This window comes from Perognathus longimembris, chromosome 7, assembly GCF_023159225.1.
Source record: "Perognathus longimembris pacificus isolate PPM17 chromosome 7, ASM2315922v1, whole genome shotgun sequence".
NCBI classification, from domain to species: domain Eukaryota; kingdom Metazoa; phylum Chordata; class Mammalia; order Rodentia; family Heteromyidae; genus Perognathus; species Perognathus longimembris.
This window is the reverse complement of record NC_063167.1, coordinates 28106896-28178463: the sequence shown is the minus strand read 5'-3', so window position 1 is coordinate 28178463 and position 71568 is coordinate 28106896. Positions and strand designations below refer to the sequence as shown.

Below are 71568 nucleotides of genomic sequence, written 5' to 3'. Positions count from 1 at the left end.
AGATGCTCATAAAGGGCATTTACTCATGGATGATGCATGGGGTGATGTGGGAGACAGATGCTGAGCCAGGTCTGGCAGGAGCTCCCTCAGCTTGATTTGGGTGAAGCAAGAAGTTAGGACTACTTGCAGAAGAAAAGATGGCCAAAAGGCTTCCTGGAATTTTCCCATCTCAACCCCATCCTCCTCCCCCTTATGTTCCTTCATCTTCTCATCATCTGATCTACCTTCCTCCCTTGCTCCCCAAGTCTTCCAGGTGCAAGTCTAGACTCCAATACAATCTGCCCCTGACTGGTTTCTGGCATACCTCATTTCCTTCTCTAACCACTTCTTCCCATTACCCCACCTTATAGGTCGCCCTGCCCAGCTCGTCCCAGGCTCATTCCAGACATTCTGTTAAGCTCTCAGTTCATTTTGGTCCCTTTTCCTATTACTCCTCCATCTATGCCCTGACTCCTCCTCCCAGCCCTTCCTTTCTAGCTTTCTATTCTCTGCTCCCCACTGTGATCTGGCCAGTCCCCACCACTGGTGCCACCAGGATTTCCAGGACAGTGGGTTCCCATCCCCTTGACCTGGTGCTTGCAGGGTCTGCAGGAGGATGGGACCAACGTTCAGCCTAGAGCATCTCTCTGGTTAGTTACGGCACCCCTTCCCAGATCCTGGTTCTTATTATTTTGTTTCCCTTTGTCCTATACTGACAGTCCTTTGGGTACCAGAGATACCTTTAACTATTTCTGTGTTCCAAAAAGTCTTTTCCTCTCTGGCCTGATCCAGCCTGTAGGTGCCTTGAATTCACAACTGACCTTTCTGTGGAACTGTAACCAGAGAGCAAATTGCAGGGCCAGTGACAGAGATAATATGGTGGGGGAGGAAGGTCACAGGGAAAGGGAGGGGGTGAACCTAAGAGAGTAAATACTGTTGATCTGTCCTAGGTTAAGTGAGAGCAGGAAAGGATGACTCTGAGAACTTACACACAGGGCATGAGGCCCCACTACAGACTGATGAGGAGTCAAGGTCTGTTTTGTTCTGTTCTGTGTTGATCTCCTCTCTGACTCCACTTTTCCTCATCCTTGGCCTTCAGAACTAAGTAAGGAACTTTTTGTCCTTGGAAAATGCCTCCTAACAGAAAGGGGTAGGCCTTCATTATGTTCTCATTAAAGTTGCCAAAGTTGAAGCCCCTCAGTCAGCTACCTGGACTCCAGAATGTAAAAAGCAGCAGTATCAGGGAGACAAGACTCTGTCAGATCCAGTGATAACACTCTTGGGCCTATATCCAAAGAATTATAAGTCAGAATATAGTAAAGCCTCTTGTACAACCATGTTCATTGCTGTATTTTATTCACAAGAGCCACACTATGGAAACAGCCCAGATGCCCTTTAAAGGGCAAATGGATCAAGAACATGTGGTATATATACATACACATACATACATACATACATACATACATACATACATACATACAAGATGAAAGATATAATGTCATTTGTTTAAAAAAAGTTTGGGTCTGGGAAAAATTAAATGAAGTTAAGTCAAACCCACCAAGACAAGAAACACATGTGGAAGTCAGATCTAATTTATAATTCATATTTTAACATATACAGGATTGTGTGCTTGTGTACATAAACTATTAAAGTATGAAAAATGTGGGGGAGCTCTCAATTGTATATGTACATAAACTATTAAAGTATGAAAAATGGGGGAAGATCTCAATTGTATAACTCCTTTGAACAATTAACAGTTTAACCAAACTAATATCAAGAAGCCGATACTAAAGATGGGGGTGGGGTGAGACCAAGGGATGGGAATAGGTGAATGAAAGGAGGAAGGCTCAGAGAATGCAGTCATAATAGTCAATGGACATATGTGACAATGAAACTAGAACTGAGGAGATAGGTGAGGTTGGGAGATATAGGGAAGAATAATGAGAGGGATGACATTGATCATGATGCTTTGTACTCATAAACTGATATGTTGATTTCAAATGCTTTTGTATAATTACTTTGAATGACTCATTTTGAGAATAAAGGCCGAGGATACACCATTGTGGAATAATAAGGCTTGGTGAAGGATGGAAGCCCCTAGAGCAAGTTTCAGCCTAATAATCTCTCATTTGACTATTTTAATAACCTCCAACTGGCCTTCTTTCCAGTATTATTAGCCAAACTATCTAGTAGTTTTTTGAAAACACTCATCTGCCTCATCTAAAGGTGTATTGGCAAATATTTAACTATCTTTCTAGACAAAATTTTCTTGACTTGTAGACTTTTCCAATTCTTTTGGTGAAAATATTCTCACCATGGTCAATCTCAAGCTATCAATATGGTCCCACTGATCATAGCACTGGAAAGACATGAGTACAGTTGACTGTCATGAGCCACTATGAGCCAGCTCCAGAATCCCAATGTGCCAACTTATTCTCTTGAATAACAGATTTCTTTGGCTCCTTCTTGATGCCCTTGATATTGTAGACTTTTTGGACAGGCCTCCAAGACCCTCTATGGTCTGGCCCTGATCATTTCTCCAACCTCGGCTCCCATCATTTGCTGACCCCACTCCTACCAATACCCACCTTGCTTGTGCAATTTGTGTTTTGCTCAGTGGGGATGGATATGAGAAGTCTCTTTCCTGAGATTCATAAAAATGCTAAAAGTGGAAGGAGAGAAAGGGGAAGCAGCAAAGGCAAGGTTGAAACCACCTTAGCCCTCAGTAAGGTATATCGATAACTGGATAGGTGAGAAAACACCACAATCATGGGCACTAGATGCCTGCTTTCTAGGCCTTCTTCTGCTTGTGCAACTTTCTTTCGTTATTTCTAATCCATGATCTTGTTTCCATATCTCAAAAGTCTGATTTTGGGAACAGGATTCCAATTCTGGCCTTCTTTTTCTTTGAAGGATCTAGATAAGCCAGGAGAGGGGCTGCAACTTGGGTTCTGGTGTTACCTTTCTTGGTGCACTTACCCTCCCTCCAGTGACAAAATGGAGGTCGGAGGCACAGGACCACACCCTTCTTAGAGTTCTAGTTGCTCCCCTTTCATCCAAACCATAGGTTTCCTTTAGAGACAAATAACTCTCCTCTATATTATGATCACTCCCCTCACGGCGAAACCTTCTTTTGAGTAGTGAAATCCCTCGGGTCTGGGAGACTCCTGAGGGTGACATTGGGATCCTATCTGGATGCACCCTGGATGAGACTCTTGGGTCCCTGATACCAATGAGTCTCATTAAGACATCCACCAGGGCATCTCCCAGGGAGCTACTTCATGGAGCTGCCTCAGATGGAGCAGCTTCTGGAGGAAACTGAAGGAAGAGCCTCCTATAACTCAGGATCTGGATACTAAAACTGAATAAGACACAGGTATGCAGGAGGGGTGTGTACTAGACCTGGGAGCAGGGTGGGAGCATCAATAAGATGAGCCCACTGAGAAGGTTGTGCTCACAGTGCTGTGCCAGTCATCACTCTGGTGTCCCTCTGACCCTGCGATGCCTTTGAATGCTGCTGGACTAGCAGAGTCCAGTGAAGAAAGGCCTTTGGAGGGCAGCAGAACTGGACAGTGTCTTCATAAAGCTGTGCAACCATCAGGCGAGCTACTCTCTCTGTCTCAATTCCCTTTCATCTAAAAATTCATACATTTAAAAAAGATTTGTGAGGAGAAAACAATATAGCAGCAAAACTACTCTTTATTTGCCATTCATGGGACTTAAACTCAGGGCCTGGGCACTGTCCCTGAGCTCTTTTTCTCAAAGCCAGCTCTCTACTGCTTTGAGCCACAGCTCCAGTTCTGGCTTTCTGGTGGTTAATTGGAGATAGGATTCTCATGGACTTTCATGCCTGGGCTGTCATTGAACGGCAATCCTCAGATCTCAGCCTCCTGAGTAGCTAGGATTACAGGTGTGAGCCACCAGCGCCTGGCTATTTCTTTTTGACTACTCTGCTGTGTACAGAGAGTAAAGCAAATTTATATGTAAAATTTCAGTGAACCATCACAGCCACCCTTTGAGACCAGTGTTTGTTATCACTGATTTCTAGAAACGTGTATAGATATACAGTGTTTGGATAACTTTCCCAGAGTCACTCTGCTAGTTAGTGGTGAGACCAAGCCTTAAATTTGGGTCTAATTCTATTGCTGATGTTCTTATCCATTATGTTATTCATTGGCCCATGGTCAATGCTCAATGAAGATGGCTTCTATCCTTGTTCCTCCTCCCCCCACCTTAATTCTATCTCAAGCAAACCATATTAAGAGCAGCTCATTTGAAAAAGATAAGAACTAGCCATTCATTCTTGATTTAATTTCTCCTAATGTCTACCTGCTTACTTCAGTTAGCAAATGTTCAAGAGGATTTTGGTTGTGATGGGAATGACTAAGCTGGTAGAAACAAATGCTCAAGGAACACTCTAGTTTTGAAAAGGGAAGTGATGGGGAAATCACTAGGTTTCTATTTTGTAAATAACTCACATCACTGGCCATAGCTTCCTGGAGTTATTAACCCAATATTTACTAACTCTTAACCATTCCCTGTGTCAAGAATTGGAGATAGAAAGATAAAAATAAAAACACTCCATTTGCAAGGCATTTTTTTTTTTTTTGGCCAGTCCTGGGCCTTGGACTCAGGGCCTGAGCACTGTCCCTGGCTTCTTCCCGCTCAAGGCTAGCACTCTGCCACTTGAGCCCACAGCGCCGCTTCTGGCCGTTTTCTGTATATGTGGTGCTGGGGAATCGAACCTAGGGCCTCGTGTATCCGAGGCAGGCACTCTTGCCACTAGGCTATATCCCCAGCCCCGTGCAAGGCATTTTAGAATACAGTTTGTATTGCTCAATGTATGGGCTGTCACAGAAGTACCTTCAAAGGTGCAAGCAGAGACCAGAGGAAGGAGAGATGTGGTAGAAATCACAGAGGCCTTAGATGGTTCAAATTTTACCAAGAAGAGAAACAAGGCAGGATGAGGCAGTGAGAAGAATAACTTAACACTAGCACCGATGTATTGCTACAGTGTGGCACACATCTGAAATCCCATGTTCACAAAACTTTCCGAGTTTGTGTGTCATTCTTCCAGTGGAAAAGAAGTTTGCTGAGGTTAGTAATTTTCTGTTTGTGCTGCTGGTAAGTGGCTGGATTAGGTTTCCAAACCTAATTTTTCTTTGACCTCAGAGTCTCTACTGAGGCTATCCCCAGGCAAAACCAGGAAACCATATCCAAAAAGTTAGCCAAAGCACAAAAGGGCTGGTGGTGTGGCTCAAGTCATAGAGCACTTGTCTTAGCAAGTGCAAAACCTCAGTTCTTCAAACAAAAACAATGACAGGCAGACAGAGCGAGAGTGAGAGAGAAGAGAAAGAGAAGGGAGAGAGAGATCTGTTGAGAGCTTCATAAATACAAGGAAAAGCTCTAGACCAGGTCAGTACAGTGGTTAGCTCTTTAGAAGCAAAGTTCAGTACCAAGGATAGTTCCACCAGTGGCTGACCACTGGTTGACACTCCCTTCCCCAAGACCTATATCAGACTCAGCTCATTTATACACGCCTATTAGATGTCAGACAGTGTTCTAAAGTCTAGTAACACTAGAATCAAAATACAGTTAAAAACATCCTGCATTCTTATTGAGGTACACGGAAAAGAATTTCAATTATATATTACATTAGAAAGAAGCTAAATGCTAGAGCAAAATAAAACAGGAGGTGGAGATAGGGAGTGCAAACCCCTTCCATTTTAGACAAGATGGTCAAGAAAGACACAAATCCTGTATGTATGTTCATATAAGACTATTGTCGGGCTGGGGATATGGCCTAGTGGCAAGAGAGCTTGCCTCGTATACATGAGGCCCTGGGTTCAATTCCCCAGCACCACATATACAGAAAACGGCCAGAAGTGGCGCTGTGGCTCAAGTGGCAGAGTGCTAGCCTTGAGCAAAAGGAAGCCAGGGACAGTGCTCAGGCCCTGAGTTCAAGGCCCAGGACTGGCCAAGAAAAAAAAAAAAAAAACAACCAAAGACTATTGTCGACATACTGTCTATTGTAGACATTACATTTAAAGACCTAGGCGAATTTGGCGTAGGCCACGTGGCTTCTGTATATGTTCTTGGTACATTGTGTATTGTATATATGTCTACCTGACCTAGGGAAGGGAAAGAAAAACACGGTGTAAGATGACACAAGAAATGTACATACTGCCCTACTATGTAACTGTACCCCTTTTGCACAACACCTTGTCAAAAAATTTTGTTTAATAAATAAATAAAAATTTTAAAAAAGAAGTGGATGGAAAGAAAAAAAAAAGACACAAATCTTCCCTGAGGGGATAACATTGGAGAGGATGTAGACCATAAAGCAACATGGAGAAGGAATTTCCAACAGAATGCTCGAAAAGCTCCACAGAAGGAGCATGCCTGGAGTGAGAGACAACAAAAGGCTGTGTGGCTGGAACAGACAGAGAAGGGAGGAGCAGGGGTAAGGGCAGGGAGATGAGGAGGACCCTGACCCCTTAGCCAGACTTGGGCTGGTCTTCTGAATAATGCAAGAAGCCACTGGACTGGGGTGATCAGTGATTTACATAATCACTCTAGTGGTTGTGATATCTTGAACCACTATAGTGACTACACTAAGGAAAGACTGTGAGGAAGAAGAGGAAGGTATGGGACTCTTAGGAATATTGTGATACACTTGAAAGAGAAAATGACCTGCATTTGAGGTAATGGTGGAGATGGTGAGAAGTGATATTTTCTCTTTCTCTCTCTCTCATACACACACAGATATATACATACATATATGTATGCATGCATACATATCTTCTGAAACATTTCAGAAAATAGTATATCTATCTCAGAACATTGAATGTATGAATATATATATGTATATATGCATATATATGAGAGAACTAACAATATCTACTGAATGGGGAAAGGAAAAATGTTTGAAAGACTTTCAGGTTCTTTTTTTCATTTTAGCCACCTCCCAGGACGAAATTGCAGTTAACTAAGTTAAGAAAGTCTGGGAGGAACAGGTTTCTAGGAAACCAGAAAGTTTTCAGAAGTTTTAGATATAGTTAACATCGGCAGCCTAGGTTGAATTCACAATTGCAGTGAAGATTCAAATTCAGATCCTCTTAACTCCTCTATTACTACATTTTTCTTCTAACAGGAACATTAATTAATGTCAACTTCCTTATCCATCTGAGGCTGAATCCTGTCCATGGTCTTATGTGGTGTTTTTTTTTACTTGAATTGGTAAGTATCTCATATATTGACATTTTGATACAAGATTTAGGCAATGTTAATGTTATGAGATTGGTATTTTTCATCAGCTAAAATATCAATAGGTCAAATCACAAGTTTATTTTCTTGCATAATGTCACTCAAAGAGGGCCTAAACAGTAGTTAGTATCCTGCTAAACCCTTCATGAAATTGGGTGGTTTGGGAGACAAATTGTAGCTTAGTGTGGTAATAAAAATTTTTAAAAATGGGGCTTGAGTTCAAGTCCTGACTCTGTTGCTTTTATTGATTCTCAACTTTGGATGCCTGATTTTGCAGAAAGGGAAATAAGGATGCTGAGCTCACTGGATCACAGTAGTGATTTTCAAATAAAATCACATTTTACAGCATTTTATACAGTGCCATTTAATAAATAACCGTTTCTTCTTTAGGGTCTGGGAAAGACGCACATCCAGGAGATGACATTCGATAAAGGAAAAAGGATGGGTCGGTAATGTTCTGTTATCTACACTGCTAACCTAGTAAGGAAGTTGAGTTCAGACCAAAGTGAAGATCCATCCCCAACTTGCCACTCAACCCTCTTCCTGGGAGTAGCTTGGCTGTGGGTTCCTTACTGGCTTTTAAGAAAGAATTTCAGAATACATGGGCACTTCATTTTCAAGTAAATACATCCCATCCTTTGGATATGTGCTAGAGGCACAGATGTTTTTCCTATGTTTCAATTGTTAAGCCTCTGTGATTGAGTGATTGCTTGCTTGCTTGATTGTGTGTGTGTGTGTGTGTGTGTGTGTGTGTGTGTGTGTGTGTGTGTGTGTGTGTGTGCATGTGTGAGGGTATTGGGGCTTGAATTCAGGGCCTTGCATTCTTGCACAAGGCCCAAGGTCTAGCACTTGAACCACACTTCCATTTCGAGTTTTTAGCTGATTAATTGGAGAGTCTTCCCAGCCTGGCTTTGAACCTAGATCCTCAGATCTAAGCTTCCTGAATAGCTAGGATTAAAGGCATGACCCATGGCACCCAACATACCCTGTGGTACCTTTATGTGTCAGTACATCCTGTACTGTTGTAACCACTGCAGGTAGGCCTGGGAAGATGTGTTGAAGGAATTTTTTAAATAGTTGGTTTTTTGAAATTCCTCTTTTTCCTGGAAATTATAACATATATATCATCAAAGGTATAGCATCAGAGGAAAAGGAGGCCAAGAGAAGAAATTGGTTTTCTTGTTGGTTTTATATTTATGCCATCCTCACCTTTGCAATATCAATTGGTCTTGATATTTGAAACAATGACTTTAGGAGCTTTGGACAGTTCTAAGCCTTTTAATTTTTATTGCAAAACATTTTGTATTTCACAAGCATCCTCACTTTGACTGGCTTGTGCTGTGTGTATGCGCATTGTGTTCCTTCAAAATAAGACTATTACTCTGTACAATTCCAATCGCAGGAACCTTGGAATTTTGCCAGGGCTAGACAAACCAACACTTTGGTAGAATCCTTCTATAGCTATTCTAGGCCAATGTGGATGGGACACTCCCTGGGTGTGAAGATAGGTCAATATTTGGCTTCGGCTCCTGCATCTGTGGATCTGTAGAGTCTTCTCCCACGGAGACTGAAAAATCTCTAGGATCATGGCCTCTTCCTTCCTCAGAAGGAAGGTGGTGCACAGTCGAGATTGGAGGAATCACAGCTTTGTAACTGAATTTATCCTCTTGGGCTTCTCCAGGAACCCCAGAACCAACTGGATCCTTTTCTTCTTCTTCCTCTTCCTCTACCTATTTACAGTCCTGGGCAATGGGCTCATTGTTACCCTGATCAGAGTAGATGCCCGACTCCACACGCCCATGTACTTCTTCCTCAGTATCCTGTCCCTGCTGGATCTCAGCTATGCCACCACCACTGTGCCCCAGATGTTGGTCCACCTAGTAAGCAAAAATAAGACCATCTCTTACGTTGGGTGTGTGGTCCAGATGTACATTTTTCTGACGTTAGGCATCACCGAGACCTGGATTTTTGCCGCTATGGCCTATGACAGGTATGTTGCCATATGCTATCCACTCCACTATGGGGTTCAGATGAGCCAAACACTATGTATCCTTCTGGCGGTCAGCTCGGCTCTTTGTGGTCTCATCTGTGCCCTTGTCTACACCGTCTTTGCCATGAATCTGCCTTACTGTGGCCCCAATGAGATCAACCACTTCTTTTGTGAAATTCCTGCTGTCTTGAAGTTGGCCTGTGCAGACACATCCCTCAATGACCAAGTGGACTTTATCTTGGGTTTCATCTTGCTTCTGATTCCATTATCCCTCATCCTGGCCTCGTATATCCGGATCTTCATGTCTATTCTAAGGATCCGTTCCACACAAGGGCGGATAAAGGCCTTCTCCACTTGTGCCTCACACATCACTGTGGTCACCATGTTCTGTATTCCATGCATGATCATGTATATGAGGCCTGGTTCCGAGGCCTCCCCAGAAGATGATAAGAAGTTGGCCTTATTCTATAATGTCATTTCTGCCTTTCTTAACCCTATTATTTATAGCCTTCGGAACAAGGATGTGAAGAGGGCTTTCTTAAAGTTGGTTGGAGTGAGTGAGAATGTGTAATAGGCCATGGACCATAAATGTCTTCATTGCCTCTGGCCTACTGTGTGCATTATATATGATTTCATGCCTAAATAATAACAGCTAACTTTATAATGCTCTTTCTATATGACAGTTGCTGTCTAAAGGCCTTATAGCTTTATATGTCCTTTTTGAAAGGGGTCTCGCTATGTTGTTTAAGTTGCTCTTGAATTCATAGGCATAAGCAGCTCTTCTGCCTTAACCTTCCAAGAAGCTAGGGACATAGGTGTGTGACACCATGCCTGGGTGATAATGTATTCATTATTTTAAATGCATGCAATAATTCTCAAGGTAGGTATGATCTCCTTTGTAGAGATAAACTGAAATGCCTGGATAGGATGGATGGATGTGCAAATGTAGAAATGAGACAATAAAATCTATCTAAGTTATTCTATGTACACTAATAAAAATTAATTTTATAGGAAGCCAAATAAAGAAGAAATGGAGACACAAGAAGTTTAAATTTTTAAATGCCACCAAGGTAGAAAATAAAATAGCTGAGATTGAAACCCAAGGAGCAGAGTTGCAAGACCCAGGCTTTTATCTATCATGTTATGTCACCTAACTCTCATGCAGCCAATGGAAAGTGAATGCCATGTTGTTGAGGAAAATTAAAAAGACTTAGGATTCCAAGTTACAACCATGGGTTCAGATTCTTGAAGTCAAAAGCTTTCTTGGGAGCTTTAGCTCTTTCTTACCTTCAGGATTCTGAAGCCTAAGCAAATAGCACTGCATAATTGTATATTAACTTCTCCATAGAGTTGTCGAATGATTCCCACCCCCCACCAACTCCATCCTTATCCTTGAAGTCTGAAATCTTCCCCAAGGAGGTCCTTCAGACCTCCTTCACTTTCATGAACCCCTCTCCTATTTCTATCTACCCTAACTGTGGCTCCTGGGTACCCTGACTTATTTACAAGGACAGGTGTCCACAACCGGTTTAATCTTAAATTTCCTCTACCACCAAAGCTTTGGATCTTAGCCTTGGCTTAATTGAGATCTTGGGAGGAAACACCCAATGTTTCTGGAACTCAGTCTTCTTCTATATAAGATGAAAATAATGACTAGATATTATTGGTTTTACAGAACATTGTTTTATTTTCCTTTTAGAATGGCAGGATTTGTTTTCTTTTTGAAGTTATTGTTATTATAAATGTGGTGTACAGAGGGATTACAATTACATGAGTCAGGTAATGAGTACATTTCCTTTCATACAGTGTCATCTGCTCCCTCACTCTCTCCCAGTCTCTCCCTCCTGTCTCCACCCATGAGTTGTAGAGTTCACTTTTATCAGTGTCCAGTGAGCCCCACTGCTGCACTTTTTCACCCTTTTCCCCTAGAGTTCTGTACCCTCTCCCCCACTCTCCCAAAGATGTACACATGAATACACCATACATAAAGAAAAGAAGACGAGCCATCAAAAATAATTTTTTTAAAAAGAGAGATTTCTTGTTTCCATAATTTGGAGTTCATTTTGCTATATATATTATTTTATATAACTATAAAGAGGTATATAGACATTATGCTTTGGTGTGTCTCTGCTAAGAGTATCCTCTTTTGGTCTCAACTGTGTGTGCGTGTCTACAATCCTGTATACTTTATCATATCCCAGTGTATTTTAGATCTAATTTCATAAAATTGTTTTTAACCTCAAATGACGATGGACATAAAACTTAAATAATTGTATACATTACCGTAAGAGTTATTGCCTTCAAAATAAATAGCTTATACCCATTAAATTATTAGTAATATAATTGTGACGATCAACTTCCATTTAGAAATTATGATAACATGGGGAATAAAGTTAAGGCCTTGCACTTGCGAGGCAGGTGCTCTACCACTTGAGCCATGCCTCTAGCCAGTGTTCATCAACTTCAAATATTAAGGTCAGATTTATAAAGCTAGAAGGCATTGGAGGGGATATTTGTGATGACAACTGACTGCATGTAGAGAAATGTCTTCAAAATACACATACACACATACAATATTAGTGGGCCACAATCACAATATCAGCTGTCACATTAACTAGTAACAAAACAATTTCTAGTGTTCTCTCATCACAGTTCAAATTTCTATGAAGTTACCTTTAATTTCAGACCAATATTAAATTACTTTGGAAACAATGATATAACACAGATCTTTTACATAAGGCACTGTTTGTTTACAAAGGCTCTTTCATGGAGCCCAGGCTGACCTTGAACTATTAATTCTCATGGCTTGGCCTCTCAGGTGCTTCTTTTTTGTTTTTAAGTTTTATTGTAAAGGTGATGTACAGAGGGGTTACAGTTACATAAGTAAGGAAATGCGTACACATCTTTTCAAACAGTATTACCCTCTTATTTTCTTCAGGTACTCTTTATGTGTCTTTCTTTCTGGTAGCTTTTAGTTAACAAAACATTCAACTGCTTTTAACTGACTTAAAAGAGCCTTATTGGTAAACCAAAATCATCTAAACATTAAGAAAACAATAAATACTGTATGCATACTTTGCTCATTAGCAACTTTCTCCAGAAGCTAAGCCAAGGAAGATTTCTGTCTAGAGTGCTCTTACAATTCCCCAAGCGGTCAAAGAATCTAAGTTCTAAGAATGAGGCAGGCCCGTGAGCTGAGAGGAGTCTCCAGTGCCAGGGCTTACCGTCTGGACGAAGAACATTGCCTCTCAGGAGGCAAGCCCCAGAGGAAGTAGAGCTTTGGGTTTCTGGAGACAGAAATAGAATTGTCAGCAACACGTGCTGATTATGTTTCTTGGGGGGTTGTTAAGAAAATTGTTTCGAGGTCACCGGGCGGGAGCACTGAGGCTCATTTGCTGGAGCGAAAAGCGTTTTCTTTTTTTTTTTTTTTTTTGGCCCTGGGCCTTGGACTCAGGGCCTGAGCACTGTCCCTGGCTTCTTCCCGCTCAAGGCTAGCACTCTGCCACTTGAGCCACAGCGCCGCTTCTGGCCGTTTTCTGTATATGTGGTGCTGGGGAATCGAACCTAGGGCCTCATGTATCCGAGGCAGGCACTCTTGCCACTAGGCTATATTCCCAGCCCGAAAAGCGTTTTCTTGTTAGACTTCTCAAAGCAGGCGAAGAAGGCCTACCCAACTTCAATCAGTTCTTCTCCTTAGCCCATCTTGATTTCTTAGGTCTATCTGCATGGGCTAGTATACCAAGAATACCTACCTTCTCTGCCGGTTTCCAAATGTCTCCTTGCTCAGTTATGAAGGTTTCTCACTGGTCTCTCCTTTAGGGAGTTTCCTATTTTTCAGTCTCCATGAAAGTTCCCCACAAAATTCTTCTTTCAGCAGCAGTGGGGTTTGAATTCAGGGCCTTGTGCTCACCAGGTAGACGCTCTGCCCTTTGAGCCATGTTCCCAGCCCATTTGCTTTTGTTTTTTTTTAACTTTTTTTTTCCGATTTATTTTTCTGATAGGGTCTGGGCTCACTTTTGCCTGGGATTAGCCTTGGACCCCAGGCCTCCTACATCTACCTCCTGTGCTTCTGTTGTTTTTCAAATAGGGTCTCACACTTTTGCTGGAGCTTGGCTAGACTACAGTCCTCCTATGTACATTTCCCTCATAGCTGGAATGATAGGCACATCACCATGCCCAGCTTTTGTTGGTTGAGATGAGGTCTCATGAAGTTTTTCCCCAGGGCTGGCCTTAAACTACAATCCTCCCAATATCTGCCTTCTGAGCAGCTAAGATGATAACCACGAGCCACAGGCCCTCATGAACTCTCAACACCGCCAACCTAAGCACTCAACTCTAGCCTTACAAACAAATCAATACGAAGCTGAAATCCAACCTTGAGTCCCTTTAACAAAAAGAATTACTAATATGTACTGTAATACATTTTCATTAAGCTATTTTTGAATGTTTTTATTATCTTTAAGTAGTTATACAAAGGAGTTGCCATTCAACAAAGCAGTTTATGAAAACAGTGTGTTGATCAATGTCACCCCTCTCCACATTCTCACCCACCCCTCACCCTTTCCTCACTTTTCTTAAATTTTTAGGATAAGAATTGATTATTTTCACCATTTAACAAAGCCATTTATGCATACAATGCATCTTGCTTTTTGTCATCCCTTCAACACCTTCATACCTCTTGGACCACTCTCCCTTATTTTTCTCCGTTCTGTGGTATATACAATGAATTCTTGACTGCATTTTCCCCCTCTCTCACCCTCTCTCCTTGCCCCCCGCCTTGCAAGCACCCATTTTCTGGTATTTTGTTGGGTTTTGACTTAGTCTTTCTGAAAAATTATAGTATTTGAGCTCTCTATAGATTCTATTATATACTTCTGCTATATTTGTAACCACTTCACTAAGCTATTTCAAGTGCAAACAACAATCAAGACAAACAAGAAAATCACCTGTACAAACAGCAAAAATAGAATAGAAGGCAATTTCTCACTATGAGGAAGTTCTTGTAAACAAAAACTGCAAAAAGCTTTGCAAATAATGATGAAGGACTTAGTGCTTTCCCACTAAATCTAAGCTAAGGTGAGGATGTTTGCTTCCACTGCTCCTATTTAAACTGGAAATCTAACCAATGCAATAAGACAAGAAAGGAGAAAAGAAAAGAAAATTGTCTCTATTTGCTAATGTCCTGTCCCTGCAAAACTGAAGCCTACAAAGTTTATACATAAAGAACCCATTAGAACTAATTAATGAATTTAAGAATGCTAATACAAGCAAAACTCATGGGATTCAACTAAAGCAATGCTGAGGAAGAAAGGTATAGCTGTAAATGTCTATATTTAATTTTTAAATTTTTCTTTAAGTAGTAAATGCCTATATTTTAAAGAGCAGTAAAAAGACCTCAATTCAATAACCATAAGAAAGTACATACAGATAAGTAAACTAAAAGTAAACAAATGAAGGAAATAAATCTCTGAGTAAAAATAAAATAGAATTGAAAATATTTGAGAATAGACAAAAATTGAGAATGTGAATGAAAGTTTATTTAAAAGATGAGCAAAATGGCCAACCTATAGCTAGAACAATCAAGAACAAAGGGAGGAGATAAATTACTAAAATGTGAAGTAAAGAGGGGATATTACTATAGATTTTACTCCCCCAAAAAAGGATAAAAAGGGACAGAGAATGGTAAGAAAATGAATAGTATCAAAATATATTGTGTCTATGTATGAAGGTAGCATAAGAAAGCTTACTAAAAGAAGTTCAGGGGCTGGGAATATGGCTTAGTGGTAGAGTGTTTGCCTCACATGAGTGAAGATGCCCTGGGTTCGATTCCTCAGCACCACATAAACAGAAAAGCCAAAAGTAGTCCTGTGGCTCAAGAGGTAGAGTGCTAGCCTTGAGCGAAAGGAAGCCAGTGATAGTGCTCAGGCCTTGAATCCAAGCTCCAGGACTGAAAAAAAAAAAAAAGTTCAACAATAGGGGGAGGATATGGGAAGAGATGGGAGTTGTTCTGATGAAAACATTATGTATACATGTGTGAAATACTATGGTGAAACCCTTTTGTACAATTAAATACACTAAAAAGTGAATGACAGGAGAGTAAAGCAGGTCCTGTTGGAGGAGGCAGAAATTAGAGGGAAAGGGAAGGTGAATTGAGAGGGTAGATGAAGATGAATATTGTCAAAGTATTTCATATGTAAATATGAAAACAGAAACAATGAAACCTGTTGAAAGTGTTCTAAGGATGAGAGGAAGATAAGGGAGAGTGATAGAGGGGGTGATATTGATGAGGGGTATGTTGTATGCATGCATGGAAATGTCACCAAGAAATTCTTTTGTGCAACTAATGTTTACTAATAAAAAAATCTTAATTTAAAAAAAGACTTTCGACAGGCACCAGTGGCTCATGACTATAATCCTAGCTGCTCAGTAGGCTGAGATCTGAGGATGAGACTCTTATCTCCAATTAACCACCAGAAAACTGGAAGTGGTTCAAAGTGGTGGAACACTAATCTTGAGCAAAAGAGCTCAGGCACAGTGGTCTGGCTCTGATTTCAAGCCCTACAACTGACAAGGAGGAGGGGGGAGGGGGGAATGAAGAGAAAGAGTTCTATTTACTCAAATAGCATCAAAAAGAATAAAACACATAGGAATAAATTCATCAAAAGAAGTATAAGACTTGAACACCAAAAACTACCAACTATCATGGGAAGAAGTTAAAGATACTCTAGAAAAATAGAAAGCATCCCGTGTCCACTGATTGGGTGGCTTAAGATTACTTATGTGGCAATACACTCTAAAAATACATTGATTCAAAATAGATCCCAATCAAAACCCCACATCCTTTTCAGTCAGTGTCTTCTGAAACTGACAAACTATTCACATGAGAATTAGGAGATGATTTTTTTTTTTTTTTTTTTTTTGCCAGTCCTGGGGCTTGGACTCAGGGCCTGAGCACTGTCCCTGGCTTCTTTTTGCTCGAGGCTAGCACTCTACCACTTGAGCCATAGCGCCACCTCTGGCCATTTTCTATATATGTGGTGCTGAGGAATTGAACCCAGGGCTTCACGTATAGGAGGCGAGCACTCTTGCCATTAGGCCATATTCCCCACCCCAGGAGATCATTCTTTATGGCCCATGGTAGGCTTCTCTAACATGCTTGTCCAGCCCTCACCACGACACCTCTCAACCCATGCATTTACTCCACTTGATGTTCACATATTCATTTTCTCTGGTATGTGAAGAGGGAGTAGGGAGCAATTACAGGGAGAAGGGAACCTTAGATTGGGAGAGTTGGGGAGATCTTTCTTGGGTATAAGGCTGCTGAGGTGAAATGTGTGCTGAGGGCTTAGGAGAGCTGTAGAGGGACTTGGAGGAGCCCAAGACACAGAAGGCTCATTAAGAAGCCGTGTGATTCATCCTCCCTGAGGACCAGGAGCAGAATGTTAAAGGAAGACATAGCAGGTTCTTGGTTCATCCTTCACATGCTCCTGGGCCAGGTAAGGAGTAGGAAGGGAAGGGTGGAGGCTTGAGGAAGGCAGTCCTCACACCTGGGTAGTCCCCACCTGATCATCCCTAGCTATCTGGGGCCTCACTTTTTCTGCCTGGATACTGGTCTCCTCCTCCCTCCCTCCCATTCACATCAGGCTCTGCAGGCCTGGCACCTGATCCCTGTCCTGCTCTGTTCATTGATTGCTCTCTGTTTCTTGCCGCCTTTGTTTTTGTGCTCCTTCGTTGACAAGGAGAGAGTGGAAGGAGGTGAAGGCTGTTGCTGTGGAGCTAAGGCATTTGGCTCTCCTCTGTATCCTAGTAATCACATTTTGACACTTGAAGACACAGGACAAGAGACTGATGGGAGAAGTACATGTAAGGATGATTGGTTACGGGAACTGCAGAAAGGGCCATTTCATGCTTCACGAGACAAGGAACTGGATAGAGACTTGGAAACTGGGAACAACTAGGAGTAACTCATTCTGGAGTTTCTCTCTGGACCAGCCCGGGGATAAGGAGGCCTTGGGATAGATGGAAAGAAGAGCGTAATAGAGTTGAAGTCTTCTTGTTCATCTGTTTTGTTTGTTTGTTTTGCTCTTCTACAACTGTCTTGCATGCTTTCTCTCCTCTCCTTTCATTCTGCATCATGTCGTGGTCAGTGATAGCAGCAGCTGACTGTGAGATGCCTACTGAGAGACCACAGTACCCATGCAGTCATCAGGTCTAGGTGAAGCTCAAAGATGAAATGGGAAAGGCATGTTAGTGCCCTTGGCTCTTCTGGCTGGTATGGAGCTGAGAGACTCACTCACTCCCCGCTGTGTGGAGCTGTGGTCCTCAACTCTATGAGCTGGAGTTGGCTCGGGGCTTCCCTCCCCTGCCATGCACCCAACTCGTCCCAGTGCAGCCCTGACATGGTTACCTAGTTCTTCTTGCTCTTTGGAGGGAGTCCCGAAGCTCACTGCACTCCATCTGTGGCCTTGCCCTATTACTGTCATGGGATTTCATTGAGCCCAAAACTGACTTGTGGGTATAGCTCCCACATTGGGAGCTATCAAAGCATTGGACCCCAGCCTCAGAACATCCTTCATCATCTGGTTCTGGAGAAACCTTCCTGATTGTTTCAACTTCACCTCACACAATGTAGTTTCCAGCCTCTTCTTCAGCACTTGCTTCAACTTGTCTATATTCTCCTTAGACCATGGGCCAGGAGGGAGAACACTGCTCCCCAATGGTCTGAACACTGCAGACACATCCCTGCCCCATCCCTTGAGCTGATAGGGTCCTGTGCCAAGGATGTAACTTCAAAGTTCACTTCTTTTGATGTAAAGTTTCTTTATAGTGATGACCCCAGGGCCTTAACACATGATAGGAAGCACTTTATCTCACCAGCTGTATTGGTCTAAATTCATCAGTGGTCTACCACACTAAAGGACAACATTCTGTATTCCTTAGAAAGGTATACAATGCTGTTTATCCCTTCTTTCCTTCTCCATCTCAGACTCATTTTTCCAATAATCCCCTTTTCTAATACCCCAGTGTATCTTTTGTGCTCCCTGCATGTCCAAAGCTCTTCCTGGGCTATGTGACTTTGCACCTGCTGCTCCATCGGTTGGCAAAACTCTTCCTTGTATTCTTTGCATAATCAATCCCTACTCATCCTTTAAGATGTACATCTGCTTTGAGAGAAGAGAGCAAGTGACTTTAATTTTCGAATACCTAGCACATAGCACAGATCTATAACTGGCAGCACACATTTCCACCATGGTGCTTAACACACTGGAAATGGCTTGTGTATCTATTTCTCGATTTACCCACCTAGACTGTAAGCTCTTTGGTGATTAGAAATATAGCATGTCTTGCCCTTATTTGTCCTTATCTCTCCAGCTCCCGGAACAGGGGTATGATAGGCAGAAGATGTTTAATCAGTGTATGTTGCCCATTCCTTCAGTGACAGCATGAGGAAGGGCAGTTGAGGGCATTACTGAGCTCCTTCTCTGTGCTATTCACAATGCTAGTCACCTCATGCACATCATACATGCTCCTCTCAGGCTATCTCCCTGATAGGTAATATGTCTACTTCATAGAGAAGGAAACAAAGGCTCATAGAGATTGGTTTATTTGACCAGGACCCCAGTAGAAGCACCAAGACTCAAATTCAAGTGTTCTGATTCCAAATCTCATGTTTTACCACCAGATATCACCACCTCCTACGGCGCCATGAACAAGTGAGCCAGCTTTCATCTGCAAAGGTACAAACTAAGCACAGTCTGTATTGGATTCTCTGCCAATCACAAATCTCAAGGAAAGCAAAGGACTCTGAGGATGAATTATTGTTAGCAAGGATATCTATGGGGTAGAGTGTTCTGGAAATACCAAGAAAAGACACACATTGTTCTGCCTTCTAGCTGAGGCAAGCTGGACACTGGTAGTTCACTCCTGCAATTGTAGCTAGTCAGGAGGAGGCTGAGATTTGAGGATTAGGGTTCAAAGCCTGCCTAAGCAGAAAATTCCATGAGACTTTAATCTCCAATCAACCAGAAAATTGCCAGATGTGGATGTTTAGCTCAAGTGGTAGTACACCTGCCTTGAACAACAACAAGAAAGACTAAGAGAGAGCATAAGGCCCTGAGGTTAAGCCTAGTACTGGCAAAAAAAAAAAAAAGACCCTTCCCATCAGAAGTGAGTCAGGATAGGAAGAGTCAAAATTGCTGAATAGCTTTACTCAAAAGAAAGTATCAGAAAGCTTCCAGAAGCCCCAAAAGTCAAAACTTTTCATATGGATGGAGCCATATATCCTCCCCAACATTTCTGACTCTTCCTGAGCATTTTACTTCAGAAATCAAAAGGTTAAAGACACAGAAGAAAGTGTCCGGGGTGTACCTTTTCAGAGAGGAGGGAGGGGAGTTTCCATCTTCACCATCTGACAGGCAGCCAGGACTCCCAAACTACACTCCAGTAGGTCCTGAAGCAAAGGAAAATAGGTAGCCTTTCTGGGGCTAATGAAAGGGAAGGAAATGAGAGCCCAGGGGCTCTCAGGAAAGATTTTTTACTTGAAAAAGTACATGAATGTAGCCTCATCTCAGATAGACCTCTTGAGTCTGAGCAGACAGCAATCTCAAGAAGAATCAAATAACCACTGGCCTTTTCAGCGAACCAACAGCCATGGTATCTGAATGTAAATGCTAAGCTGGGACACTGGGTTCCTTTTTCTCTCTGCAGATAAAGAAGAATGCAAGAGTTCCCCTGGAAGAACCACAGCTCCATCTCTGAGTTTATCCTTCTGGGCTTCTCTAGGAATTCCCAAACTAACATCATCCTCTTCAACATCTTCCTCTTCCTCTACCTCTCTACACTCGTGGGTAATGGGCTCATTGTGACTTTGATCTACTTGGATTCTCGCCTCCACACACCCATGTACTTCTTCCTCAGTGTCCTTTCCATGTTGGACATGAGCTATGTCACCACCACGGTGCCCCAGATGTTGGTGCATCTTGTCTGCCAGAAGAAAACAATCTCCTACGTTGGATGTGTGGCCCAGATGTGTATCTTTCTTGTGTTGGGCATCACTGAAGGCTGGCTGTTTTCTGTAATGGCCTATGATCGCTATGTCGCCATTTGCTACCCACTCAGGTACAAGATTATCATGAGCCCATGGCTATGTGTGGCATTGGTGGTCTTTTGTGGGCTATGGGGTGTTAGTTGTTCCCTTGTCTATACTGTCTTTACCATGCGTCTTCCCTACTGTGGCCCCAATGAGATCAACCACTTCTTCTGTGAAGTCCCTGCTGTGCTGAAGCTTGCCTGTGCAGACACATCTCTCAATGATCGAGTAGATTTCATCCTCGGCTTCATCCTACTCCTGGTACCACTTTCCTTCATCCTGGCCTCGTACGTCCGCATCTTTGCTGCCATCCTGAGAATCCGCTCAGCCCAAGGAAGGCTCAAGGCCTTCTCTACTTGTGCCTCTCACATCACTGTGGTCACCATGTTCTGTGGACCCGCCATGTTTATGTACATGAACCCTGGAGCCAATGCCTCTCCAGAACGGGACAAGAAACTGGCTCTATTCTATAATGTTATTTCTGCCTTTCTCAACCCTATAATCTACAGTCTCCGAAACAAAGATGTGAAAAGGGCTTTCTTCAAAGTAACAGGCCTGGGTAAAACACCTAGGTGAGGCCACTAGAACAGAAAAGGCCATAACCAGACCTGAAAAGCAGCATTCATGGCCCTTCTACGCTAGTCTTCTTCATCATGAAGTGTATAGGCAGCAATCACTGACTGGCAGTCAGTGATAGAGATCATGGACAAAAGTAGTTACATGCTTTTTGCTTGCTGATTATTCTAGAAGCTAAGATGTCCTTGAATAGCATGAGATCTATAATTGTAGACAAAGTACCAAGTAGGGCTTCCATCTGCTTCATTTCTACTTCCCAGGGGCCAATAAAGGGCCTGGCACAAAGCAAAACATCATTGCGACTGAAGGATGAGGATTGGTGATTAATATCAACTTGGGGTGGCTAGGATAAGAGGACTCAGAGAAGCCAGTCATTTCCTTTTACCTCAGTAAGGAGCAAATCCGAAAGAAAAGTAATCATTAGGAGTAGGGCTCCAGGGTTAGCCACACTCCATCCAGCACTGTTCAGGGGAGAGTGGACCCCAGAATATATGATCCATCCATTCCTGAAGGAGTGAGGACCTGCTGTCAATAACACAGACAAAACAGGACCCAGATGATATCACAGTGCTTAAGAGCTCACTGGTTTATAGCTGCCAGTTTCCTTATATGTTAAAACTAGGATGAGATAGCGGGAATGACCCCAGCCCAGGGAGAGGACTCATTTCGTTCTTAGGAAAGGGCTAACTAATATTGCAAATGAAAATTAGCACGTGTTTATATTTCAGTTGTTGAGTTAGTTAACCTGGTCTGTCACCCAGGTCTTAAAACCCATGAACTCAGTAAAACCCTAATAAATTATCGCAGTCCCTCAAGATGCTGCATGAAAAGACTTTCATAATCACTAGTCAGCACCTCTCACAGATACCTTCATAGATCTTCCACATGTGATAGCTTTCAATAATCATTTATTGAAATCTTAACTGAGTAATAATGTTGAAACATCAGGCACCATGGTACATGCTGTAAATCCAAGCACGCAGGAGACTGTGGCAGGAAGATTTCAAGTTTGACACCAGCCTGGGCTAATAGTAATATCCTATCTCAAACAAAAATAAAAACAATAACAAATAAAGAAGGAGTTGTGACCCAGTGGTAGAACTCCAGCCAATCAAACATGTCTTGCAAGTGTAAGTCCCTGACTTCAAACTCTAGTACTTGCACACACACACCCACACCTCCTCCCACAGATTGCTAATGATAGGATATTAAGGACACCTTATTATCCATTTTGGTAGAATCACCTCCAAATATTACCCTTTTCACCAGTAGATTTTTTTTTTTTTTTTTTTTTTTTTTGGCCAGTCGTGGGCCTTGGACTCAGGGCCTGAGCACTGTCCCTGGCTTCTTCCCGCTCAAGGCTAGCACTCTGCCACTTGAGCCACAGCGCCGCTTCTGGCCGTTTTCTGTATATGTGGTGCTGGGGAATCGAACCTAGGGCCTCGTGTATCCGAGGCAGGCACTCTTGCCACTAGGCTATATCCCCAGCCCCACCAGTAGATTTTTTTAACTGAGTGTGGAAGCATGGAGCTCCTAATACTGGCTAATCCTAACATTCTGTAGTCTCTACAACCATCCCATACTTTCCCTTTTCCAAACTTGGCTTTGACTTTTGAAAGTTCAAATCATCCATGGGATACAAATAGAAGCTTATTCAAGGGCACAATGCTGTGGTGAGACTCTGTGTCAGATTCTTTCTTTTTTTAAAATTTATTTATTAATTAAATTTGTGTTAGATTCTTGCTTTGCCCAAAAGAAGCTTACTAATTAAGAACTGGCTTAAGATAAGAATTAGTAGCTGGGCACCAGTGGGTCATCCCTGTAATCCTAGCTCCTCAGAAGGCTGAGATCTGAGAATTATGGTTCAAAGCCAGCCAGGAGAAGAAAGTTTGTGAGAATCTCAGCTCCACTGAACTACCAAAAAAGCTGGAAGTGGAGCTATGGCTCAAGACGTATAGCACTAGTCTTGAGCACAAAAGCTCAGGGACAGGACCCAGGCCTGCACTGGCAATCAATCAATGTGAGCCTACATTAAAACAGTGACAGTTCCGATGGAGATGATACTGCTCTATTCTAACCACATGTTAGTGAAAACAGCTTGAACTCAGCAATAGAAGTCATGGCAGCCATGGTATTGATGAGTTATGACTATTATTAGTGAGTTATTATTATTATTTCTTCTGCCAGCCACTCATAACTGACAGAAGAAAGAATAGTATTTGGCTGCAGGTTTCACAGTACATTTGCTGAGCATGTTTTGGAAAGGAGCAAAGAAGAGGGCTTGAAGACAGATGCCAAGAGCAACAAGAGGAGGTGGCACGAATGTTATGGGAAGATAGGTTGGTGTCACAAGCACCCAAACCACCAGCACCAGAGAAGAGTTGCTGAAACATTATAGAGACAGCTTGTGCTACCGAGCCTATATTAAGATAAGGTGGTGTGTTGGGGACAGAGGGGAAGATAAAGGTGTTTCATTAGGCCAGAAAACGTACAGTCTAGGAGTCAGGATAGAAGAAGACTGGGGGAAATGGCTGAACATGGATACAGAAAGTTTACAGTTCAAAGTAGAAATGTGTCTAAGTTTTTATGAAAAAGCCCATCCAAGAATGCAGTTCCTGTCCCGGCTCCCGCGCCCCGGCTCTGGCAACCCAGCTCCAGCGCCCGTGCTTTGTGCCCCGGCTCTGTGTCCCGGCTCCGCGTTCCGGGCGGCTGCGCCCGCAGGACATGTGAGGAGCAAATGCAGGTCTTGAGGATGTTGCTTCTGCGCCCGGCCTGCCCAGGCCTGAGCACTGTACTGCCCTCCCGGTTTCTGGGTATCTCCCCCTGGCAAATTCCAGCAGGTGCCAGCTTCCACTCCACCTCTTTCTCTGAAGCAGACTTTCCACGGGTCTTGATTACAGGGGGTCTTGGTCAGCTGGGAGTGAGGCTCACCAACCTCCTCAGGAGACGATTTGGGAAGGACAATGTGATTTTATCAGACGTAAAGAAACCCCCTGCTCAGGTCTTCCACAGTGGCCCGTTTGTCTACACCAACATCTTGGACTACAAGCACCTCCGTGAGATCATGGTCAACAACTGCATCACCTGGCTGTTGCACTACAGTGCCTTGCTCAGCGCTGTGGGAGAAGCCAACGTGTCCCTGGCCAGGGCTGTGAATATAACTGGATTGCATAACATTCTAGACTTGGCAGCAGAACACAATCTACGATTGTTTGTGCCCAGTACAATTGGGGCGATTGTTTGTGCCCAGTACAATTGGGGCGTTTGGACCTACCTCTCCCTGGAACCCAACCCCAGACCTCGGTATTCAGAGATCCAGAACCATCTATGGCCTGTCCAAGGTGCGCACAGAGCTCATGGGAGAATATTAGCATTACCGGTATGGCCTAGATTTCCGGTGTCTGCAATACCCTGGGATCATTTCAGCCAATTCCCGGCCTGGAGGAGGAACGTGAGGGACCAGGCAGTTCAGATTTTCCACGCCGGCGCAGAGCGGCAAGTTCGAATGTAACAAATGAGCAAACTCTTTCACCAAGAAGTTGGACAGACCTTCATGTTCATCAGAGAACACACAAGAGAGAAACCTTATGAATACAACAAATGTGGACAGACCTTGGCATGGATAATAGAATTCACACAGGTGAGAAACCTTGTAAACATAGAAAGTCTTTCAACCGGGGCTGGGAGTATGGCCTAGTGGCAAGAGTGCTTGCCTCCTACACATGAAGCTCTCAGTTCGATTCCCCAGCACCACATATATGGAAAATGGCCAGAGGGGGCGCTGTGGCTCAAGTGGCAGAGTGCTAGCCTTGAGCAAGAAGAGGCCAGGGACAGTGCTCAGGCCCTGAGTCCAAGACCCAGGAGTGGCAAAAAAAAAAAAAAAAAAAAAAAAAAAGAAAGTCTTTCAACCAAAATTCACACTTTAGCAGGCCTAAGAGAATTCACACATGTTAGGAATGTAATAGATGTGGAATGTCTTTCACCTGGAAGAAAACTCAGTTTGCATTGGAGAACCCAAACAGGATAAAAGCCTTGTGAATATAAATCCAGTTTTTAAAAAGAACTCTTAAAACAGGCTCAGATTGTGTGGTGAGCAGCAACCAGAGTAGAGAGAGCTAACAAAAAATATTGTCCATAAAGTTTACTTGCACATATGAAAATACAATGTACACGTTGAAATGGCTGTGAGAGAGCAGGGAGGAGAATAAGAGAGGAAGATGTTGATCAGAATACATTGTTTGCATGTAAATGTCACAACTAATGTACTACTAACATTAGTAACAATAAATAGTCTCTTAAGTAAAAAAAAAAAAAAAAACAGTAGCCTCCTGGGACAAATATCTGCACAACTGTGGGGCCAGGACCACATGTTTCATTTACACAGACTTAGATACAAATTGTTTTAGATGTCAAGAATTTCTGAAATATCCTCATAGCTACTTTTGTGACTTGACTGAATCATTTAACATCTTTAAACTTTAGTCTCTATTCTGATAACTGAAAGCACACATGCACACATACATATGGAAACTACATAATAAAACTTAATTATGTTATTAATATGGAGAAGATAACATGACATCCTACATAATTTCATAGAAAAGTCCATTCTGTGCATATTAGGTAACATAATGAATTATACTGAATAATCAACAAAAAATATTGTCTCCAAAGTAAACATAATTGTCTGCCTACTGAAAAAATAGTCAATATGTTTAATGAAATTAACAGCAAGATAAACTTAGAAATCAGACTACTCAGTAAATTTTAATTTGTCATTGAAATCAGTTATTTTAGAATATGTCTCTTTCAAAGGTGTTACATTTGATTTTAGATAATCAATCTCTTGTTTAATGTGTACTTAAAGGTAATCTTAATGGCAAAAAATGATAAAATAATGGCATTCACAGGGAAATGGTCAGATCTTGAACAAATAATGTTGAGCGAGACAAGCACAGAGGACAAAGGTGCGTGGTCTCCCTGATATGTGGTTGTTGGAGGGGGAGGGGAGAACAGTAAAGATCATGTCTGTAAAATAACAAATTTCTTTTCAAATGGTATTTCCACATGTTTTGGTCAGCGACTTTACATCATGTCTCTAAAACCAAACAATTACTAAATAAACATAAAAAGGTCTAGGATAGACCTGCCAGGAGCACAATAGCTCAACAGCTACATACATATGATTATATAAGATGAGGCTAAGCAAAATGAACTCCAGGAGATGGAAACAGGAGGATTTTACTGTTGTCATTATGTTTAATGTACTAGGTGAATTTCCTTTGACGTACTCTCTGTGGTCACTGTATAAGATTCTGGTACACTGGATATTGTATATATGCTTATCTGAACTAGGGAAGGGAAAGAAAAATGAAGGAGGGTGTAACAAATATGACAAGAAATGTACTCACTACCTTATTATGTAACCCTCTCTGTACATCACCTTATCAATAAAATTTAACTTAAAAAAAAGAATGCAGTTCCTAGGGAAAATTTGATTTTAGCAAAGAGATGAAGGGAACATTTCTTACTAGACCCAAGTGTAAGGGCATATTCAAAGAAAAAAATCAATGTCCAAGAGATGAGTATTGGGAGAAAGAAAGCCTTTATTCAGTGGTCAAAGAATGGAGGAGAGCTTTGCTCACAAATGAGCTTCTTAACTCTAGAGTGTCTACGGGGTTTCAGACATGGAACTAACTGAGGGGGGGTGAGAGAAGGAGAGAGAGAGAGAAAGAGGCTAATAACTGGAGGAATATTCATGTCTTTTCTGGGACTAGGTAGAGATCTTCCAGGATTTTCAGAGCCATCTCCTTCCTCTTCTTTCAAGCTCTTGTATTTCCAGTAATGGTGGCTGGTTGTTATCTTCCACCCTGAAGCAGGGAGAGAGACACTAGGCAAATCTATATCATTAACTCTGTGTTATAGTTCTGGACAAAATATTTCTCAGTTTTCCAAAACATCTACAAGCAAAGATGACTAGGATCTGACCCAAAGGTCATGATCCCTAAGGAGACAGATTCAACATGAAGGCAGAATTGCCAAGCATTTTCATCCCATTTCAGTTCCACAACAGGCTTCTGCAGGCCAATTACCCAGAAGATTACAAGCAAGGGCTAGGAATGTGGCTTAGTGGAAGAGAGTGGAAGAGCATGCATGAAGCCCTGGGTTCAATTCCTCAGCACCACATAAACAGAAAAGGCCAGAAGTGGCACTGTGGATCAAGTGGTATAGTGCTAGCCTTGAGCAAAAAGAAGCCAGGGACAGTGCTTAAACCCTGGATCCAAGCCCCAGGATTGGGGAAAAAAAAAAAAAAAAAGATTACAAGCAAGACCACACAAAAGCCACCAGCACAACTATGTTCATCGCAGCACAATTTGTCATTGCTAAAATATGGAACCAACCCAGATGCCCCTCAGCAGATGAGAGGATCAAGAAAATTTGGTACATATGCACAATGGAATTCTATGCCTCTATCGGAAAGACTAGTAGTTCCCCATTCATAAGGAAATAGAAGTACTTGGGGGAAAAAATCATACTAAGTGAAGTGAGCCAGACCCAAAGAAACACGGACGCTATGGTTTCCCTCATAGGGAATAATTAGTACATCTCTAGAATAGACATAGTAGAAGAGCACAACAGCTCAGTAGCTATGCTCGTATGAACACATAAGATAATGCTAAATGAAATGAACTCCATGTTATGGGAATAAGTGGTATATCATTGCTGTAGTTAATTTCAACATACCATGTGAAACTGTACCTTTTGTTCTCTCATATTCCCTTCCTGTGCTTTTACTCCTGCTATTACTGTAACAGATCTTAGTACCCCAGATACTGTATAGACATGTATTGGAACTAGGGGAGGGAAAGGGAAATGAGAGACAAAGGATAAAAAGATAAGCCATTGCAATAGCGATACTTACAAAACCAGTTGGTGTAAACCAACCGTACAACTCATGGGGGAGGGAACTGGGGAGGGAAGGGATGGGGGAAAATGAGGGAGGAGGTAACAGGTTGGATAAGTAATGTACTTGCCTTACATATGAAACTGTAACCCCTCTGTACTTCACTTTGATAATAAAGAAGGGGGAAAAATAGTCTTCAAGACCCTGCAAAGTAGCACTGGGGATTTGACTCAAATAGTAGAGCACTTGCCTAGTAAGTGCGAGACCCTAATGAAGTTCTCTCATCAGTACTTCCCAAAAAGGAAGCACAAGAGGAAGGAGAAGAAGAGGAGGAGGAAGAGGACAAGGAAGGAGAGGAGAAGGAGGAGGAGGAGGAAGATGAGGAGGAGAAGGAGGAGGAAGAGGAGGAGGAGGAGGAGGAGGAGGAGGAGGAGGAGGGGGGGGGAGATCTTGCAAAATAATCTAGACAACTGTTACTATAATTCACATGGAAGGGGTATTATTTACTCCAAGAAGGCAAAATTAAACTCAGTCTGGAAAATAATATATGGAATAGATAGTGATTGGATAGATGGATGGATGGTTGGATTCTTTAGTAAACATTCTAGGTGGTAGTGGTAAGAAAAGGAGCAGATAGAGCAGGTTGAAACCTCATCTCCTTCATTTACTAGATATTGGATATGACCCCTAAAAAATCTGAACACTATTTTGCTGAGTTTCAGTTTTACTCTCCAGAAAAAATAGAGATAATTACATTTGAAGAAAAAAAAACTCGTGAAACTCTCTGTGTCTATCAGCAGATAGAAACCACCAAGTAGGTTAAACAAGAATTTTATTTATTTATATTATTTATGCTTTTTGCTGGTCCTGAGACTTGAACTCCAGCAGTCAGTGGTGTAGACATGCAGCTGGATGCTGACTCCCAGTGGGATTAGAAAGCATTTTTCACAGTGATTTTCAGAAAACCTCTTCTTCTGTGTAGAATCCTGTAGGTTTCTGGTGCCTTGAGGGAGCTTGCTGAATGATCCCACCAGATACCTCCATGCAGGCCACGCCAGGACTGACCGTGGGAGTCAGGCAGGTGGCTGGTTGTATAAAGCTGTGGTTTCGGGCTGGGGATATGGCCTAGTGGCAAGAGTGCTTGCCTCGTATACATGAGGCCCTGGGTTCAATTCCCCAGCACCACATATACAGAAAATGGCCAGAATGGCGCTGTGGCTCAAGTGGCAGAGTGCTAGCCTTGAGCAAAAAGAAGCCAGGGACAGTACTCAGGCCCTGAGTCCAAGCCCCAGGACTGGCCAAAAAAAAAAAAAAAGCTGTGGTTTCGATGCGGGGGGAAAGTAACCAAAACCTGAGGCTGAGCCAAAACCTGATGTCAAAGGACACCTTGAGCTTCTAGCTCAGGCAAGAAAATGCTAGAAATGCTTTAGTCTCCATTATCCCCATTTCTCCATTTCTCACTGATCATTCTACCCATCGTATGGGCACAAATCCCCACTTTAGCCATTCTCCAACCCCCCACCTTTTATTTTTGTCATCTACACCCCAGCAATTCCTCCTCCCAATGCCCTCAGCCCAGAATTCATAGCTGCTATGGGAACTGATTAGGTTGGCTTATATAATCTGACTTAGACTGTGGCCATCTAAAGACTTGAGAACCAGGAAAACCAAAAGCCCAAGAAGATACTCCATCTAAGGAGCCAGAAGCCTCAGGGCAAGAGGCGGCCCAGGTCTGAGGCTGAAGGGGGCTCCTCGGAGGGGTTGCTGATATGCATCCCCACTCCAAGGCTGAAGAAGCTGGACTCTGACAGCCACTGTTGGGCAGCAACAGAAAGCACAAGCACTTAAGAAGAGTCAAGCTTGCCCTTCTACCTGTTTTTTGATCCCCCTTTTGTCCCAACCTATTAGTACCATGCATATTCGGGGCAGGTTCCCCCCTTCGTTTGTTAAGTCACATGCCAATCATCTCTGGAAACACCCTTACCAAAATATGGAGAAGTATGCCTTACTTAATTTTCTGGCATCTCTCAATCCAGCCAAGCTGACAACCAAGATTAGCCATCCCAAAGTCCAAGATTGGGGTGCCATGTTCAGAGCTAGTGAGGCACTTCTTAGCACAGCAATGGCCACCTTCTTGTGTTCTCCCATGGTAATGAAAAGAGGGCAAAGCTTGTTCTCTGTTCACAAACTTATTGCATTTGGATTTTGTAGACTAGACATGCTCTATTACCTAGGTGGCAAAGAATTTTCAACTCCAAAGAGGCTTTAGAAACAACTCAATATGTTAATTTTATAGGTGAATAATCTGAGATCAAAGAAACATAAATGTTCCCAAGTCACACAGACACACAGAAAATGGATCAAGAATGGGATTAAGAACCCAAGTCTCGGGGCTGGGGATATAGCCTAGTGGCAAGAGCGCTTGCCTCGTATACATGAAGCCCTGGGTTCGATTTCCCAGCACCACATACACAGAAAATGGCCAGAAGTGGCGCTGTGACTCAAGTGGCAGAATGCTAGCCTTGAGCAAAAAAGAAGCCAGGGACAGTGCTCAGGCCCTGAGTCCAAGGCCCAGGACTGGCCAAAAAAAAAAGAACCCAAGTCTCTTAATATCAAGTTTTGTGTTCTTCCACAATACAATGCAGACTATTCCATATTAGCCCATAAACCACATGGATATTAGGCACCAAGCCAGATCTCTGTACTGTATCAGTTCCACATGCTATGGCTTAATTTTCAGTGTTACCAACCTGGATTGTTTATCCATACCACTTTGCCTATACCACCTTAGCCCTCCTCTGTTCCCATTTCTTTTTTTCTTTTTTTTTGTTTTGGCCAGTCCTGGGCCTTGGACTCAGGGCCTGAGTACTGTCCCTGGCTTCTTCCCACTCAAGGCTAGCACTCTGCCACTTGAGCCACAGCGCCGCTTCTGGCCATTTTCTGTATATGTGGTGCTGGGGAATCGAACCTAGGGCCTCATGTATCCGAGGCAGGCACTCTTGCCACTAGGCTATATCCCCAGCCCTTCTCTGTTCCCATTTCTATGTTACTTTCTGTGTTTCGTGTTGGTTATATGTATTCTACTGGCTGTGATATTACAGTAGATTATAGCATTCTCATTCTTTGCTTCTCTCCCCTCACTCTGGCTACTGGAATGTATGCAAAGTAATGTGTCTCATTTCTGCAAACCTTTGAGTCATTATTCCTTTCCCTATGTCATAAAATGGCATATTCCAGGTAAGAACTCCTCTCAGGGTAGACCTAAGACTAAAGAAAGTCATCACCAACTTGTAAATAACATGAAACATGAACTATTAAGGAACTTTTGCTGTTATAAACCACTGAGATTATTGGGTGTGCCATGATGTAGCAAGTTAATCAAGATAGCCATGTTGATTTCATAAACATGTTTCATGAGCACTTGTCCCACAAACCAAGTACTATGTTGGTCCAAATGTACAATATTGGCTCTGTACATGACAGATATCCTTTTCTTCAATAGCAAACATTTTACCTTCTGGATTCCTGTTCACAAGATTGCCCTACCATGTCCCATCACCTTAAGAAAAGCCCCCTTCATGTCCTTGTTCCTCAGACTGTAAACCACAGGGTTGAGCAGAGCTGTGAAGACGTTGTAAAAGAGTGAGACTTTCTTGTCTTGTTCAGGGTTGTGGCTGGAGTCGGGTCTCATGTAGATATAAGCTGCTGGAGCATAGAAGAATGTGACCACAGTCAGGTGGGAGGAACAGGTAGAGAACGCCTTGCAGCGGCTTCGGGTAGACTTGATCTTAAGAATGGCCAGTGCAATATGAATGTAAGAAGCCAGAATGAGGGAGAGTGGAGTAACAACCATAAAGACACTGAGGACCTGGTCCACCATCTCAATGAGCTGGGTATCCATGCAAGCCAAGCTCCGGACTGAGGGGCCTTCACAGAAGTAATGGTTGATTGTGTTAGGCCCACAGTATGGCAGACTCATGGTGAAGAAAGTATGAATCAGAGAGAAAAGAAAACCACAGGCCCACGTCCCAGCAGCCAACTGCATACACAAGCCCCAATTGAGGATGACGGTATAACGCAGTGGGTAGCAAATGGCCACGTAGCGATCATAAGCCATGATTACAAAGAAGGTACACTCAGTCAGGCCCAGGGCACTAAACACATACATCTGCAGCCAACAGCCAGCAAAAGAGATCTTCTGAGAGTGAGTGAGAAGATGCACGAGCATCTGGGGCATGGTAGTGGTGACGTAGCCCATATCAAGCAAGGACAGGATGCAGAGGAAGAAGTACATGGGGGTATGGAGATGTGAGTCGAGGCAGATGAGGGTGGCAATGAGCCCATTGGCCAGGACTGTGATCAGGTAAATGAGAAGGAAGGCAATGAAGAGGACCATGTTGGATGTAGGGTCACTGGAGAAGCCAAGCAGGACAAATTCAGAAACCCAACTTTGGTTCTGCCCTGGAAGCACCCACATGATGGAGCCTGTAAGGGAATCACATTCATTTCCATCTCATCTAAACTGTGGTGGTCTAGACAGTAGGCCGGGTATAGAGGTAGACGGGCTAGGGATTCAATTCGGGCCTCACTACTCAGTTTCTACATAATGGTGAACAAATTGCTTAACCACTCAGAACCTACATCTCTCTCCACATCTATAAAACATGGCTAGAGGTGGGTGCTGGTGACTCACACCTGTCATCCTAGCTACACAGTAGGCTGAGATCTGAGCATTATGGTTCAAAGCCAGCCTAGGCAAAAGTCTATAAGACTTATTACCAATTAATCACCAAAGTGGTGCTGTGGCTCAAGTGGTAGAGTGCTAATGTTAAGCAAAACATCTCAGAGACAGTGTCTAGGCTCTGAGTTTAAGCCCCACAACTGGCTAATAAATAGTTTTGATCTTTGAATTTTATAAAGATTGGAGATAATACACTTGAACCATCTAACATAATGTCTTGACAGCACTCAATGAGTCCATCTGCAATCCCCTCACACTCATTCCCCGCCCCCACACTCACGGCACACGCTCACAGCTTGCATTATCTTAGTCCCAGCCTCCCAACCTCTTTGCCTTGGAGAATGTTTATCTCCCTGCGCTAAAAGAACCACCTTCGAACCTCTGACCATCTGTGGCTGTCTGGTGCAACATACGGCTTTGTCACTAGAGGGCGATAGACAACGGTGAACGGCAATAGCAACAGGAGGGTGCGTCTTTCTGTGGCCATCTTTGTCCTCCTCCCTCCTTATTCAGTCCAAGGGCCAGTGGAGCCGTGTGTGAACTGACTATGTGACTATGTGCTTGCACACAGGCCACACTGTCCTCACAGAACCTGTGGTCTTGGCAGCTGCAGCAGGCTATGCTCAGGGCAGAATTCTCTGGCACCTGTGTCCTCGCCTGGCTGGATCCTAGAGACCAGCCCTGACCACACCCTCAGACCACATTCCCCATCCAACATCCACTTCCACTCACTCCACCATCCCACAAGCAGCATTCTCCCCTCACTGTGGCCTCTTCGGTGCAAACTCAGGCCAGTGCTGTACATTCCTCCAAGTTTGGGGGCGACGGGGAGGAAGTGAAGGGGAGAGGAAGATGGGAGGGTATGAACAAGGGAACAAAGGAAGGTATCTCTTTAGGCCCTTCAGTGTGCATTCTTTTTCAGTCTAAAAGTAGTAGGTGCTTCTATTTTTAGTTTTTCCCCTTGCTATTTCTGGAATTCTTAGAGGTCTTCGTCCATTTAGGGCCTTTGTTGTTGTTGTCTTTTAAACTGGTCAACAATTTGTTATATCAAGTCATGCACCAGTATCACATGCTTGAAATCCTAGCTATTCAGGAGTCTAAGAGCTGATGATCATAGTTTGAAGCCAGCCTTGGAAGACAAGTCTGCGAAACTATTATCTCTAATTAACTAGCAAAAAGCTAGAAGTGGAGGTAGACTGCTAACCTTAAGTGAGAAAAGTCAGCAGAGGTGCCAGGGCTGAGCTCATGTATTAGTACCAGTGCATAAAAATGTCCATTATATCAGTTTTTTTCTTATTCTCATTACTGGTATGTTCTGTCTCCTGACTAAACCACTACTGTTGTGGGCACTAAATCTACAGGGAGTGAGTTTGACAATATTTACAACTATGCAAATGTTCTCAACAACAGTACTTGTCAATTAAAAATTAGAATAGTAAATGTGAGGAGGAGGAGGTAACAAGTTGGATAAGAAATGTACTTCCCTTACATATGAAACTGTAACCCCTCTGTACATCACTTTGACAATAAAGAGAAAAACAATAGCAAATATGCAATAGGGAAGCTAGACAATATCTTAACTGGAGTGATCATAACCAATACCACTAAAAGGAAGCAAACAGACACAATGTATCTATAGATGTGAAATCCTAAGAATATACTACCTGTATCTTATTTGAGCCAAAAACATAAAGCTTAAACCTGAGCATGAAGAATCAAATAAACTCAAAATCTAAGAACGTCCCATAAAATAACTAGTATCTAATCTTTAAAAAAGTCAATGAAAAACAAAGAAATGCTAAGACTTTATAATAGATGCATAAATGAAAACAACAAATGTAGTCTGTTAATGGAAGAATGCAACCTAACATCTGACATGAAATAGATCATCTTAGACTATATGAATACATCATTTCAGTGTTGAATATCCTGAATTAATTCCTATATAAGAAAACATTCTTCTTTTTAGGAAACTGTCACTGGAGTATTATGATTATAGCTAATGTTTAATAAGCAATTTATATTACACTAACTGTTGATCAAACTCACAATGATTCATTGAGGAAAGTATTTTTTCCTATATCCCAGAGGCAAAAAAGCTAAGACAGAGGGAGGCAGATTACATAGTCAGTATGACAGACTATGGGATGTGAATCTTTTAATTGAGGCAGTCTGATTTCTGAGTCCACTCCTAAACATTAACTTCTACTTCTCTAGCAAACAGCTCTTACATGAGAGCAGAGATGAGCACAAATTTCCCCTTTCTGCGCCTCAACTTGAGCTTATTGAGGTTTAGCATGGAATCCTACCGAATTATGGCCTACTTGGGGATCAGAGGAGATAGTTAGGTCACCATCTAAGATGAGCCAGACACCTGCCAGGAGAAAGAGCCGAGATGCGAGCCACTAATGATTTCTCCTTACAAGATTGCATCCATCTGCCCACATACTTAGGAGGCCCATAGGGTTGTGCTGAAAGGCAGACAGAGTCAATGGAAGGCATTTGGAAATTATGACCGTTCTGGACTTCAGTCGTTTATTGTTGTTTTTTAGATAAACGCCTCCCTGTCTGAATCCAACTTGATTTCCATGGGATGGGGGACACCAATTACTCAAAGTTCTCTAGATCTGCCAGCCCAGCAGTCTGCCTTCACTTCTAAGGCCCAGGCCCCTGAGGAGCCTGCAGCCGGGTCCCTGTGCCAGTGAGCAGCTCCATTAGGAAACAGACTACCATGAATCATGTGGGTATGTCTCTCCCTGCTTAGAGACATCTGAAATCGGAATCTTCTATTATTCTCTTCCTTGTTTCTCCTACCTAGCACATGGCTAGACTTAAAGAATTATCAGTAAACATTTTTTAAATAAATAAAAGAAGGAAAGGGAGTTGAAGAAGGAGAAATGAATGAAAGGGAGGCCAAGATATGACCCAGGAGGAGGCTGGAGGTTCACACCTGTAATCGTAGCTCCTCAAGAGGCTGAGATTCATGGATCACAGTTTGACACCTGCTTGAGCAGAAGAGTCCATGTAGAAGTGAAAGTGTGGTTCAAGTGATAGTGCACCAGCCTTGAACAAAAAAGCCAAGTGAGAGCACAAGGCCCTGAGTCCGAGCCCCAGCATGAGATAGTGAGGAAAGCTCTGTGGGCAATGAGAGGTATAGGGGAGTGGAGTGGGTAAGGGGGATGTTAGGATGAAGCACACAGAGGCCCTGGGGACAAGTGGCCTGGGTACGTCTGCCCTCCAACCTCACAGTCCTTAGAAGCACTGGCAAGTGTCCCTACTCTTAAGAAAGAGAGGCTAAACAGGAAATCCTTAGATACCTGAATCCAGGGAGTCAGGATTCCAGGCCATCCAGACTTCAGAAACGCCCAGTGTTTCTGAGAGGCCAGGGACTGTCACCCCAAGCCCATGCCTTCTCTCCATGGTATGGCACTCGGCATCCAGCTAAGCCAGCCCTGGCTCCTGAAGACCTTGGCCGCTTGGTTGGGGGGTCTTACCATCTCAGCACCTCCCAATGAAACAAGCCGAAGAAGTTTTATGGGCCTGCTTCCTCAACTGCCCTTCCCATGAGACCTGAGGAAGGGCCACCCATGTCCCCCCAGTGGGGACACCAACATGGAATTCCACGAACATTGTCAACAAGAAATCTACCAGGAAGAGGCCCTTGGGGACAAAGCACAAGGAAACAATCCCTCAGGGGGGGAAAGGAAGTAACATTTCCTTTTCCTGCCTTCTTGAATGAAGAGATGGGAGTAAAACTGATTACCAGGTAGACGGGTTAAGAACAGGAGTCTTCAACCTCCTGGCCCCTGGCTTGGCCACTAGACCATGTTGAGACACCCCTTTCTGAACTGCCTTGGGCAGATGAAAGCCTTCCTGTGCTCTTCACCAACGCACCACAAGCTTGGACACACTACCCAGCCTTTCTGGTGCGAATTTAGAATTGGCCATGGCATACCTGCTCTGTGCCAGATCTTGAATGAGGTCCTGAAGAAAGATGTCTAAACATAGCCAGTGTCATTCCCATGACGCACACAAGGAGGAGAAGAGCCAGCAGCAGTAGGAGCCTGGCCCTGGGGCTCGAACATTACAGGCACAGAATCAGAATGTGAATCCAGATTTCTCACACTCTGATGCCTGGTCTCTTAAACTTGCTGTTATTCTGCCTCAGTCCTCTGCTCTGTGGAAGGTTAATAGTAACCTCTTCCCTTCTGGGGTTGCTGGGAGAATTAAATGAGATAGTGTTAAGGTTTGATTCTGAATGGGACAGGCCCATGGGCCTCAAGGAGAAGAGAGTAGGCTAATGAGAAGGAGAAAGCTAGGAGTTATGGCAGTCCTGACAACTAGGGACTCCCTAATTGGCCCTAGGCTAAGAATGCCTCTGGGAGGAACCTAATGAGAATTGGCTCATTTGGTAAAGTAAGTAATCCCAGAAAGTTTTCTGGGTTTATATAGATAGATAGATAGATAGATAGATAGATAGATAGATAGATAGATAGGTAGATATAGAGATAGATAGATAGATAGATAGATAGATATAGATATAGATATAGATATAGATATAGATATAGATATAGATATAGATATAGATGTAGATGTAGATATAGCTATAGATACTGAACAGACTATCAGGAGGTTTTGAATGTATCAATGATCAAAGGTATCTTAATAATTCCTTGGGACATCTTCATAACTCCACAGCTTACAGAATATTCTCTTTTCCCCTCCCCTCTTTTCCCCTTCCCATCAGCTGGTACCGGGGTTGATCTGATCCTGTAGGCTCTCAGTACCTTGACTTCTGGTACTAGTATTTCCCAAGCCTACAGAACCAACAGAGGGACATCTAGATCTAACAAGCTAATGGGAGGCTAATCATAATGATAATGATAACAACAATAGCAACAAAAATATCATCATGATGAGGATGATTATAATAAATCTTATAGGATGTTACCATGTTCTGGCATTTTTCTAAGTGTTTACTTACAATAACTCCTTGAATACTTTAAACATCTATGAAATATAGTTTTGTCTTCAGCATTGTACAGGCAAAGAAACTGAGTGATGGAGGGGCAGGCAGCAAAGCCTTGCAGCCACTTGTCATTGGCAGTTTAGGACTTAACAGGCAGTAAATGTTTAACATGCAACACTCGATAAAGAAAGGAGACAACAAAGAATAAAAATGAAGTGTACTTTTCTAGCCTGGTCATTCAAAGTCCCTGTTGCTAAGCCCAGGTACTATCTCCAGCCCTGATGACTTGGCCAGCTTGCTCATGAACCGGTTGAGTAGTGAGAGGAACGGCCAAGAAAGAGGCTGGCCAGGATCCACAGAGAAAGTCACCAGATCCACCCACCTGGTTCTTAAAACCTTCTTCAGAGCTGGGTGCTGGTGGCTCACGCCTGTAATCCTAGCTACTCAGGGAGGCTGAGATCTGAGGATTGTGGTTCAAAGCCAGCCTGGGCAAGAAAGTCCATGGGACCCTTATCTTTAGCTGACCACAAAAAAGCCGGGAGAGGAGCTATGGCTCAAGTGGTAGTGTATCAGCCTTGAGTGACAAAACAACAAGGGAGAATGCCCAGGCCGTGAGTACCAGCTCCAGTACCAGCACACACACACATACTCTCTCTCTCTCTCCTCTCTCCTTTCTCCTCTCTTCTCTCTCTCTCTCCTCCCTCCCCCCCACCCAATTGAGGGCATTCATTTTGAGCATTTCCACATGACACAGATAGCTTCACGTTATTTCCAGTTAGAAGAGAGCTGTTTCTCCCCACACTTATTCTCCCCAAGTCCCAACCATCTATACCTGTTGGCTATAGTATCAACTCTAATCTCTAAGCCACTTCATCTTCCAAACAAAAAGAACAACCATGTGCCCTGCCCAGAAAAAAGATCTTCTGTCCCCCATTGTTTCCAGGGATACCCCAAGATAAGGCGATTGTGCTACAGCTGTCCACTCTCAGGGGTGCCTCCATAACATACAGAACCATCTGTAAACCAGGCATGAGTTTTCGGATCCTCCTTTATCCATCATGGGGGACTGAGTCCCAGAAGGAGGTCCCACGAGGGTAGAGGAGCAGCACTAGGTCACTTGAGCTATTTCTTGTGCCTTCCAGGCCTTCCAGAGCCCAATTTTTTAGGTACCACTTCCATTTGATGACATGAAGCTACTGTGCCACCAACTTTATGACCTGGTAAGTCAAATCGCGCCGTGTTCATGATGGGAGCTCAGGACACATGGTAATTTGGTGGCTCATAGTTCACATATCAGAAGACTTTGTATTGTTAAGACATCTATATAGCCTCAATTGGCTTATGAATTCAGTGCATCTCTATCATAATTCTGGCTGACATTTTTTTCAGGAGTTGATAAAGTAATCATAAAATGCATAAGAATTTTCAAGGGGCCCCAGTACAAGCGAAACAGTCTTGAAAGGAAAAACTCATGCTTTCCAACGTCAAAACCTACCACAAAGCTATAGTGATTAAAACAGTGTGGTGGGGTTGGGATGCAGCTCAGAGGCAAAGCACTTGCCTAGCAAGTGCAACATCTTGAGTTCATCCTTGGAACCACAAAAGGAAAGACAAAAATGAAAACCAACAGTATGATGCTGGCATAAGGACTGACATGCAATTTACTGAATTAGAATTGACGGTCCAGACATAAACCCTAAAGTTTATTATTGATTGATTTCTTTTTTGGTCAGTACTGGAGTTTGAACTCAGGCCTCATATTTGCTGGGCATGTTCTACCGCTGGAACTCTACTACTTGATTTACACCCCGAACTTGGCTTTGCGTTGGTGATTTTGGTGATGAATCTCATAGACTTTTCTACATGGGGTGGCCTCAAAATGTGACCCTCAGACTTCAGTCTCCTGATGAGTTAGGATTACAAGTATGAGCTACACTACCAGTGCTGGCTAGTATTTTTAATGGTACTGAGAATTGAACTTACAGCCTCATCTTTCTAGCCAGGTGCTGTGCCACTTGCACCGTGTCTCCAGCCTTCCAATGGATTTTTGACAAAGATGCAAAGATTATTTAATTGGGGAGGTTTTTCAGAAAAAAAAATAGTGCTGAGAAAATGCATATCTACATGCAAAAGAACACAATGGGGGCCTTATCATATGACATTTACAAAAATCACTTCAAAATGGATCAAAGTAAAACTACTAAACCACATAGGTAGATATTTTTTTTGTATAACAGTAGGTTATACAATGGATTCTTAGGTATACTCCAAAAGCCACAAAACAAAACCAAAACAAAAGATAAATTAGATTTTAGCAAAGTAAAAACTTCTATGCTATAAAAGATACCCCTAAAAAAGATGAGAAAGAAGCCACAGTGGGAAATATGTGCAAGTAATTTATCTTATAAAGCATGTGTATCTATAGCATATAAAGGACTTTTACAAGTGAATAAGAAAGAACCTAGTGGGGGAAAAAGAGAGAGTAAAGGGATCAGCATAGATATTTCTCTGAAGAAGATAGATGAACAACGATAGAAAGCTACTCAGCATCAACAACAATCATCAGGGAAATAAACATCAAAACCACAGTCAGGTGCCACTTCCCACCCACAAGAATGGCTACAATCAAAACACAAAGAGTGGCAAATGTTACTGGGAGTGAGGAGAACTCTCACCCATAGCTAATGGGAAGTAAAACTGGTATAGCCACTGTCAAATCCATTTGGCAATTCCTCCAAAGGTTAAATGGAGAGTTGTATAACTCAGCAGCTCCTTTCCTAAGAATCATTCCAAGAGAAAAGAAAGCCAAAAGTCCACACAAAATCTAATACAGGAATATTTAGAGCAGCGCTGTTCATAAGAGCCACAAATGGGAAAAAGACAAATAGCCAACAATAAAATCATGAATAAACAACATGAAGCATCTCCATGAAAGGAATACTGTTTAGCCAGGAAAAGAAATGAGTGCCAGTACAATATTACAACACACAATCATCAAGGTATTTACTTTAAATGGACAAACTGTATCTCAGTAAATCTTTTTGCCAAAACATAAAAGGAAAGTAGGAAACCAAAAAAGAGAGAAAGAGCCTGAGCTATGTCCAATAGCAGCAGTTTACACCTAAGTCTCTGTGGGCCATCGCATTATTGCAGTAGGTCCCCCAAGAAGCCTGGTGGTAGCAGTATTGCCTCCCTCTTAAAGATATAATTTGTGCAGTCCAGTCTCAACCCAAATCCATATTCAATAGTAAGACAAAAACTAGCTTAGGAAAGTACCACCGGCAGATGCTCTGCCAGGCTCATCACACGCATCATGAATTCACCCTTAAAATACCCTAGGAGGCTGAGTAGAGTGGCGTACCCCTCTAATCCTTGTAACTCAGAAGTCTGAGGCACGAGGATCATGTGTTCAAGGCCAGCCTGAGCTATATCATGAGACCCTATCTCAAAAAACAAAACCCAGGAAAACAAGTTAGAACCCTAGGAAGTTGGCCTCCTTGGCCTCATGTTTACAGACAAGTAATCACAGGCCTAGAGAAGTATAAATCGTTTGTCTGTAGGCGAGTTCTGTGGATACCATTGCTAGTGGCCTTCCCCTTCTGCCACTCCTGATGCCAGGATCCAAAACTTGGACCCCACAGTGTCCCTCCCCACTTCCACCCCTGTGCCCTCCTGAGCCCCATGCTGTGAACTGGGTGCCTGCTTTCTGCCCAGTTTTCTTGCTGGCCAGCCCAACTCCGCTCCTACTGTGCCCAGAGAATATAGGCTGCTCTTGGCACTGCAGCCAGCAGCCCCACATCCTCAGGGGAAGGAGCTCCGATGACAGGGAGCTTCACTGGGCCTAAGAAGGTCTTGGAGGATGCACAGGAGGGGGCAAAAGATTCTAAACAAATAGGCCAGCCAGGGAGAGGGCCAGGAGGCATGGGCCCTCAGGAGCACTGTAGCCCAGCTGTGAGGTGTGAAGGGGTAAAATTCTCAGGATGTTGCTGGGGCTGGAACCCTGGAAAGATCAAGCAGTCTAGGCAATACAGAGGCTCAAATGACTACCCTAAGTGAGTTTAAGGTGAGAGTCTATTAACCATTGGAGTGTTTATTGCTTCACTTTGCTTCCGAGGATGAGAAAGTCAATTATCAGCTGTATGCAAACCGTGCCTCATGTTAATGGTTGTAACCCTAGCATTTGTACATGTCTTCTGTCCCCTCCCCTGTACCAAACTCAATTTTTTAAAAAATGCTTGTTAATGGGGTCTGAGGATCCCACAGCAGGAACCAAAACCTCAGTTCTTTGGCCCAGTCTCCTGTCATGGTACTGCCCCCATCCATGGCACACTGCAACCATAAGCCCTTCCATGGGAGCTCCTGGACAGACCCCTGCCATGGACAGACTCACAGCAGAACAGAAGGGTCCACAGTGGAGAGCCGTGGGAACAGGAAGATCCTTCCTTGGAAGCTTTGACCTATACTGGGAGCTCAGATGCTGAGTGTGGAACCCAGCCTTCAACACCTCCTGAGAGGTGATCACACACACTTTGAGATGGTCCATGTGTTCCCACAACCCTTCTCCTCATTGTGTGGGAGCTAAGGTCTGGGCTGGGCAAAGAAGCTTTCCCTAGAAGGATCAGAAGATGAGGCTGGGGTGGAGTCAGTTACTGTAGTCATCTCACCTGACAGGCCAGGCCTCCAGGGCAGGGCCACCCAGCTTGACCCAGCCAATAGGACCAGGGGCAGAGTGGTGGGAGAGGGGCCAATGACTGGTGGAGTGGAGCTGGTTTCTCATAAATAGAGGGACAACCTCCGGAATTCAGCTTGAGCCGCAGAGCCATGGCCAAGGTGACCGGTAAGTGACAACCCTCCTCTAGAGCTGAGCAAGAAGCTGAGGAATGATATGATGGATGCTGAAATGAAGTGAACAGTGCAGTCGGGGAGAGGGATATGAGTCAAGGGGGTTGGATTGGGCCTGAGGACAAGTCTTGAGTAGAGGGCCATGCCAGAGGAAGGAGGACAAGAACTGAGCCCAGGTTGGAGCTGGACTGGGGACCGGCGATGAGCTGGAGGTGTTAAAAATGGCTTGATAGCCAGGGTGCTGGTGGCTCAGGCCTGTCATAGCTCCTCAGGAGGCTGACATGTAAGGATTATGGCTGAAAGAAAGCCCAGGCAGAAAAGTCCATGAGATTCTGATCAATCAACTACTCAGAAAAAGCTGGAAGAGGCACTGTGGCTCAAGTGGTAGAGCACTAGCCTTGAGCACAGAGATGCTCAGAGTCAGAGCCCAAACCCTGAGTTCAAGTCCCAGGACAGGCCAAAAAAAAGTGATATGATAGAATGGAGATGGTCTGGAGATTCAATCTGGAGGTTAGGGCCATTCAAGAAGGACATGGGGCTGAGATGGACATGGTGACATCTCAAAGAAATGGGAACGTGTGTTGGGTGGAGAGGGTGGAAAATGGTTTAAGGAGGTTGAGGAGGCCTGGAGATAAGGAGTGATATGCAGTTTGAGGAGTCATTTCCCTGAGCTTGGTGACCCCTCTCCTCTTTTCTGTGGGGTTGTCCAGGTGGAACATTCTCTTGGCATTGAGAAAGATTTGTACTGGGAGCCAGAAGGATTTCCTGTTTCTCTTCAACAGGTGGCCCCGAAAGGTGCCCCCTTCCTTCTGGAAGCTTCAGTTGTGCCACCCATACAAAGACCAGAACTTTCCCCACCCCATTTCACCCCTCCCCCAAAAGAAAAACTTAGAGCTTCTAGAAAGAGTACAGTGTATAGAGCTTCTGCCCTTCCCACTGAGGTGCAGGTAACACTCCAAATTCTCAGGTGAATTTGTATATCAGGGTGTTTCATTGTAAAAAAAGAAAATCAAGTGACTTGGGATTTGTTGCATGGTAGTGATCAACACTCTGAGCAATGGTTTCTATTCTTAGTGTCATAGTCAAAACCTGGAAACTTTGGGGGCGGGGCACCAGAAAGCCATAGAACAATAGGACTGCTCTCTTGCCACAGATCACTCCCCCCAGCCCCCATCCTCCAATGAAACTGTGCCTTTCTTCCTTCCCTCTCTCTCCCCCCTCTTTTTTTTTTTTTTTTTTTTTTTTTGGCTAGTCATGGAGCTTGAACTCAGGGCACTGTCTCTGAGCTTCTTTTGCTCAAGGCTAGCATTCTACCACTTGAGCCATAGCACCACTTACAACCTTTTCTGTGTATTGATACTGAGGAATCGCGAACCCAGGGCTTCATGCATGCTAGGCAAGCACTCTACCACTAAGCCACATTCCCAGCCTGTTCCGTGCCCCATACTCACAAAATACATACAATACACATACACACTAAAGAACACAGGCACTCTCGGGCTCAAGAAAATACACACATCAACAGTCCCACTCTTTCAAATCCAGGCTAACACAATCAGTCTTCCTGGCAAAGGGACTTTTACCTACAACCGCACACTTACCAGAAGCAGGCCTGCTTACAGTCAAATATGAACTTGCCACACCCTCGAGCTTCCAATCAATGCACACAAATAAAGTTGCAAGCCACGTCACAATCACATCAATCACACAGCTAACACCACTACAATTCACACACCCATACCCCTTATACCACACTCACCTCCATAGGCAAAGTCACAAATACAACTCATCTGTAACCACAGACTTGCACACACAGCTCTAACCATTCACAGATTCACACAGCAATGACCATTCTGCACAGAGCAGGCAGAGCCTAGAGTCCGGGCCCCAGCGAGGCTAATGCCCATTCATTTCTCTGCCCCCAGGAATTCTGATCTTGGGGCTTCTTTTGGCTACCTCCAGCTGCCTGGCCTACTTTGAGGACCTGGCCAAGTGCTTTCAGGACCCGGATTATGAGTCCTTCTTAGCCACAGCCCAGTACGGCCTCCACTCCTCCCCGCTGCCCAAGCGTGTGATTGTAGTGGGAGCCGGCATGTCAGGCCTGGCAGCAGCAAAGACCCTACAAGATGCTGGCCACCAGGTGAGACAGCCGTGGAGGGGTCTCAGTCATTTGCTCCCATTTGCCTCCTTGTATGGATAAAGAAAGGGTAGAGTGATGGTCAAGTCTTGGACAACTGCACATAACCCTCTGGGTCTCTGATGCCCTTAAACCCTAAGTCATGACCAACTGCCCTTTGTGTCCTCATGGAAACAAAGTGAAGAGCTGTGCTAGCAGATGGGGCCAAGAGGTGAGAGGTGCCCTCTCCCTGCCCACCCAGAGCTCTTCTGGAAGGAACAGTTAGGCTGCATGATTGGGCCCTGGTGATGGGGATTTCAGACCAGAGCACGTGACCATGTGGAGTCAAAGAGCAGAGGGTGGGGAGAAGGAACAGCAGGTCTCTGAGATGACAGCAGCTTCTCTGACCTTTAGGTAACCATCTTAGAGGCCAGTGACCGTGTCGGGGGCCGAGTGTTCACATTCAGGAACAAGGAGGAGGGCTGGTACCATGAACTGGGGCCAATGAGAATTCCAAAATCCCACAGGTAAGTCTGAGGAGAGGAATAGAGCAAAGAGAATGTAGGAAGGATAAGGAAGAGGTGGGAGGGTGCCTGCCACCACCATGTCAAAACCCTTGCAATTCCCTGTGTGAGGTGATGCCACTCTAAGTCAAGATTAATGCCTGCCTCCCACCTAACAGAAGAGAACAAGGCTCAGGGCCCAGGACCTCATAGGAACTAACAACTATAGTCATTACCATTAATGCATCAACTCATATGAGCATGAGTTTCTTATGTGTCAGTTATTATTAATTATTATTGATAACTGCCATTTGTTGAGTGTTACCTTTCTGTCAGGCCCTGTACTAAGCATTAGATTTATATTATTTGTCATTTTATAGTAATTATAGGGTTGCTGATCTTCACAGCCTTATAGGCAGGCAGGCAGGCAGACAGGCAGACAGGCAAGCAGGCAGACAGATGATACCTTTTTTTGTGCCCACACTAGGGTTTGAACTTGAACTTGAACTCAGGGCTTCAAGCTTTCCCTTTGCTTTTTCACTCAATGCTTTGCACTCTACTTGAGCCATACCTCCACCTTAAGCTTTTTTCTCTTTTCTTTTCTTTTTTTTTTTTTTTCTACTTAATGGGAGAGAAGAGTCTCATGTATTTGTCTGCCTGGGCTGGCTTCAAACTGTAATCCTAAAAGCTCAGCCTCTTGAGTAGCTAGGATTACAAGTGTGAACAACAGGTATCTCTCCAACAGCCACATATTTTGATTCTTCTACTCTCATTTATGAATCAAGAAACTGAGCTCAGAGATATTAAGTAGTTAAGCCATGTTTCGCCTGGGAGAAAGTGACAGATCTTCTCAAGATCAAATCATATGACTGGCCCCCAGCCATTTTTTTTCTGGTGTTCACAGACTTCCAATCCAAAAAGATCTCCCAACTGGCATTCTATGTGCCTCCATGAATATGACCGGTGGGGGGGGGGGGTGTGCTTTTAATGAAATAAACACAGGTTTCTCTCCAACTCACCAAAAGAAAAGAAAAACAACCTATCTCCAACTAAGAATCTTTGACTATGACCTCGAACTTCCTTAGAAATATGTCTGACACAGAAGGCCTCTATGTCTACTATCCACACTTAGAAACTAGTATTTCCTAAAGGGCCTTAACTCGATGATGAATGAACAGTCCTTACTCTCTATGTCCTCCAGGGCAAAACAGAAATTCAAAAAGGAACCAAATGCTTAGAGCAAGAGGAAAATGGGATTCAAGTTGAGAGAGTAATTACTCTAAGTTCCTTGGGCCTAAGAAGAAAATGGTTTTCTGGAAGTGCTTTCCACTGTGAAGCCAAGCAGATACAAGGATGGGGGATGGGGAGCAGGGAGGGCAACGTTGTGCCTGTCTCTGCTCCAGGCTGGCCCATTTCTTCATCAAGAAGTTTGGCTTGAAGTTGAACAAGTTCATCCAATATGACAACAACACTTGGTATCTTTTCAATGGACATCGCTATCGTGCATGGGAGGTCAAAGCCAATCCAAGGCTCTTGGGCTATTCCGTGAAAGCCACAGAGAAGGGCAGGAGTGCTATGAATCTCTTCCACCAATCCATCATCAAGGTACCTACTGCATTATCCCAGCTAAGACTAGAAGGGACAGGGGTCTGACCTAAAGTCCCCTGCCAACTGAGTGGATGGGGGCAGGTCTCCTGCTTGGTGCTCTTCCTTCTAACATCCCATAATAATATTACCACCCTCAATCCCTCCTCCAGCCCATCTCTTCTCCTGTCCCTGGGTGGGTCAGTCACCTAGGACTTGATCAGAATTAATGGGGAAAATGGAATACTAGACCAGCCAATCTTTGAGAATAACTGAGCCCTTCTGAGTCACACTGAAGATCTGTGCCCTCAACTTAGACTCCAAAAGGTCTTTCAATGAAAGAGAGATCATTGGGGGCGGGGGGGCCGTGGGGAGAGGCATGTAGGAATTCCTAGAGCTAGGTTCCCCTGGGTACACCTACTTCCTTGCTTCCACCTCTTCAAGGAACGTCATCCAGAGAACCTAAGAGTCCTGGCCTGGAGTTTAATTGGCTTCCCCTTCCATTCCCCATGGCCTTGTCCATAGCAGCCTGGCTGCTCCAGGCAGTCCTGAGGCTCCACTTGATGGTAGTAACTTTCCTTCCCTTCCACAGCTCAAACGAGGTCTGAACACATTCAATTGCAGCCACCTGCTGTCCTTTTATGATTCCTACTCCACCAAGGTAAGACAAAGATGTCCCAAGATGGAGGTGGGCTGGTGGGTTCTGAGCAGTCCCCTGAGAGAGCAGAATACCTCTCTCTCTCTTTCTTTCTCTTTCTCTCTCTCACCCTCCCTCCCTCCCTCTCTCTCCTCTCTCTCTCTCTCTTTCCCAAAGCCTTTGTCTCCTGATGTCCAGGAGGACTCCCCTGAAGGTGCTCACCCTCACCAGGCCCAGATCCCTGCTAAAGCCCCTTCCTCTACCCCCACACTTCCATCCCTGCTGCCACCCCCCACCCACAGGCTTACCTGTTGAAGGAAGGGATGCTGAGCGCAGAAGCAGTGAGACTGATTGGGGATCTGATGAATGAGAATGGTGGATACTACAAGTCCTTCCTGGAGTCTCTGCGGACTGCTAGCATCTTCTCCAAAAGTGACGAGTAAGCTAACCTGGGGCCAGGATGATTCTTTCTCCCAACACTGCTTTATCAGATATCAGATATGAGCTAGGCACAGTGCCAAGCACTTTCCAGGAACTATTCCATTTAATATTTCAGATCTATCCTGTCTATTATTCCCAACCAGTTCACCGGTAATGGTATGAGGTGTCAACTTACCCATGTTCACATAATGTGGGCTTGGGCTGAAGCCTGACTCCAGACCCAGGCTGTAAGACTCCTGAGAAGCAGAATCGCTGTGTGGCTGTGTGCATGTGCTCCAGGCTGGAGACTGCCCATGTGGTCTTGGGAAAGTCACTGCTCTCTGGGTTCATTAACCAAGAAGCCAGTGGAGAGCTGGGCACTGGTGGCTCGCATCTGCATTCGTAGCTACTCAGGAGGCTGAGATCTAAGGATCAAGGTTTGAAGCTAGCCCAGGCAGGAACATTTGTGAGACTCTTAACTCCAATTAACTGCCAAAAAGCCAGAAGCGGAACTGTGGCTCAAGTACTAGAACCCTAGCCTTGAGCAAAACAAGCTCAGGGACAGCACCAATCCTGAGTTCATGCCCCAGGTCTGGCACGTGCACATGTGCACACACACACACGGTAGCAGTATAGGAGTGTCAAGCCCAGAGTAGAGGGAGCTAGTTCCCTCCCCTTTCAGACTAGGAGTGTAGCTAGCAAGGAAGCTAGCTGTCATCCATCTCTCATCCTCTCTTCACCCCTGCAGACTCTTCGAGATCACCGGTGGCTTTGACCAGCTCCCCATTGCCCTCAGTGCCAGCCTGAAGCCAGACACCATCCATCTGGGAGCCACGGTGGAAAGGGTGGTGAGGGTTGGGGCTGAGGTCCAGGTTTTGTACCGCACGGATGGGCCAAGTTCCATGCTGCACAACCTCACCGCCGACTATGTCATCATCTCTGCCTCAGCCAAGGCCACGCGGCTCATCGACTTCCAGCCGCCACTGTCCCCAGACAAGAGGGATGCCCTGCGCTCCATACATTACACCAGCGCGAGCAAGGTGGTGTTGGCCTGCAGTGAGCGCTTCTGGGAACGCGATGGTATCCGGGGAGGAGCCTCCATCACCGACCGGCCCTCCCGGTACATCTACTACCCCAGCCACAGCTTCCCAGGGGGCAAGGGCGTCCTGCTGGCCTCCTACACGGTGGACGACGATTCCTTCTTCTTCACCGCCATGAAGCCTGATCAGGTGGTAGACATTGTCCTGGATGACCTGGCGGCTGTGCACCAGATACCCAAGGAGGAGCTGCAGCGCCTGTGTCCTTCCTCGGCAGTCAAGCACTGGTCTCTGGACCCCTTCACCCTTGGTGCCTTTGCTGAGTTCACACCTTACCAGTTCGTGGACTTTTCGAAGCAGCTCTTCCAGCCCGAGGGCCGCATCTACTTTGCCGGCGAGCATACCTGCCTGCCCCACGCCTGGATTGACACTGCCATTAAGTCAGGCCTCAGGGCTGCCAGGAACATCCAAGCTGCTGTGGAGGAGGAGGTCTCAGGGGCTCAGGTGCCTCTGCAGAAGCCTTTCACTAACATCTTCCCCAAGAGCAGTGTCTGAGGGAGTCTGGCCCGAGCAGGCAGGAAGGTGGGAGGAGGAGGCAGAAGTCGCCATCGGTCCCCTGGCCCACAAGCAGGAACCCAAAAATGCTCGAAAAGGAAGCCAGATGGCAAGTTAGCAAGAAACATCATCCCCTCCCCCGTGTTCCTCCCCAGCCAGGCCCCTTCAGAAAGGAAGCAACAGAGCTAAGAGTGTATTATCTCCCCATCTACACGCAAGGCACCCTGAAGGGCTGAGATGGTGTATTCTTTGTTGTCTTGCATTTTCCTTGATAACCAGCACCTGCTATTTCCTTCAGCCTGTCAGCACTAAGCCCCTACCCAGTCTGGTACCATGCTGAGCACAGAAAGATAGGGAATGAGTAACACTGAGAATCAAATTTCCACTTCACCGTTGTCTCTGTATGTACAGGGGCAGCTCCAAATCTGGCTTCATTTTTATTTGTCCCAAGTTCTTGGAGACCAAAGGATATTCCCGGATTATCGTGGTCCAAATAGGCAAAAGGAAAAAGTAAATCAAGTTTTTACTTCTTTGTCTCTCTGCCTCTCTGTCTCTGCCTCTCTGTCTCTCTCTGTTTCTGTCTCTCTGTGTCTCTGTCTCTGTCTCTGTCTCTCTCTCTCAGAAAAGATGTCAAGAAAGTTTTCCCAGGGGCTGGGGATATGGCCTAGTGGCAAGAGTGCTTGCCCCGTATACATGAGGCCCTGAGTTCAATTCCCCAGCACCACATATATAGAAAATGGCCAGAAGTGGCGCTGTGACTCAAGTGGCAGAGTGCTAGCCTTGAGCAAAAAGAAGCCAGGGACAGTGCTCAGGCCCTGAGTCCAAGCCCCAGGACTGGCCAAAAAAAAAAAAAAAAAAAAAGTTTTCCCTCTTCCCCCTTCCTGGCTCAACATACTGGAGTGAATAGAGTTCTCCAAATTCATGTCAGTGACCAAATGTAACTTGATCTGGAAATACGGCATTTGCAAATGTAATCAGGCCAAAGTGATATCAACTTAGACTAGAGAGGCCCTAATCCAATGATTTGTGTCCTGATAAAAAGAGGAAAATCTGAGTCTCTACATGCAGAAAGAAAACAGCCATGTGAATGGAGTCAGAAAGATGGATCTACAAAACAAGTGACACTAAAGATTTCTAGAAATCATCTAAAGCTAGGAGACACACATAAATAGAACCAATGCTCCCTCAGAAGCCATAAAAGAGTCAACCTTGACAACACCTTGACCTTAAACTTCTTCTAGTCTGTAGAACTATGAAAAATAAATTCCTGCTGTGTTATGTCATGCAATATTGTAATCATTTGTTATGGCAACCCTAGAAAATTGATGTAGTATCCTTCTTTTCTCCTCTAGCAAACTTCATAGTCATAAGCAATTCCATGATCGTGTTTTTCCATATAAAGAAAAAGAAAGAGGGGCTGGGAATGTGGCCTAGTGGCAAGAGTGCTTGCCTCATATACATGAAGCCCTAGGTTCGATTCCTTAGCACCACATACATAGAAAAGGCCAAAAGTAGCACTGTGGCTCAAGTTGGCAGAGTGCTAGCCTTGAGCAAAATGAAGCCAGGGACAGTGCTCAGGCCCTGAGTTCAAGCCCCAGGAGTGGCAAAAAAAAAGAAAGAAAGAATTCCTGTCTCCAAGTCTTCATATATAGTTCTATTCTGCCTTACTACCTTTCTCTCTCTCTCTCTCTCTCTCTCTCTCTCTCTCTCTCTCTCTCACTCTCTGTCTCTCTCTCTCTCTCTCTCTCTCTCTCTCTCTCTCTCTCTCTCTCTCTCTCTCTCTCTCTCTGCCAGTCCTGGGGTTTGAACTCAGGGCCTGGATGCTGTCCTTGAGCTTCTCTGAACTCATTGCTAGCACTCTACCCCTTGAACCACAGCACCACTTCTGGCTTTTTCTGAATAGTTTATTGGAGATGAGAGTCTTACAGACTTTCCTGCCTTTGGACTGCGATCCTCAGATCTAAGCCTCCTAAGTAGCTAGAATTACAAGCATGAGCCACCAGTGCCAGGCTACCACTACCTTCTTGATCAGAGACACACACCTTAGCCCACACAGTGAGTCTTCAGATTGACAGCCCCATTGGCCACCATAAATGAGGAAGGAGACAGGCTCTTAAAAATCTTGGGCAGAAGTTGAACACTAGTAGCTCGTGCCACTAGGAGGCTGGGACCTCTCTCCAACTAACTCCTGAAAAGCCAGAAATAGAGTTGTGGCTCAAGTAGTAGAATACCAGATTTGAGCATAGAATCTCAGGGCAGCCCCCAGGCCTTGAGTTCAAACTCCAACACACACACACACACACACACACACACACACACACACACACACATACACGCACACATGCACACATGCACACCATGCACACAAAGCATCTTGGCCACATTACAAACAGCTAAGGGCCACTACCCACTGCAGCTCTTTCCAATGCTAGGGTTGGGCTACGGGACATACCTGAGCCCACTCCAGAGCTTGGACGAGCCCATTTTCTTAGGCTTCCAGTGCTAAATGGCTCACTAGCCACAGAATCACTAGGTGTATCAGAAACTAGAAGCCCTGGAACCTGGCCCCATTCAGGGAGGAGTCAATTTCCAAGCTGTCTCTTTGGCTGTTTAAATTTGGTAGCTCCCCTGCCTCCCAGGCTTAATGGCTTCATAAACGCTATCTTTTTCTGAGGAATCTGAGAACCATCAGAGGAGGAATCTTAATCCAGAGAAGGCCAACTAGGGAGAGGAGTAGGAAGCAGGGCCAGAGGAGGTAAACAGCCCTGGAGAAGAGCTCACCATGAATCCATGTAGATCCCTCAGAACTGACAGGGTCTTGAAGAAACATCAGGAAAGAGCACAGGAAAGAATTGCACAGGCAATACTTTGACCAAGCAACAGTCATTTACTTGTCTCTGTCTATTGAATTTAATCACGAGGAGCCCACAAGGCACAGAGGTATCTGTGCAGGGAGGGAGGAGCAGAATGAGGTAAGAATGGATAGTGGGAGACTGATTTAATCTGTGGCATGGAAGCAAATGATTTCTAGCATTTGTGTGGAAGCATTAGGCAGAAAAATTAAAAAGCTGTCACCATGGGCTCTTGACTATGAACAAGAGTGTCAGCCTTAAGTGAAAAAAGCCAGGTGAGAGCTCAAGGCCCTGAGTTCAAGCCCAACATTCACATGCGCGTGCGCGCGCGCACACACACACACACACACACACATACACACACACACACGAGTTAGAAAAGCCGGGTGCCTGTGGCTCATGTTATCATCCTAGCTATTCAGGAGGCTGAGAGGTTCAAAGCCAGCCTAGGCAGGAAAGTCTGTGAGTCTCTAATCTCAATTAGCCACCAAAACAAACAAACAAAAAAAACAAAAGTGGAGCTGTGGCTCAAGTAGTAGAGTGCTAGCCTTGAGTACAAAAACTCAGGGACAGTAACTAGGCCCTGAGTTCAAGCCCCAGAACCAGCACCGGCCCCACATACACACCAAAAAAAAAAAGAATTAGAAAAGTTGTTCTGCCCTAAGATGTGTAGACAAGAATTCCTATAGAATCCTGCATGTCTATATGGATGGACATGGGGGTGGAGAGGTGAGAGGCTGCTTCTCGCTGTCCCGAAGGCTGCTCTGCAGTTGGCAAGCACCTGGTACTGAAGATCTCCAAGCTCAAGTACAATGGAAATGCTGGCTCCGTGTGTGGTGGCATCAGTCTGGGACCTCTAGATGAACCCTGAGCCCCTGGGCCACTCCAAAGAGGAGGGCAAGGCAACACAGTTCTCTTTTAAAACCCTGCCACATTCCGTGTGCCTGACTTTACCTCCAAGAGAAGGGCACTTAGAGGGCATGTGTCTTTGGAGAACATGAAGCCAACCCCCATTTTGAAAATAGAAAAAGCTAAAAATAGGAAAAGGCCCAGAAGCAGATCACAAAGCAAATCAACACCAATGCCTGGACAGAATTTGTCTCTGCGGTTTGTCTGACAGGTTCCCCTTTTCCCCCTTGGTAACTCAGGGTCCAGGGCATAATTTCCACCATTCTGGCCTCCTCTCCAGGCCCCTTTCTGTGCTATGGCCCCATCTGTCCAGTTACATAGCAAAGAGCATACCCCCCCAGTAATTCACCAACCATCCAGAGGAGCAGCACATTCTTATACTAAACCAAACTGACTTTAGAAAGCCTGGGGAGATACCAAGTCAAGGGAACGCTTAGGTGCTCCTGACCCTGCCTGATCCTGGCCTTCCCATCTCTCCTCTCCATTCCCCTACCCGAAGCTGAGATCGGAGGAGGGAAGTTCCTGAAGTTCCCAGCCAGCCCTGGCAGCGAAATCCCCCACCCCCCACACACACACTCTTAAGTACTTGTTTAGCATGTTTGAGTTCAACTTCTACCAGTGCAACACTACACACATACAGACACACACAGACACACACAGACACACACAGACACACACACACACACACACACACACTGGTGGGAGGGAAAAAAAGCAGAAAAAAAGGAAATATGTCATTACATATTAAATTTGAGAACAAACTAATACTATTCATTTTAATGCATTCATATTTGATTTTGAACTCTATAAACATGAACAGAAGGATACATATTGACTTCAGAATAGGGCTTTCCTGTAGGGAAGGATGATTGGAGACAAATACAGACAAAAGCTAAACTATGTTAAGTAGTCCAGAGGGGGGGAGGGGTGCAACACAAAACGATGATTATATCCTTTCTGCTTTCAATTCTATATTTTTTTAAATAATTGCAGCACTGTCAAAGATGCATTATACTCATAAATCAACATGCTGAATTAAAACCCCTCTGTACAAGTATTTAAAGATAATAAAAAATAAATGATCTGTATTATTTATACACACACATACATATATATTCCACTACTTTTTTAGGGAAAAATAGGTTAAACACAGATACATTTATTCCTCCAAGAACAGTATACCATCTGTTCGATTTTTAAACTTTTTTTTTAATCAACTGTCTCTGCAGTTTCCTTCCTCTTATGAAGTTGATTGTTAAATGAAATGCTCAGACAGAGCAATGCGATTGCCAGCACCACCATCCAGGGAGCTACCCTTCCTCACGAAGCAGGGAGACTTGTGATCCACTCCAGAGAGCTGGTCTAGGTGTTCTCAGGAGAACCCGCACCCAGGACCCATGCATTCCAGGAACTCACAGTCCCCCTTGTAATTGTCTAACTCCAGACCCCATTCCTTACCATAGTCAGAAAATAAGGAATCACCCAAGTGAGACACCCTTCACAGCACTGTTGATGACCAGCAGATTAAACCTAGAGATGCCCCAGAGCCCTGTTCTCCAAATAGTAAAAATATTGCCTAATAGGACATAGACAATGTCCGGTTGTATTTGGTTATGTTCTAAAGAGTTTGGCTTCCCCTTTTTTGAGGATCTCTTCTATTTCTTCTGAGACCTTTCCATTATAGTCATTTGGTTCTATTGCTTTTAACTTCTTTTGATAGTCCAGGGGTAAAACCATTTTCCTTTGCACCCAAGCAAATAACTTTTTTATTCTGTGTTGAGGAGGGTGAGAACTCTCATAGTTTGCCATCAGGTAACTGTGACAGGCTATTTCTTTCCCTTCTTGAGTAGAAACTTCAACTTTCTTTTTTTTTTTTTTTTTTTTTGCCAGTCCTGGGGCTTGAACTCAGGGGCTGACCACTGTCCCTAGCTTCTTTTTGCTCAAAGCTAACACTCTGCCACTTGAGCCACAGTGCCACTTCTGGCTTTTTTCTGTTTATGTGGTGCTGAAGAATTGAACCCGGGGCTTCCTACATGCTGGGCAAGCACTCTACCACTAAGCCACATTCCCAGTCCCAGAAACTTTAATTTCTATTACAACATATTATGTTCCAGGTTTAACCCCTTCTTGCTCTTCTAGGGAATTTAAATTGTGTTTGTTCATTTTGCATCCTTCTCCACACACTTCATCACCAGGACCTTGGAAAATGGTAGCTATACGTCCATGCCACCTTTCATTTGTTTTGCCTTGGAAATTGCCACAGTCAAGTTTAAAATCCTGCAGGTGGGCTGCAACAGAACTCAGCCGAGGGGTTTCAGGGCATCCTCTCAGACAGCAGGTTGCTGCCCAAGGTGAAGTACAGGAAGGAGCCCCATGCTGGCCTCATAGGCCCAGCTCACCATGCTTGACAGAGGGAAGGCCAGGCCTCCAGGCCTATGCCATTATTTTTTTAATTAATTATACACAGAGAAAAGAGGAAGAACTGCACACTTAAAGTAAACCAACCCTCCAAACTTCCTTCCATACTCTCTTTTTCCAAAATTGAATCTCAGAGTTTGGTTCATATTTTTTATTTAGGTTCTTGGGAGAACTAAGTATAGAAAGTCCTTTGGGGTTCTAGGAAATGCTACACAAAACAGTGAGCCTTGCCCCCAGGAAATTCTTGAACAAGGAAGAATCTGGAAGTTTCTATACACCTACTAATGATTAGATCGATGAAAAATACTGGAGTGAAACACTATGTATCCAAACAGGGATACTGTACAAATAAGGAAACAGAAGGGAAGGACAATCACATTGATTTTACACAATAGAGTTCACTGTCTAAACTCTGCCTGCTTTTCTCAGTGCCCAGCCATCAAGATCTTCAAGTTATACTGCGAAAACCAAGCTTTTTCTCAGACTTCACTTTTTATGTCAGTCTCTCTGAACTTCCTGGACACAAATAGATCACCAGAGCAAAAGGGTATAAAAACATGCATACCAAGCCCCATTTATTGGCAGAGTCCTGTTTTCCAGTTTTCTAAATCCTCTACATAAGTACACATAGTTTGCAAAATACCTCCAAGAAGGAGAGATATTTACTTTGTTCTTCATCTAACTGATAAAGAAATTGAGATGAAGAGCTAGGTCACACCTATAATCTAGCTACTCAGGAGGCTGAGATCTGAGGAACATGGTTCAAAGCCAGCCTAGGCAAGACAAGATAGTCTATGAGACTATTATGTCCAATAAACTACAGAGAGAGAGAGAGAGAGAGAGAGAACCAAAAGTAGAGCTATAGTTCAAGTGGTAGAATGCTAACCTTAAGCTCAGGGACAGTGCCTAGGCACAGGCCTGGCACAAAAGAGAAAGAAGGAAGGAAGGAAGGAAGGAAGGAAGGAAGGAAGGAAGGAAGGAAGGAAGGAAGGAAGGAAGGAAGGAAGGAAGGAAGGAAGGAAGGAAGGAAGGAAGGAAGGAAGGGAGGAAAATAAATAGAGAAACAAAGAAAAGGGGAAAGTAAGATAGAAAATAGGTGGGAATGTGGCTTAGCGGTAGAGTGCTCACCTAGCACACATGAAGCCCTGGGCTCGATTCCTCAGTACCACATACAAAGATAAAGCCGAAAGTGGTGCTGTGACTCAAGTGGTAGAGTGCTAGCCTTGAGCAAAAGAATTTCAGTTCAAGTCCCTGGCAAAAAAAGAAAAGAAAAGAAAGACACAGAGAGGGAAGGCAGGTAGGCAGACAGGCAAGAAAGAAAGGAAAGAAAGAGAGAGAAAGAGAAAAAGAGAAAGAGAGAAAGAAGGAAGGAAGGAAGACGTAAGCTCTAAACTACAGAGTAGTTTTGTTTGATAATTTCATACTCCATAAGAATTTTTTCTCTCATACTCTGTAGCTTTTTTCCTGCTTCTAGAAGGATATAAACGGTTTTCAAAGAAAGACAAATGTGTCCCTTCTTATAAGATTAGAAGGCCCTGGATTCAAGTGTACTCTCAGGGATCTAGCATCACATCAAATAAACAGACAATCCAAGATAAAGTAAATAAGCAAAGAAAGGGCCATGTTCCACTCACTCTGAGGCCACAAAAAGAAATAGAGAGGGGCTGGGGATATGGCCTAGTGGCAAGAGAGCTTGCCTCGTATACATGAGGCCCTGGGTTCGATTCCCCAGCACCACATATACAGAAAACGGCCAGAAGTGGCGCTGTGGCTCAAGTGGCAGAGTGCTAGCCTTGAGCAAAAGGAAGCCAGGGACGGTGCTCAGGCCCTGAGTCCAAGCCCCAGGATTGGCCAAAAACAAACAAAAAAAAGAAGAAATAGAGAGAAAAATAGGAAAAAACACTTAGCCTCAAATGCATAGCAATAGGATAAATGGGGGTGGGAACTAAGCCAGATATTATATGTGGGAAAATTCTAGAATTTAGTTCACTACTAGTTCAATGAAGGCCCAAGAGTTGTCTAGTAGTGGACAACTACTAGGAATCTCCAGCTAGGAAGGAAAGTCCTGAGCATCCTGAGCCAGTGATGAAACACAAATGATAATGAAGACTGATGATTTCAGAGGCTCCATTTTTACAAAGGATCGTTGCTGCCTGAAACATAAAGGACAGAGCTAGAAACAATAACTTGGAAAAATATACATTGTGTAATTTATCTGAAGAGCAAGTATCCAGTTATCCTGAAGTAGACCAATGAGCAAAAGTTCAAAGGAGACATAGTTCAGCATTTTTAAAGGATTATTTGTGTGTGTGTGTGTGTGTGTGTGTGTGTGTGTGTGTGCCAATCCTGGGACTTGAACTCAGAGCCTGGGCATTGCCCCCAAACTTTTATGCTCAAGGCTAGTGCTTTGCCACTGAGCTACAGCTCCACTTCCAGCTTTTTGGTGGTTAATGGGACATAAAAGTCCCATGATCTTTCCTACTGGGCTGTCTTAGAACCCTGATCCTCAGATACTAGCCTCCTGAGTAGTTAGGATTATAGGCATGAGCCACCAGTGTCCAGCTAAGATTTTGTTTTTCATAAAATTTATAGTGTTGTATAGAGGGGCTACCATTTCATAAGTCACATGATAAGTGCATTTAAGATTTTTAGAAAATTCAAGCCCATATTTGAATGGAGACGATTACACCATTGAAGATCCACTGATGTCCCACATTACTGAGGACAATGAGGGAGAAAGGATTTGAGTGAAAAGTTCCAAGTCAAAGAAAATGACTTCTAAGATCTCTTCCAGCAAAGATGTTTTAAACAGTAGATGTGTTGGTCTAGCCAGAGTTTCTACTTCAGTTCCATTACCTAATTACTGTTATTTGACCATGTCTAAAGACTAATCAATAAATCACTTGAGCAAGTCTCTTAGCTGGGCATAGTAAAGTGCAGTTCTGTAATCCCAGGACTCAGGAGTTGAGGCAAGAGAAGCATAAATTTGGAGTCAGCTTGGGCTACTTAGTGGATTTGAGTCCAGCCAGAACAGTATAGTGAGACCCTGACTCAAACAAACAAACAAATAAACAAGGTTATTACTCTAAGTATTCAAATCTACATCAGTAACTAGAGACTATGATAGAGTCATTATAACAAACAATAAGTATAAAATAGTAATGAGTAAAATGCTTGACCTAGCCCTCCACAAATAAGTCATTATTATAATTAAATCATTTACTTGCATAGCTTGCTTTGAAAACAACACTTTGTATATAGCATGTGAGAGAGCTTCCATTTCGATTTAACAATTCCACAGAAGGTTCTATTTTTGTAGAGCTTTGTCTTTCTAATGAATGGAATCTTTGTGGCTGCAGACAAGCAGATCTTTGATACAGTTCTGTTCCGGGCACACTGGTGACACCTGCTGATCACTATCGTCACAGCACAGCCGATACTGAAAGATCTTAAAAGACAGAAATGTACTTAGAGACAATAATCCTTGGGCACAGTGATTAATCACAAGAGTGGTGTCCGTCACTTGAGTGGGCAGATATCCTTGTACAGGTGCTTTCTGTAGAAGGTTCTAGTGACCTGTCTACAAACTTGTGGTCTAGAGGGGTCTTTTGTGATTGTTACCACCAGACAATGATGGGTAAAAATCTTTCATATTTTCCAGCTTCATTTTCTTTCTCTCTTCTTTCTTTCTTTCCTTCTTTCTTTTTCTTTTCTCTTTCTCTTTGCTTCTTGCCTTCCTTCCTTCTTCCCTCTCTCTTTTTTCCTTCCTCCCTTTCTTTTTTCTTTCTTTCCTTCCTCCCTCCTTCCCTCCCTTTCTCTCTCCCACCCTCTTTCCCTCTCATTATCTCTCTCCTTCCCTCCCTCCCTTGCTCCTTTCCTTTCCTTTCTGTTTTTCTTCCTATTTTCTTTGTCTGCATTAAAGTCCATGCTAGGAGGAGAATGGTATAAATTGTTGGTCAACAACACAGTCTGAAATAAGACACCCCAAATCACAAGCTATGTAGCCTTGAAGGAATCACTTATCTGGTTTCCTGCTCTATAAAATGAAGATAAACATTGGCCTGTAAGATTGTGGAGAGCAATAAACTATGTCCATAAAATCTTAGATAACACCTGAGAATCATTGATACCCACAGAGCTCTATTGACTTTCCTAGACGACTGAAATTGCCTTACATTTTGCCTTCTCCCACGCACATTTACTCTAGTGAACATTCCACACCAAAGGGGTTTTTGTAGACTCTGACTCTCCCCAATAGAAAAATCTTGCTCTGGACTCTGCTTCCTTCAGGATGAGTCCCACTGGGGTGAAAAACCTTTGATCCTGCTGACCCCCTCCTCTCCCTTGCAGGCTCTGCCAGGCTGTGAGAGCACTGGAGATCTGGAAGGCAGCCCAGTTCATTCATCTGCATTTGAAAGTCCAAAAGCCTCCAGGGGAGCAGGAGACCCCCACACAGAGAGATCCCCAAAGCCCAACACCAGGAAGCCTTTGACCTTAATATCAATCTTTGATTGTTTCTGTGTATTGTGATATTATAATATAGCACTTATTATTATTTGTTTTTGTTTTTGTTGCCAGTCCTGGGGCATGGACTCAGGGCCTGAGCACTGTCCCTGGCTTCTTTTTGCTCAAGGCTAGCACTCTACCTCTTGAGCCACAGTGCCACTTCCAGCTTTTTTCTATATATGTGGTGCTGAGGAATCAAACCCAGGGCTTCATGTATACAAGGCGAGCACTTTACCACTAGGCCATATTCTCAGCCACTATAGCACTTATTATTAAACACACTTATTTAGTAAAAATATCTTATACATATAGCCTAGTGGCTATATGTATAAATGGTTATCCAAGTGGAGTAACAGACAATAAAAAAAAGCACATATAAACCTGTAAACTCAAAGCCCAACACTGGTGGCTCACATCTCTAATCCTAGCTACTCAGGAAGCTGGGATCTGAGGATAGAAGTTTGAAGTTAAGCCTGGGCAGGAAAGTCCATGAGACTCATCTCCAATTAACCACCAGGAAACCAGAAGTGGCACTGTGGCTCAAGTGGTAGAGTGTTAGCCTTAAGCTCAGAGACAGTGCTCAGGCCCAGAGTTCAAGCCCCATGCCAGATAAAAAATTAAATAAATAAATAAATAAACAAACCTGTACTCAAGACCCAACATATTTACTACACAACACACACCATTCCTGGATAATGTGTGTGTGTGTGCGCGTGTGTGTGCTGGTACTGAGGTTTGACCTCAAGTCCTGGACCCTGTCCCTTAGCTGTTTCACTCAAAGCTGGTCCTCTACCATTAGAACCACAGTCCCATTTCTGGCTTTTGGGTGGTTAAGAATCTCAAAGACTAGCTTTGAACTGTGCTCTTCAGATCTCAGCCTCTTGAGTAACAAGAATTCTAGGTATGAGGCAATGCATCTGGTTTGATAGCACTTCTTAGACTGTAACAGGGAAAATATGATGTTCCTCATCCTCCTTTATCAGGCTTTTTCTTAACACTGATTTTTTTAGATGTGTTTCCTAGAGCCTTTCTGAAGTTTGTAAGTAGAGTTTATTATAAGGAATATTAATTTTTAACTCTAATTTAATAGCATCAACAAAAATATTAATAATAGCTCATTCTCACATGGTGTCAGTGTTAGCATTTCCCTAGCCTCAGGTCCTCAGCTCCTCCCACTAGCCCCCAGATCCATCCATACCTAATGAGCCACTCCTACTCACTACCTACCTACTTCCCCTTTACCCCCAGAGAGAGAAGCTGCCACCTGGATAAGGTGCAGACGCCATGTAGCTCCCTCTCCCGTGGGCCCCACTATGGCCCCACTAATAAACCTCCTTATAAACCTTCTTCTCCTGTCTGTGATTATCTCTGCATGGTCTCCTGGGATGGCCAGGACATATCCTTTCAGTCAGGGCTGTTCCAATCATTTCATATCATCACTCCTTCCAACAATCATAGGCACTAGAAGTGCTGTAATCTTCATTTTGCAATAAGGAAACCAAAGGAGAGAGAGCTTAGGTTTTTAATCCAAAGGCACACATATACAATTGCTGAATGTGAAAGCTTTCCAAAGAGAAAATGCTGGCTTTCCTGTTGTGTAACAGAGATAAGGTACATCTCTTTTAGACTGAAAGTCAAACTTTGCATTTCCTAATAGTAATAGAGAAATAAACCTTCACTGTGAGTTTATAGAATGTGTCCATTTATGAACATTTGGGCTTTTTTTTTTTTTTTTTTTACTGTTCTTACAACTGGTTTAGAAATAGTCAGTTCTGGGGCTGGGAATATGGCCTAGTGGCAAGAGGGCTTGCCTCCTACACATGAAGCTCTCGGTTCGATTCCCCAGCACCATATATATGGAAAACGGCCAGAAGGGGCGCTGTGGCTCAGGTGGCAGAGTGCTAGCCTTGAGCGGGAAGAAGCCAGGGACGGTGCTCTGGCCCTGAGTCCAAGGCCCAGGACTGGCCTAAATAAATAAATAAATACAATAAATACAATAAATAAATAAATAAAAAAGAAATAGTCAGTTCTAATTCTTGGCTCATGCCTATAATCCTAGCTCCTCAGGAGGCTAGTACTTGAGGATCATGGTTCAAAGCCAGACCAGGTAGGAAAGTCTGTGAGACTCTTATCTCCAATTAGTCACCAAAAAGCCAGAAGTGAAGTTGTGGCTTAAGTACTGGAGCACTAGCCTGGAGTACAAAAGCTCAGAGACAGCCCCTAGGCCCTGAGTTCAAGCCCCAGAAGCACACACACACACACACACACACACACACACACACACACACGTCCTTCCCTGCACCAGTTGGAAAAGTTGGATGAAATCTTCATTTCCCATTCGCTGTACATGGACATGCCCTCCTTGTTCTGAACATTCATAGGAAAAGGAATGTTCACAGAAGGCTTTGGAAATGGACAGATGACACAATAACATGAAAGCCACTCCAGTATTTCTAATGCCAATTCACATACGCAGCTCCTAACACAGGTTAATGGAATATGTGCCCTTCCTGTTTGTCTTGACTCACGTGAAGTGAGATCTCTTGCTTTCCACAGACAGCATTACTGAGTCTTTGCTAATGAAATGGTTGTTTGTCCTTATATAATGAACTTTTATATGAATGATTTCTAATAGATCAAAGGAAACTAGTAAATAAACAAGTGGAAAATATTAAACAGTGGCAATCAAAGAAAAACAAATGCCAATGGCAATTTCCCCCTTTTGGGAAGCAATTTGGCCCTCTCTGTCAAGTAAAATGCTGAAATACTTTGACCTCTCTCCTGGAAAATTATCCCATCATAGCAATTGAAAATCATAGAAAAGTTACTCACACAGAGATACTTCATGCCTTGTCTACAAATGAAAAGTTGAAAACATCCCTGATGAAAAGCTACAAAGAAATGTCCATTCCATGGCATACTAAGTACTAGTGAAAATTAAAATTTAAGACTGTGAAACAATACAGAAAACTGTTATGAAACATTAAATAAGAATGTAATATTTAAAAATTATACTGAACCGGGCTGGGAATATGGCCTAGTGGCAAGAGCACTTGCCTCCTACACATGAAGCTCTTGGTTCGATTCCCCAGCACCACATATATGGAAAACGGCCAGAAGGGGCGCTGTGGCTCAGGTGGCAGAGTGCTAGCCTTGAGTGGGAAGAAGCCAGGGACAGTGCTCAGACCCTGAGTCCAAAGCCCAGGACTGACCAAAAAAAAAAATATATATATATATATATATATATATATTATACTGAACCTTAACTGCAACTCATTCCTTTATGTAACAAATATTGTCTAAAGAATAGTTAATAATCTGGGGCTGCGAGTGTGGCTTAGTGGTAGAGTGCTTGCCTAGCATGCTTGAAGCCCTGGGCATGATTCCTCAGTACCAAATAAACCAAAAAGGCCTGAAGTGGTGCTGACGCAAGTGGTAGAGTGCTAGCCTTGGGAAAAAGAAGCTCAGGAACAGTGTTCCAGCCACCAGTCTAAGCCCTAGGACTAGGGAGAAAAAACAACAAAAGATTAGCATTCAAACAAAAGAGTTACTTCAACCTTACTAAAATCCATTCATTCTTTAAAACTGGAAATCATCCTAGAATCCTTAAATTTTGGGGAATGTGGAAAATATTGGAGTTTGTGTTTTTCTGAGGAAGAGGTCAAGTACTTTCAACATATTCTTGTACAGATCCTTCTCCTTCTCCTCCTCCTCCTCCTCCTCCTCCTCCTCCTCCTCCTCCTCCTCCTCCTCCTCCTCCTCCTCCTCCTCCTCCTCCTCCCCCCCTCCTCCCCTGCCCCTCCCCCTCCCCCTCCCCCTCCCCCTCCTCCTCCTCACCTGGGCACTGTCTCTGAGCCTCTCTGTGCTCAGGGCTAGCATGCTACCACTTGGGCCATAGCACCACTTCCAGCTTTTTCTGTGTATGTGGTGCTGAAGAATTGAACACAGGGCTTTATGCATGGTAGGCAAGCACTCTACTACTAAGCCACATTCCCAGCCCTACACTAGCTTTTTAATTAGTTAATTGGTACTGGGGACTAAATTTATGGCCTCAAGCTCAGTAGGTAGATGCTCTACCACTTGAGCCAGAACTCGTGCCCCAGCATATTCTGTCTGTCTGTCTGTCTGTCTGTCTGTCTGTCTGTCTGTCTCTCTCTCTCTCTCTCTCTCTCTCTCTCTCTCTCTCTCTCTCTCTCTTTCTCTCTCAATCAGCCTTTTTTTCTTCCTATGTATCTGGGGAGGGTGGCATTTCTGGACTGACCAAGGAGGGGACCTGAAACTCACTCCACCCACTATCCCTGCCTGAGCAGAGCCCCAATCAGAAGCCTACAGAGCTCATGCTAGGGATGGCGACCATGGGGCTGGCACAGAAAGCTGGAACACAAAGAAAGGTCAGGACAAGGAAAGGTTGATGATTACGGGATTGGAAAGTTGCCACTGAGCTCCTGCCAGTGGAGAGATCTGGAAAGAGAGATCCGAAAGCTGGTGTTCTGGCTCTACTGACCCCTCAGTCCGGCTTTAGAAATTGTGGAAACACACACCTTTAGGTATCTTTATTTTACTTATTTCTCCTGCATTAGGCAGGAGACTATGATTTCCACATCCATACTGAATATAAGGGGGTAGGGGTGGACATCTTGCCTTGTTGCTGATTTCAGAGGACAAACTTTCAAATTTTTTAATTTTTTTGTGTGCCAGTCCTACAGTTTAAACTCCTGTGCCCCGTCCCTGAGCTATTTTTTTTTCCCTCAAGGCTAGCACTCCACCACTTGAGCCAAAGCACCGCTTTGGTGGTTAATTGGAGATAAGAACCTCATGGACTTCCCTGGCAGGACTGGCTTCCAACTACGATCCTCAGACCTCAGCCTCCTGAGTAGCTGGGGTTACAGGTATGAGCACCAGTGCCAGACTCAGATCTAATGAGAGCTCAGAGTTTCCCATATATGGTTTTAAGTATATTGAGTTAACTTCCTTCTATACCTACTCTGCTTTTTCTCATCAACAGATGCTGAATTTTGTCAAGTTTTTTTCTACCTCTGTTGAAATAATCATATGATTTTTATCCCTTATTTAGTTAATGTACATCATATTTGTATATTTTCATGTATTAAAGCATTCCTACACCCTGTCAGATTAAACCCCACTTGATTCTTGTGAATAATCCTTTTAATGTGCTGTTCTAGTTGTTTCTGTAGTGTTTTGTTGAGGGTGTTTGCCTGTGTATTTATGCGGGATCTTTTTTCTTTCCCCTCAGTGTTCCTGTCCAGGACTTGGGCATCAAGGAAATACCAACTTCATAAGATGAGATTGGGAGTAGAGCTTCTTCTTTGAGTTTAAGGAGATTGAGAAGGACGAATATTGATTTATCTTCCAATGTTTGGTAATAATCAGTGATAATATCACTGGTCCCTGCTAGGAGACTTAGAACTGGTTCTATCTCCTTATTCACTGCTGGTCTGTTTACATCTTCTATTTCTTAATCACTCAATTTTGATAAGCTATATGTGTCTAGAAATTTGTTTCTTACAAATTGTCTCATTTGTTGGATATATAGTTAGGCTCTTTTGATCTTTGTATTTCCGTGGTATAAGCTGTAATGTCCTCTCTTTCATTCCTGGTTTTATTGGACTTGAGTCTTTTTTTCTTAGTCTAAAGATTTATTGACTTTACCTTGTTTTGTAAAAAGTCAATTATTAGTTTTGCTGATCTTTTCTATTGTTTTTCTAGTTTATTGTTTATTTCTGCTCTGATCTTTATAAGTTCCTTCCTTCTATTAACTTTGGGCTTAGTTTGTTCTTTGCCTAAAAACATTAGGTTGTTTATTTTAGGCTCCTCTTTCTTTTTGATGTAGGTATTTATTGCCAGAAACTGCCCTCTTAGTACTGCTTTTGTTGCATTCCATAACCTTTGGTATGTTGCATATCCATTTTCATCTTTCTCAAGGTATTTTTAAATTTCTCCTTTAATTTCCACCTACCCACAATGGCTTTCTATGAACAGGTTGTGGATTTTTCAAAATTCCTCTTGTTATTGGTCTCTACTTTCATACCAGGTTGTCCTTAAATTTCTTCAGACTATAAAACAGGAATTTTTGATCAACCTAATAGACGTCAACAATATGTCTCATATCCTATTTGCTAAAATCTCCTTTCCTTTCTATGTTATAACTTTTATGCCTCTCATATTTGGATTTTTTTCCACTGCCAATGACCAGAATTGCCCCTGCTTGGCCCTCAAACTACATGTCCTTTTGACTACCAGTGAAAACTCAGCCAGGAAAGAAAAATAAATTCCTTCCCTGCACCTGTAGATCAGCAAGAAGTATCGTGCATCATACAATTACTAATTGCACATGTGACCTCAAAGTGGGTAGCTACCATTAGTCGTTTTCTGTCACTGTGACAAACACCGGAGCCCTGAAATAAACAATGTATAAGAAGGAAAGGTTTATCTTCGCTCACAGCCTCAGAGATTTCAGTTTGCTGTCATTTGGCCCTGTTTCTCTGAGCCTGAGATGGCGCACAGTACCTCCTGGCAGAGGGCGCTGCTTACCTCATGGATGCCCGGAAGAAGAATGTGAAGGAGTAAACAGGGTTCCCATATCCCCTCTGAGGGTATCTCCTCAATGTCCTTCCTTGCTTCCACTAGTCTTCACCTTCCAGAGGTTTCCCCCACGTCTCAATATCTCACAGGTGACCAAACCTTCAACACATGGGCCTTTATAGGATGCTTCCGTCCCACAGCATTTGCCTTGGAAAACACCAGTGCCTTGAGGATTACTGCTAATATGTCCTGTGCAAATGATCCTTTATCTCTAAAAAGGATTTTCAACGTTGTCTTCCTAACTAGTTGATATATCTATTTTCTGGAATGTAGAGATACCTGTGAAGTGTCCTTGTTAAGTCAGACAAAGAACATTGACATTTTCCTCTTCTAAATACACAGAGGCAAAAAATGAGTGTCGGGAAGTAGAAACATGTTTTGGGGGGAAACCCAGAAATGCAAGGAAGGAGGAGGGTGTACCAATGTAGTCATTATATTCAGTGTACATTATGTAAAAAGTGAACTATGTAACTTGAGAGTAGGGGTGGGAGGAGGGAAATGGGGGAGAATGAAGGGATGACATTAACCAAGAAGGCACTTATTGCTTGACTTCTGAAATTGTAACCCCTTTGTACACTACTTAATAAAAATAAGAAAGGAAGAAAGAAAGAAAGAAAGAAAGAAAGAAAGAAAGAAAGAAAGAAAGAAAAAAAAAAGAAAGAAAGAAAGACACAGAGGCAAAAACAGGTACCATGGTGCTATGAGAGTTCTGACTTAAATAACTTGAACATCTGCATCTCATTTAAATTAAGCACCCTAATAATTCCTGAGATAGATGTGAGCATCTGGAGCCCCAAAGAACACACCCACTGTGCTGTGTGCAAAAACTTTCCTTCTTAGAGTTGAAAATACTTGCCCTGAATCAAACAAAATAGCAGACAACTAGTGGAACAACATTCTAGGCACAAGGAACAGAATGTGTAAAGGCACAGAACAGAGAATATTATGTCTTTGAATACAAGAAATAGTTATACCTGGAGGGAGAGTTTGATGGTTGATTGTAACATGAATTTGGAGGCAAGAGGCAAGATTACGAATCTCTCTTCTGCTCTGGCTAGTTAAGAGTACAATTCTTTCCCCCACCCCCTTGAGAGGTCACCAGAAATTATCTTGAAGGTGGCTCTTACCCTTGCTTGGCTTGTTTTCCTCACATATGTGCACTAATCAATACTTAAAGACTTGAGAGAGATGCTCACAGAGTTTTCTCTGAGAAGACTTCTTCTCTTTGGTATCTTGCCCTGAAAATTCTAGCTTCCTACCCTCCCACCCCCCACCCCATCTTCTATCTCTGTCTCCTCCACTCTGGGATATTGCCAACCTCCTGCTGACTCCCTTTTCTTTTTGCTATGGTCAGTAAATTCCCTTCAGTTGTTCATTTAGACAATCATAAGGCTCACCTTATTTGCTTCTACTTTCTTGGAAGTCACTCTTGCATTGCTTTAGGATCAATGACTGCAAGTCAATGTTTCACAGATTTTGTCCAGATTTTTAATTGTTTCAGTGGCAAAGAATGAATCAGGTCCTGTTGATCCATCTTGAACAGAAAGAAAACAGTTCAGCTTGTATCCAGTTCAGCTTGTGGTCTCTGGGTCTCAAGAAGGCAGTGTGACTGTGTGAAAAATAGGGAAAAGGGGAAGGGAGCTGCATGGAACTTTCTAGAGTGTTAAATATCTCTGGCTCATGGGTTTAAAGACCATAGCACCACTTGTATAGCAGAGAGCATGATACTCTTGTACAGTGTCAAAGAATGATAAAGCAGAGTATACATTTAGCCAGACAACAGCAGCTGGTTAACTTGGGTCTGAGGCACAATGGTGAAAGGGTTTGGATACTCCTACCATGAGTATATGTCTATCCTCAACCAATTCCCTTCTGAGTAAGAACCACTTTTCCCAGAATCTCCTCCTCTGTATAGCTCCAGGTTGGAGATTTCCACGGAGGAAGAAGTCACACAGGATTTAAGAAATATACTTGAAGACATGGGACCAGACAAGAACCTCGCAGCTCTTGAGAAATACCTCCTTTGCCATTGCAGTTGGAGATGTTGGGAGCTTTTCAGAGATTCTTAAGAATTGCAGTGTAGCTTTTATTTTATTTTTTAATTTTGGGTGCAGGTCCTAGGGTTTGGACGCAGAGCCTGAGTGCTGTCACTGAGCTTCTTTTGCTCAAAGCTAGCACTCTACCACTTGAGCCACAGCTCCACTTCTAGCTTTTGGGTGATTAATTGGAGAGGAGAGTCTCATGGACTTTCCTGCCTGGGCTGGTTTTGAACCAAAATCCTCATATCTCAGCTTCCTAAGTAGCTAGGATTATAGGCGTGAGCCACCAACACCTGGTAAGAAATGTAATTTTTGACTGTGCTGAGTTTATTGCTATAGCTTCTTCCAAAATGGAAGACTAAAACTTGGACTTCACAGTGGCCTTTATTAAGTTAAAGAGAGAAGCCAAAATATCCTTGGTACACTGTAGCAAGATATCAAAAGGCATAGAGAGCCAGAAATATGTCTTCTGGGACCTCCAGCAACAGAGAGCTTTGACCTGGTAGAGTCAACAACATACTTTTACTCTCTCCACTCAAAGCTGCATCAGCTCTTCAGCCTTCTGTCAAAATCTAGCCCCTTAAGACCTTAATTATGTTACCATTTCATAAGAAATCATGCTGTTGTAATAATGACATCATACAGAGGGGGCTTTATACATAGTCCTTGATACCCAAAACACCCTGTAAGATACCTACACATATGCCAGAGAGTATAGAAGAAATGCCACAACAATTAAGGTGCCTCCCATCTTGTTGACATTCATTGCTTCCAGTGGTCTCTTAGCTATCAAGACATCCCCTTGCATCTAGGGTCTCCAAACACAAAGGAAGAGATATGACACCTTTGGGTTGAGGAGGTAACATGTCTGATTCACGTAGTGCATAACTATGGCCTACTTAGTCACCCTCCAGGTTGCCACAGAGGGTGGAGAGTTATGGAATGTTCCCTAGTTTCAAGCAGGCCAGGGGTGACCTGGAGTCTGTTTTCGCATATGTAGGATGAAAACACATACCTTCTTCATAAGGTTATGGTGACCACAAAATGAAGTAACAGATGATACATCTCTTCAAAGCACCTGTCTTTAGGGATTGCCTGAAGCTTCTAGCAACCAAAGCCATTCCCACGACAAAATGCTTGTCATTCCAGAGTCAATATTGCCTTGTTAGAATGTCTTTTAAAAACAAACAACTATGATTTTTTTCTCTTATACATAAGCACATAGAAACATTAATGTAGAATTTTTAAAAATAATTACAACCAGACACTGGCGGCTCATGCCTATAATCCTAGCTACTCCGGAGGCTAAAATATAAGGATCATGGTTCAAAGACAGCCCAGTCAGGAAAGTCCATGAGATTCTTATCTCTAGTTACCCACCACGGAGTTAAAAGTGGAGCTGTGGCTCAAGTGGTAAAGTGCCGATCTTGAGTAAAAAAGCTAAAGGACAGCACTCAGGCTCTGACTTTAAGCCCAAGGAAAGGCACTAAGATAATAATGACGATAATAATAATTCATTACAATGCAACACTTGTCTAACTAACATTTGCCTGGGAACATTAGTAGCGTGGCTGCTAACCCTGTGCTGGGACACCCGGTTGAGGAGCAAATGAGGCCTGAAATCCATAAAGAGTCTGATTAGAACTGTTGGTGAGATGTGCTCTAGCCCTCCACTGACACTGAAAGGACAAATGTCAGTCCCCTCTCCAGGCAGATTGCTACTCTCTTCCCTCCCAGGGCAGATCAGGTATCTGTGGTCCTGTGGTCTATGACCACCAGAGGGCGACAGTTCCCCACAGATGGTGCTAACACAAGGCTGAGTGCCTATCGTACCAAGGAGACCTGGGCAAGCTTGAATCCCAACTCTACACTTAGTACCTAGAACCTTGAATAAGTAAATTCATCTATTCAAGCTGATTTTCTTATCTGGAAAAATAGGACCACAAAACGGAACCCACCCCAATAAGGTTGTTAAGAAATGGTGAAATGAAATAATGTGTATAAATGGCAACACGTTTTCCCATCTATTCATTGTTCTAAGGCCTCCAAATAATAAATCTAACTAGGTGTGGTGCTGCAAGACTATAATACCAGCACCTGGGAAGTAGAAGCAGGAAGATGGCAAGTTCAAGGCCAGCCTGGTAGATCTAGTCAGACCCTGTCTCAAAAAAACAAATCATAAGGATGAATCTAATGAGGTTCTCACCAGTCCTGACAGACAGAAAATATAAACATGATTGTCATTTTTCAGATTGAAAAACTAAGACTCAGAGGAGTCCCATGCCCTCCCAAGTCAAGTTGAGAACTGTGGATTCCTTTTCTGAAGCTCTACATTTTACTGGGAGGGCAGCTAGCTATGAGAAAACGCCTTAGTAATCCCTTTGAAATTGCAGGATCGCAAGGCAGAGAGAGGGCATGCATTGTACCCAAGGCCACACAGCGTGTCAGTGGCCAAGTCAGGCCCTAAAAAGCCAGCTTATCGAGGCCCCAGCAGCCCACTGCTGTCCTGGCTTCATCACACCCCCTCTTGCCTGTGTGCCCTAGGATCCCATCTGTGGGATCCCTGATTTCTCTGGGAGAATTGAGGGCAAGTTTTTGTTTTTTTTCCCAGCAACATTTATGACTATGGAAAAGCATTTGTAATATGTTTCTAAATGAAACAGAATCTACAAAGCAGTAGGTACAGCACGATTCCAGTGTGTATTTGTGTATTATCTTAGCAGAAGAGAGAGTGACACTCCTGACCTACAATGGTAAAAAAGAATGCTCATCTCTGACAGTGAGGATTACAGGTGAGCTTTTCTTTTATACTCTTGTGTTTCTACATTTCTCCAATGAATTATTTATATCTATGATCAGACCAAGTAATGTGTGTGTGCGCATACATGTATATTATATTATTTTAATTGTCCATTAAAAATTTCATTAAAAATCAGGACTTTCCGGGTGCTGGTGACTTGTACCTGTGCTACTCAGGAGGCTGAGATCTGAGGATTATAGTTTGAAGCCAGCCAGCTGGGCAGAAAAGTCCCT

General features: G+C 43.6%; 4 protein-coding genes and 2 pseudogenes across 4 annotated transcripts; 4 read left to right on the top strand and 2 right to left on the bottom strand.

Annotated features, from left to right (window-relative positions):
* The first annotated feature begins 8831 nt into the window (after positions 1-8831).
* Positions 8832-9806, top strand: LOC125355666 (olfactory receptor 2A5-like). The gene has a single exon (XM_048352109.1). It carries the CDS (start codon positions 8832-8834, stop codon positions 9804-9806), a length of 975 nt encoding a protein of 324 aa, XP_048208066.1.
* A 10146-nt stretch (positions 9807-19952) lies between these two features.
* LOC125355024 (putative olfactory receptor 2B3) lies at positions 19953-20900 on the top strand. The gene has a single exon (XM_048351079.1). It carries the CDS (start codon positions 19953-19955, stop codon positions 20898-20900), a length of 948 nt encoding a protein of 315 aa, XP_048207036.1.
* Positions 20901-23607: 2707 nt separating this feature from the next.
* On the top strand, positions 23608-24355 carry LOC125355034 (annotated as a pseudogene).
* Positions 24356-31333: 6978 nt separating this feature from the next.
* LOC125355665 (olfactory receptor 2A12-like) lies at positions 31334-32296 on the bottom strand. The gene has a single exon (XM_048352108.1). It carries the CDS (start codon positions 32279-32281, stop codon positions 31334-31336), a length of 948 nt encoding a protein of 315 aa, XP_048208065.1. The 5' UTR covers positions 32282-32296.
* Positions 32297-42335: 10039 nt separating this feature from the next.
* On the top strand, positions 42336-49208 carry LOC125355664 (L-amino-acid oxidase-like). Its single transcript, XM_048352107.1, has 7 exons — positions 42336-42351; positions 44282-44496; positions 44887-44999; positions 46379-46580; positions 47152-47220; positions 47499-47635; positions 48365-49208. Exons 1-7 carry the CDS (start codon positions 42336-42338, stop codon positions 49206-49208), a joined length of 1596 nt encoding a protein of 531 aa, XP_048208064.1.
* Positions 49209-52612: 3404 nt separating this feature from the next.
* Positions 52613-55355, bottom strand: LOC125355662 (annotated as a pseudogene).
* Positions 55356-71568: the final 16213 nt, after the last annotated feature.

Coding starts and splice junctions, on each gene's coding strand:
- LOC125355666 (XM_048352109.1), top strand. CDS start 8,832: ATGGCCTCTTCCTTCCTCAGAAGGAAGGTGGTGCACAGTCGAGATTGG.
- LOC125355024 (XM_048351079.1), top strand. CDS start 19,953: ATGCAAGAGTTCCCCTGGAAGAACCACAGCTCCATCTCTGAGTTTATC.
- LOC125355665 (XM_048352108.1), bottom strand. CDS start 32,281: ATGTGGGTGCTTCCAGGGCAGAACCAAAGTTGGGTTTCTGAATTTGTC.
- LOC125355664 (XM_048352107.1), top strand. Junction 44,497..44,886: donor TACAAGATGCTGGCCACCAG/GTGAGACAGCCG, acceptor TCTGACCTTTAG/GTAACCATCTTAGAGGCCAG. Junction 47,636..48,364: donor ATCTTCTCCAAAAGTGACGA/GTAAGCTAACCT, acceptor TCACCCCTGCAG/ACTCTTCGAGATCACCGGTG.